This window comes from Erinaceus europaeus, chromosome 11 (assembly GCF_950295315.1).
Source record: "Erinaceus europaeus chromosome 11, mEriEur2.1, whole genome shotgun sequence".
NCBI classification, from domain to species: Eukaryota; Metazoa; Chordata; class Mammalia; order Eulipotyphla; family Erinaceidae; genus Erinaceus; species Erinaceus europaeus.
The window spans coordinates 76,555,252-76,627,340 of NC_080172.1; the positions used below are offsets into that span (position 1 = coordinate 76,555,252).

The 72,089-nt window shown below is 40.3% G+C and overlaps 1 long non-coding RNA gene across 1 annotated transcript; it reads right to left on the minus strand.

The window, feature by feature from the left end:
- Positions 1 to 18,550: 18,550 nt before the first annotated feature.
- Positions 18,551 to 38,687, minus strand: LOC132541241 (uncharacterized). Its single transcript, XR_009552409.1, has 3 exons — positions 38,540 to 38,687; positions 36,164 to 36,260; positions 18,551 to 18,634 (listed from the first exon to the last, which is right to left on the minus strand). It is a non-coding gene; the product is annotated as an uncharacterized LOC132541241 (long non-coding RNA).
- Between the last annotated feature and the right edge of the window lie 33,402 nt (positions 38,688 to 72,089).

The following is a 72,089-nucleotide window of genomic DNA, read 5'->3' on the forward strand; positions in this document are numbered from 1 at the left end:
GTCCTATCAAATAAAAGAAAGGGGGGAGCTGGTCCTCCAAGAGCAGTAAATTTATTGCGTAGGCACTGAGCCCTAGTAATAACACTAGTAGAAATAAAATTTTCTTAAAGTAATTAAGAGGGGAGTTGGGCAGTAGCGCAGCAGGCTAAGCGCACGTAGCACAAGGTGCAAGGACTGGCATAAAGATCCTGGTTCGAGCCCCTGGCTCCCCACCTGCAGGGCAGTTGCTTCATAAGCGGTAAAGCAGGTCTGCAGGTATCTTTCTCTCCCCCTCTGTCTTCCCCTCCTCTCTCCATTTCTCTCTGTCCTATCCAACAACAATGACATCAACAACAATAATAACTACAACAACAATAAAAACAAGGGCAACAAAAAGGAAATAAATAAATAAAAGGTAAGTAAGAAAAGAGGAAAGAAAGGGAAAAAAAAAGAAGAAAATAAAAGAAAAGGAGGGAAAAGGAAGTCAACCATTGAAGAACCTGTAGAGGAAGATTAGAATTTTGAGATTTCGGGAGTCGGGCTGTAGCGCAGCGGGTTAAGCGCAGGTGGCGCTAAGCTCAAGGACAGGCGTCAGGATCCTGGTTCGAGCCCACGGCTCCCCACCTGCAGGCAGGTCCCTTCACAGGCAGTGAAGCAGGTCTGCAGGTGTCTGTCTTTCTCTCCCCCTCTCTGTCTTCCCCTCCTCTCTCCATTTCTCTCTGTCCTATCCAACAACAACAACATCAATAATAACTACAACAATAAAACAATAAGGGCAACAAAAGGGAATAAATAAATAAAATAAAAATAAAAAGAATTTTGAGATTTCCAGAGTTATCATCTATGTTTTTGTAAATTTCAGCCATTTTTGCATATTGTTGGCCATAGTGAGCATAGTGAACTTATGGAATTTATTAATAAGTCCAGAAACCGAATGCCACTGAATTACAATCTTATAAATGGTTGACATGATAAGCACTAAGTATGATATTAAATTTTAAAATATTATATTCTCCAACAGTAAATGTTTATCTTAGAGTTGTTAAAATAAAGAATAAGACAAACAACGTAGAGACATTTATGGGAAGAAAATTAGTTTTGGGGGAGAGAGAAATGCCTAGATGTTATCCTGACTATTTTCTGGGGGAAAAAAAGATGCAGTCTGATTCTCTAACCCATTCTTCTGTAATCTGGAGGATGATATGACTCTATCAAATGATTTTGCAGACAGAATAATGACAGTATGAGCAGGTAGCATTGGTGTCCTCTCTTAGTTCTCTCATGCTACTTTCTTTATCAATCCTGAATTACTAGGAATCACTCTCCAACTCTGAACAATGATGTCTAGTGGCAGCACAAGGACAGGCATAAAGATCCTGGTTCGACCCCCCAGCTCCACACCTGCAGGGGAGTCGCTTCACAGGTGGTGAAGCAGGTCTGCAGGTGTCTGTCTTTCTCTCCTCCTCTCTGTCTTCCTCTCCTCTTCCCATTTATCTCTGCCCTATCCAACAACAATGACATCAATAATAATAATAACTACAATAATAAAACAGCAAGGGCAACAAAAGGGAATAAATAAATAAATATTTAAAAAAAAACATTTAAACCAATTTAAGGATTAACCACTCCACAGGTTATAACTGTGCTGCTAGGATTATTGGATATAGAAATGGCCATTCCACTGCTCTTTGAGATTCAAAAACACTGGAAAATTGGTGTTTTATGGTAAATTGGTATGTGCATGCATCTTATTATCACATAGATATACCCATGCATGTATTTATTTTTTAAATGCACATGGATATATGTGACACTCATTTAAATTCATTTTCTAAAACAAAAATATACAATTTTCTAAGAATATATAAAATCCTTAAATTTGCCAAACATAACTGATAGGGAAGGAATTGAGGCCACTTTGCTATCATATTTCATTAGGCAAACATAGGGAGGGATGTACTCAGGAGGCTGCTCTTTCTGGAAACAGTCCAGTACTTACAACTAACCCTGAGATCAACAGCACTAGGGAAAAGTGTTATAGGGCTTCATGGCAGTGCATCACAGAAATTCAGGCAGGCATCAAAGCCTTCATCACTCTGGTAGCAAGAAATAAAATAAGCTGAAAGAATTTAGAGAATTGCAATCACACATAAAAGTGTTATCATTAGGAACTGTAGAATTTCAATTATGTGCATACAGGCGTCTCCTTTTAAAATGAATTCTCTGACAGGTATGTTTACAAACACTCAAGGAAAGGAGGGTTCTGGATAAAATCAGCGAAAGTCCAGCTACCCATGGTTGGGTAAATGTTAACTGTTGTAAACAGTAAGATGAGGAATAGCTGAGGAGGGTAAGATTCAACCATAAGCAATAATTGAAGCTTTGGCAGCATTCCTGAGAGATTGTTTTTCCTCCTGAGGATGTGATGGCTGGGGACTGTCACATTGGTGAACATGTAATCACTAACGCCCCTGGTACAATAGTCTCCGGTCCATAAGTTTTTACTCCTCACCATCTGTGATACATGGTTTATGTGTGGGAAGGGGACAGTGCAGCAAGCTGGTGGGAAAGGCTTTTATTCTCACCAGGTTTCTCAAGTTCCCAGCTTGATCCAAATTCCAGGTAGTGCTTTTTTATAGAGACCCAGGTATCCCTCTGTCTAGCAATCCTCTTGAATTGTCCCCAAAGTTGACAGCTAGCAAGAATCACCAAGAGACTAGAGAAACATTCCTAGGTCCCCATCATCCAAAGAATCTGATTCAGTAGATCTGTGCTGGAGCCCAGAACCTTTTCTTTCTTTGCTTATGTGTACACTTAAGTTCTAATGGTGGTTTTGTAATACATTAGGTTTAGAAACTACTGGTTGAAGTGACAGGCCAACTTTACTAATGGTTGGTACAAATGAAAGAGGAGAAAGAGAAAGATAACAGATTGAGAACTGAGAACCCCTTACTGTCTCTTAAAACCTTTAGTGCTCCCCTCTGCTTTGTGGATACCCAAGACCCCAAATTGTTTTATCAGATGATAAGAGAGAACTATGAACCCCACCAATGTGTCCTGGCATTGTGTGGAGCTGTACCCCTCTTATCCTACGGTTTTGATAATGTCTCCTTTCTTAAATAAATAAAAAAAGAGAGAGAGAGAACTATGAACTGTTTGATGCTCAAGAACCCAGAAGAACTTGGGTGCAATCTTGTTAGGATGGTTTTCTCCTCTATGTGGTTTGTTTCCAGGAAATAATTAATAATGGAATGTCTGAGTGAAAATAAATTAGTCATGTCTAGTTTAAATTAGTATGTATCCTTCTCTGAGTCAAGAGAATTATATTTATTCCCATTTTGTGGACATAGCCATTCTCTAGGTGTTTTCTCCTTTGATGGGCTAGACTCTAGCACTTAAAACTTTATAAATACTAAATAAAAAAATTTGGCAAGGACATAGGGCAGCTGTTAGCAACCTTCACTTTTAAAAATACATAAAAGCATTATTCTGGGAGCTGGGCAGTAGCGCAGTGGGTTAAGTGCATGTGGTGCAAAGCACAAGGACCAGCTGTACTGTAATTTCCCAACAGAATAATAAAATTTTATAAATTTTTGTGAAATTGTTACTATTTCTTGACAGACTTCAATGTGTACAGCACTTGCATCTATTATTTTGTATCTTGACCTCAGTCTTTAATGGCAAAATGCAAGATGACTGCTATTTTACCAATGATAAACAGGGACTTGAACAAGTCTGGACACACAGTACGATAGATTGCACTACTGTTCACTTTTTTTTTTTTTTTTTTGGCCCTTTCTAAGCGAATCCAGCTATGGTGAGGTGATCCACTTTAGAAAATAAAATGTGAGGGAAAAAAAGTATTGTTTGTCCCTCCTGGCGGAAATTTTCAGAGCCTTTTCCTAGTTCACATGCTTTGCTTCTCTCCTATGAAACCAACAATGTTCCAGAGTCCATCTGGATCTGGGAGTAGAGACTACATAGAGCAGAACAACAGCCAGTTCGTGAGGGAAGTGGAGCATGAATGAGAAGCAAAAGTGAGATGTGGTACATCACTGTTACTTGGGAATTGTTTCTGCAGGAAAACTTAGCTAAGCCTGACCAACATATACAAAGTTATTGACAAAACTAGGATTTAAACCAATCTATTTAAATTCTAAACCCTGGGAATAGAAGAAAAGTGCTTGGAGCAAAGTGAACATTACATAATCATTTGTTGAAGGAAGGAATGCCGAGTTATTGCTCAGAAACGCACACAGTACTCACAATACTTCAGATGTGATCTGATCCATATAATAATCATTATGAGTACAAATATTCTTTTCGCATTGAGCATCTGTTAATGAGGCTTACCATGCGTAGCCTTAAAAAAAAAAGGCTAAGCATTTTTTTGGTCAACTATACCTACTTCCTTAACAAAGATATATTGTCGGCCTAACACAGTAAGAGGTTATGGATACTACAAACATGAGGTAAAAAATAATTATTTTCTAGTTATTCAAAATTTCATGAGTTAATCCTGTAACTCCTGTAGCTATGTCGTCACACAGTAGAGGGGTGGAGAAAATGTGTTGTTGAATGCAGATTTAGTGTGGTATTAAGCAACTGTGAATTTCTTTCAGTTTCCATGTATAAAGAGTTTAGCATTATGATTACCTCTGTAGGTACCAATTTAAAATAATACAGACCTTTGTCTTAAAGAGATCACAATGTAGACAGACAGATTAATAATAATAGATGTGGTGACCGTAAGCTTAGGAAATTATAAATATAAGAGCTGGGCAGTGGTACATCCAGTTGATGCACAAATCACCATGTGCAAGGATGCGAGTTCAAGTCCCTGGCCCTCACCAGCAGAAGGGGAAGTTCCATGACATATGAAGTATGACAGCAGTTGTCTCTCTTTCTTTCTCTTTCTATATCTTCTCTTTCCCCTTTCAATTTTTCTCTGTCTCTATACAAAATAAATTTTAAAAGGAAAACAACAATAGCCATGAGGAGTGGTGGATTCATAATGCAGGCACTGAGACGCAGAAACAATTCTGGTAACAATTAAGTATAAAATAAATCATAAATCATGAATATGTAGTGGAGGAATATGAAATCATCCTGGAAGAATCAAGGAAAACTTTCTGAAGGAAGTGATCTTTGAGCTGATTCCTCCCAGATAAGTATTTGTCAGAAGGGAAAGGATGCACTGGTAGAGAGGATGAAGTAAAACAAACAAACAAAAAAATTATTATTTCCAAGACTTCACTGCTCTGGGCAGACTTCTTCAGATAGAAAGAAAGAGACAGAGATACAGAGAGAGAGAGAGAGAGAGAGAGAGAGAACAGCACCAAAATTCTCCCTTGTTTAGTGGGGCCAGCCTCAAATCTGGCCCAGTGCATAGCAGATTAGGCACTAGGTGAAGTGTCTTGCTGACCTGAGGAGAAGTTAGCTTAGACCTCAGTGAGCTGTGGGTGAAAAATATACAGGCGATAAAGACATGAATAGTCTGAAAGAGCATGACTTGCTCCAGGGTATTGCTGGTAGAACACCATCTTTGTTATTATTCCAGGTAGCTATAACTAAACAACAGAAATTTACTTCCTTACAAGAACATTCAGGGTTAAATATAAGAATTTCAAAGGGACACAAATATTCACTCAGTATATAACATAACCATGGGTGAAGTAGTACAAGTTGAAGATCTGTAGAGAAAGTTAAATGAGAGCCTAGAAAAAAAAAAAGGGGGGGTGGTCCGGGAGGTGGCGCAAAGGATAGAGCACTGGATTCTCAAGCATGAGGTCCCCAGCAGCACGTGTACCAGAGTGATAGCTGGTTCTTTCTCTTTCTCCTCCTATCTTTCTCATTAATAAATAACATCTTTAAAAAAAAAAAAAAGAAGAAAAGAAAAAGAGAAAAAGGGTATGGGGGGCCCAGCAGTGGCGCAGTAGGTTAAGTGCACATGGCGTGAAGCGCAAGGACGGGCATAAGGATCTCCATTCGAGCCCCCGGCTCCCCATCACCAGGGGGTGGGGTCACCTCACAAGCGGTGAAGCAGGTCTGCAGGTGCCTCTCTCCCCCTCTCTGTCTTCCCCTCCTCTGTCGATTTCTTTCTGTCCTATCCAATAACAACAACAGTAATAATAGCAAAAACAATACCAACAAAGGCAACATAATGGAAAAAATGGCCTCCAAGAGCAGTGGATGCATAGTGTAGGCACCAAACCTCAGTGATAACTCTGGAAACAGAAAAGAAAAAAATAAAAAGAATAAAAGGGTATGATATATATCTATTATGTATTATCTCAACTCTCAGTAATTCCCTATGTCCTCTGAGAACATCAATGACCTTGACATTTGTACAGGTGCTCCTCCCATGATCCTAAAGATTAATTTATCTGAGCTAAGCCAATGGGAATTGTAAAATGAAGCAAGGGACACAGAGCCTGTGAAATCATTAATTGAATCGCATTAACGGCAACCTCATCAAGAAAATGACCACCATGAACAGTGCACAATGGTAGGGTTAACCCTGATTAAGGCCATCAAGCTTCTGCTCACACCTTAGTACTACCTTGGTTCACTTCTTAAAATTTGGTTGTTCTATACCTCCTTTAAGTCTATGAACTTCTCAAATATCCTTCCAACGAACTATACTGTTTTCCTTGCTACTGTATTAGATATTTTTTCCATGAGAGTTTTCTCTTGGGACTCAGTGCCTTCATGACAATTTCATTATGCTCATTCTTAATTACTTATATATTTGCATATTATTTTTTCTTTTGATAGAGGGTAAGACAGAGAGAGAGAAAGAGGGAGAGAGTGAGGGAAAGGGGGAGGAGCAAGACCTTCAGAATTGCTCCACTACTCATGAAATTGAGAAATAGAATTAACAAGCATCTGGTGATCAAATTAATGGGCAAAACTTTGTGCTTAGAGTCACAGATAACTTCAGAAAGTTGGGTCTCAGTGACTAGGAAGATAGATAATGGTGCCATTCAATAAAGGAGGAGGATTTGGGCAGAATGTAATTTGGAAATAATTATTAATCATTTAATTTGTAACATATTGAGTTTGGGGGGAGTGGTCTGACATCTAGTCAAAGTATCAGCATCTAGATACACTGATTTAGAACTTCAAAGTAAAATCTGACCTCCAGGTTTGGAAACCACTAGTATATAATCTGTTTATTCTAGTAACCATTGGCTAAGAATGGCTATGAATGCCTAGAGAGTTGAGGAAAGCATTAGATGAGAAGAGAGAAATGAGCGGAGGAAAAAAAAAAAAAAAAAAAAAAAGGAATGTGGAGGAAATTCCAGCATGGAAGAGATATGAGGAGGAGGGCACAAGATAATATTGTCCCAGATGGAAAGACTGGACAGTTTCAAGAAAGAAATCAAGAGCAAAATCAAGTGTCTTGAGAAACCAAATGGGGCAATGGTTTTGAAAAATTAGAAATTACTGCTAGCCTGGCAAAAGTAACTTCAGTGGCAAGTGTAAAACTCAAAAAGATGGAAGTGAATTCAGGTGAGAAAAGAGCCAACAAAGGTAAAATGATAAATGTAGATTATTTTTTAGTTAAAGAATACTTGAAATGATATTGTTGAGGAATAAGAGAGAAACTGTTGACTGGAAACACCTACCAGAATTGGAGCTGAGATTGGGAAACCTTGAAAATATGTTGGTATCAATATGTGCAAAAGCATGTTCCTTTTCATCAGGTATAGAATAGAGGTGAGTTGATCTGGGATTAGAATTTTTCCAGGTGGGGATATAGATGAAATTAAACAGATTTTTAAGCAAGTGAGAGACTGAGGTGGTATATCTATTTTAAGCTGCTTAGACAGGAAAATTAGGACAAGAAAATGTAGAGAACTGGGGGTGCAGTGGAGAAATCAAGGGGTTTAGTGCTTTTGATACAATTTGAAACTGTGCAGAGGACCAGGATTCAAGTCTGAAGCCCCCACCTGCAGGGGAAACGTGTCAAATGCTGTGAAGCCGTGCTTTTTTTTTTTTTTTTCTTTACTCTCTTTTTATTTATCTGTTTATTTTTTATCAGAGCACTGCTCAGCTCTGGCTTATGGTGGTACAGGTGGTTGAACCTGGGACTTTAGAGCCTCAGGCATGAGAATCTCTTTACATAACCATTATGCTATCTAGTCCCCTCCGTCCCCCTTATCTAGTCCCCCTTATCTTCCTCTTCCTTCTTGATTTCTCAGTTTCTATCCAATAAATAAATAAATAAAAATTTAAATTAAAAGATATATGTGCAGAGCCTGTGAAAGAAGTCACTTGGAAAGTGTATTGCTTTTCCATGGGCATAATCCAGGTTTAAGCATATTGAAGGAGCCTTTAGTTCTGTGGTCTCTGTAGTCTCTTTCTGCCTTTCTACCTCTATCTAAAAAAAAAATAAATAAAAATAAAAATACATTAGCTACTGGTACTTCTAGGCTCCTTTGTTGGTAGCTCACAGTTCTCTCAGAAGAAACACAGTGTCCATAAATCAGTTTCTATAATGACTGAAACTGGGTCTCAGGATGGTCAAGGTTATCACAAGTGACAGGGAGACCCTGGGCTGTCACAGATGTGCAGACCAGAGCAGGTCGAGGAATAGGACACCAGGGCTTGGGCTGGTCTGAAAGGAGCTGAGTCCTCAGACCGAGCTGGCTATGGAGTGGCCTCTCTGGTCTTGGCAGGGAGCAGTGTCAGGCAGGCCTAGGGACAGCAAACAGCACACAATGGGAACCCTTTGCTGGCTGGCTAGGATTTGGGAGGTCAGTGAGGTGCTTAGTGACTGTAGGGGTAAGGCCTTGGCCTGGTCTGCTAGAAACAAGCATTCTAGATAGTTATCTATCTCAAGCTGACATGTGGTCATTTCTATAAAGACTGAGAAATATTTGGCCAGCAGACAAATTCTACATTTATATTCCCATGAAAAAAGTACATTGAGTTTGGTAATTTTCAGCTTATATAATTCAACATAAGGGTACCAGTCATGATGACATAAGTACTACTTGAATTAAAGCAATTTTCCAATCTCTATTTCATTTTCTTTGCTTAGATTTGTTCTTATGGTAAAAAAAAAAAAAATGTATGATGCTATTTGCTGCAGATCAGGGAGAGGGAGAAGTGGAAGAATAAGTATAAAGTTCTTTTTATACAGTTTTACACACTTCAATTGCACTCAGCTTATGACAATGAGTTGATGAAAACAAAGTATCTAAAGATGTGAGAAATTAGTAATAAACTATAAAGACAGTGTTGCTGAAACTCAGTCACACACATCCTTGACTTTGGTTTGGATGTAATACAAGTGTTTTAAATTGCACTGGGTGGAGGCCCAGGCAGGAAGGAAGCATTGGATATTGCTAGAACATATCTTTGTTTGAGCAACAGCTAGTGAGAAAGGTCACCATTATGCTTTGCTTTCAAACACTGTGTCTGTTTTGAAATTAATACTGGACATTTCGTCACAAATGCTGCTTTACAATAATTGAGATGCACAATCCTATGGTAGTAGCCATTTTTCTTCTAGCTAGAAAGCAAAACTGATGTTTATTCGTACCACACTTTTTGATCAGAATACGTCAGAAAGAGATAAATTACTTCCTATTTATGTGATGAAACTTCCTGGTTATTTATAAAATTCCGATAGTAGATGCAATGTTAACTTCTATATTTTCCCTCTGCATTTTCAGTATTGTTTATAGTCTTATTAAACTCAGGGCTAGTCCAAGAGATGCAAAACTTTCCTAGACTTTGATTCCTAACATTTATTACAAGTATTTTGTGGGTCAAGTCAGTGGCACTGAGATCTTAAAAAAGAGTTTAGTTTTTAGCTGTGCAAAATGTTAGCTGATAGATAAAATAACCTTCCCTTCTCCCAGGAAGGGCTGATATATCAAGAGCAGTAATGGCAGTAGCAGAGCTGCAGTAGCAGACATTTTACCACAACTATAGCAGAGCCGGTAGGAGGGAGAAAGAGGAATCTATTAAATCCTCTGTTTATATTTTTGGTTTTCCCTATTGGCCAGGCTGTTGTATTCCCATGTCCGAAGAAGCACGTTCTTCTGTGAGAGCCTGGAGCTCTCAGAATAAACTTTGGGAAAGGCTGGGTCCACCCTGGGGGGTGGGGGAGGGGTAAGAGAGCCAGAGGGAGGAAGGGGAGGGGGTAAAGGGAAAGGGAAGGGGAGGGCTGTCTTCCTGTGTTTGGATGACCTTTCCTTATGTTTATCTGGAGGGACTGGACAGCCAGGCTATTTGATGTCAGTGTGCCATGTTACTACTCTCTGTAATCTCTCTCAGATTTTTGTGGGTAAATAAACTCTGCTTTTGCTGGATAGACTATATTTAAATCTAGGAGGAATTAAAAATGTACAGGTTTCGTAGTGACATGTATCTAGAAAAGGAAAGCTTAGGAAACACACATTACCATGTTGAGTGTTTCTTGGCATCACGCAAGGAAGAGGTCCCCTTTTCTGCTCCCTTGCTGATGACTATATTCCAAGCTGTCTTCTTCTAAATTCTCCTCATTGAGCTAAATGTCCTGCACCTGTAGGTATTCCCATAAATACTTCCTGAATGAGTAAATAGTGAGCAGGGCTGGTGAGGCACCTCCTCTGGAAGGTGTTTGCTTTTCCAGGTGTGCAGCCTTGGTCTGAGCCCCTAGCATCCCTCATGAGAGTACTATGTCACCAAGAGAAACTTTGATGTTGTGTTGTCTCTCCCTCTCTTCCTCTCTTTCTATCTGAAAAAGTGCCTGGAGAGATGACAACACAGGAGACAACAACAAAAAAGTGAATGAAGAATATGAGGGGAGTCACCTAGAGATACAAAGCAACAGGCAGTGGGAGTCCTGGGACACCTAATATATTTGCCAGCTCCCTGCTCTGAAGTCCCTATGTGCTGCACTTCAAAGAAACCGGTTTCTAGCCTCCGTGTCTCACATTCCTGGTGGCTGAATCACTGTTTCTTCTCAGTAGGTGAGACCAGCCCCTCTGGTTTCCATTGTTAATTTTCATTTCAGTGCTGACTTCACTGCCTGGCTTTCAATTTTAATGTTGTTTCCACAGAGAGGCATCCCCTCACCTCCCTCCATCTAAATTAGATCGCTGACATAGACCTCTTACGAAACTCCCTTTTCTTCATACTATTTAACACAATTTCTAATTATATTAATTTGTGTTATAATCCAGCCAGTCTGTCTTCTGCACTAAATTACTCACTGCTTAAAGAAAAGAGGGTTTATCTATTTTTCTCATCCTTTGCATGCAGCACAGTACCTCAGAGATAGTGAGCACTTAGCAAGTATACTGAGTCAATGAATGAATGAGCAGATTAATGAGTAGATTTTATTTAGAAGGAAAATTCCTGTTGGTTACTAAATAGGGGTGGAGGATAAAGGTCAGAATACCAAAAAAAAAAAAAAAAAGCCACTTAGACTTTGGACACTTGCTAAGTTTGAGATTCGGAAGTAGGACAAAGTGGTTAGTAATGACATAGGTACAAAGTGAAAAAGCAGACACAAATGTGAATTATTATTTTCATATTAATGATTAGAATAAGATATAATTTGCTTATAGCTGAGTAAGTGAAGGTTTTAAGGCTGAGTAATGATCCAAGTCCATTAGGTGAGAAAGAGGCAAAGGGGCTGGGAGACAGCATAATAGTTGACATTATCAAAGTAACATTTCAAATGACTAGTCAGGGAAGGCAGAACCTGGCCGACTCTCCCCGAAATGGCCGATTTGGACCTGAGGACTCTGGGTGAGAACAAAATTTACAGGCCAGTAGGAGTGAAACTGTGGAGAAGGGGACAGAGAGGAGCCACAGTGAAATATTGAAGCTCAACTCTAAATTGGCAAGGTGGTACTGAGAACGACAAGTGGAGCAGGTGCCACCAAGTTCCAGATGCTACCATGATGCCAGCCTGACTTCCCTGGGCAGATGACCCCACCAATGTGTCCTGAAACCTCACCTCCCCAGAGCCCTACACCACTGGTGAAATACAGAAACAGGCTGTAAGCACGGATCGACTTCCCTTGTCCAGCAGAGAAGCAATTACAGAAGTCAGACTTCCCACCTTTTACTTTCCATAAAGATCTTTGGTCCATACTACCGGAGGGATAAAGAATATGTTGGGAATCGGGCGGTAGCGCAGTGGGTTAAGCGCATGTGGCAGGAAGCGCAAGGACCCACATAAGGAACCCGGTTTGAACCCGGCTCCCCACTGCAAGGGGGTAGCTTCACAAGCGGTGAAGCAAGTCTACAGGTGTCTGTCTTTTTCTCCCCCTCTCTGTCTTCCCCTCCTCTATTTCTCTCTGTCCTATCTAACAATGACGATATCAATAACAATAATAACTACAACAACAATAAAAAAACAAGGGCAACAAAACGGAAAATAAATAAATTTAAAAATATATATATTTTAAAAAAGAAGAATATGTTAACTCTTCTTTCAGCCATCAGGTTCCATATGTTACCATGATGCCAACTGGGCATCCCTGGGCAGAAGACTTCACCAATGTGTCTTGGAGCTCTGCTTCCCCAGAGTCCTGTCCCCTAGGGAAAGAGAGAGAGAGAGACTGGGCGTATGGATAGACCTGTCAATGCCCATGTTCAGCAGGGAAGCAATTACAGAAGCCAGACCTCCCACTTTCCGCACCCCATAATGACCCTGGGTCCATGCTCCCAGAGAGATAAAGAACAGGGAAGCTATCAGGGGAGGGGATGGGATGTGGAGTTCTGGTGGTGGGAATTGTGTGGAGTTGTACTCCTCTTATCCTATGGTCTTGTCAGTGTTTCCATTTTATAAATAAAAATTAAAAAAGAGAGAGAGAGTAGGAAAACTTCCAATGGAGAGGATGGGATATGGAACTCTGGGAGTGGGAATTGTATGGAATTGTGGCCCTCTTATCCCACAATCTTGTCAATCATTATTAAATCACTAATAAAAAATTAAAAATAAAGAAGAAAGATACAATCATAAATAAAAGAATGAAATAACTAGTCAGGCAATAGTAGCTAACAAGCAGTATATTGCAATAACACATGTGATGTGTAATGGTAAAGAGCAAGGGCTCAGGGGTGAACTACTACTCCCCCCACCCCTTCATGCCTGAGGCTCCAAAGTCCCAAGTTCAATCCCCTATACCACTGTAAGGTCAGAGCTGAGCAGTGGTCTGGTCTTTATATATACCTTTCTTTAAAATTTTTTATTAACTTTATTTATTTATTGGCTAGAGACAGAAATTGATAGGGAAAGGGGTGACAGGGAGAGAGACAGAGAGACACCTTACAGCCCTGCTTCACCAGTCATAAAGATTTCCCCCTGCATGTGAGGATTAGGGACCTGAACCTGGGCACTGTAATATGTGCACCTAACCACTGCTTGGCCCCTCTCTCTCTTTCCATCTCTATCTCTCCCTTATTAAAACACATTTTTAAAAGAAAATGATTAATCCATGAGCACGAAAGGCAGAGAAAGAGAGTTCACCCCTGAGCCCTTGTTCTTTACCATTACACATGTTTTCTGGCAGCACATTGCTTGTTAGTTGCTATTGCCTAACTAGTCATTTTTAAATGTTGCTTAGATAATGTCAAGTTCATGCTTCACAGAACTACAAAGAATCACTTCCTCGTTTAAACTTTAATTGCTTCTTCCAATTTTCTTTGCAGTCTGACACCATTTCTTTTTTTTTTTTTTTTTTTTTTTTTTGCCTCCAGGATTATCACTGACTGGTGATACACTACGTGCCTACACTACGAATCCACTGCTCCTGGAGGCCATTTTTTTCCTTTTTGTTGTTGTTGTTGCCCTTGTTGTTGTCATTATTGTTATTGTTGCCATTGATGTCATCGTTGTTGGATAGGACACAGAGAAATCGAGAGAGGAGGGGAAACAGAGGAGGAGGGAAAGGCAGACACTTGCAGATCTGCTTCACCGCTTGTGAAGTGAACCCCTGCAGGTGGGAAGCCAGGGGCTCAAACCGGGATCCTTACACCAGTCCTAGCTTTGCGCTATGCTATGTGTGCTTAACCCGCTGCACTACTGCCTGATCCAGACACTGTTCCTTTTTTAGTTTCATCTCAAGCACAAGTCTCTGATTTAGCTTGCCCTTTGCTGCATGAGGTAGCATAGTGCTACTGTCCCACTCAGTCCTGTTGACAAACTACCCACTTTTAATTCTCAAGACCAACTCCTCCAGAAAATCTCACCCACCTAACAGAGAAACACAGTCATGTCTTCCCTTTAGCAGTGACAATGTTTTTATTTGATATCAACTCATAATGTACTGCTTTGCTAAAAATTATTACTTCAGTTATTTGTCTTATCTCCACAGCACACAAGTGACTCATGGAGAACAAAGATTCCCTCAGTTACTTCTTTAAATTCTCAGTAACACTTTAGTGTTTTGTGTTGAGTAGCTACTCAATAACATTTACTTAATGATACTGATATGGGAAATATGATTAATGATGAACAGTTCATATAACCATGATTTGAAATGAAGAGAAGCATACATTGTTATGAGTTATTGTTGTTGATAGAGAAGACACTGGAAATTTTCCTTGTACATGTTTTAACGTTAATTCAGGACATGTCTCCTAATCAGCATACAAATAAAAAGATTGAGTCTGGATTAAAAAAAAAAATCTGATGTGCTGGTGGGCCTTTGTTCGAGGTAGATGTCTCTTGTTGATTAAATCCCAAGAAACAGAAACAAAGCAACAATCGATGAGTTTTTTCTTTAGTACTTGTCAAAAAATATAAAAGGTCATTTCAGGCTCTACAAATAATGTCTACTGTGTAAAAAATCCAGTCTTCTAAAAATGGTGATCATGGTGTCTTCAAGTTCTTAAGTCTTTCTTACCTTTATTTCCCCCTTGGCTTTACTGGGAGCTTTACACATACGACTTTCATTTAACTGGGTAAATGTTTTCATTCACATAGAAAGAGAGGCAGTGTGAAAGAGAGATAGAGAGGGAGAGACACTACAACACCAGAGCTCCCCCCAGTGCCACCCGTGTAGTGTGCTGGGGCTTGAACCCAGGTGTGTGCTTGACAAGGCTGACCCAGTGAGCTGCTTCTTCAACCCCTACAAAACTTTCCTGGTGACACTGTCCCTTACTTTTAATCCTTGCCTAAAGGCATGTCTTTTATGGATTGTTTAAAGGATCTGCAGAAGTTGCCTAAGAAGAGAATCAAGGTCATGTTTGTGGCAACAGCAGTCAGAGTTGATATTTAGCAGAAAGTCTGAATGCAGCAATTCTGAGTGGCTGTAAGGTTTGCTTTAATCAGCCAGATCCTGAATTTTTTTTTTTTTAATTTTTTAAAATTTCACTGCTGGGAAAAGGAAACAGCATTCAAAGATCAGACAGTTCTATATGGTTAAGGTGTAGAGCATCACTAAGAGGATGATAGCAGGTGAGGCAGAAAATCAGAACCTGAAGAAATTCAGATCAAACATATGAAAATGTGAAGGGAGGTATTGTGAATAGATAGATGTACATTTTCAAAAGATGATGAAGACTATTTAACAGATTTTTTATAATGAACCAGGAGAGTGATGATGAAGATAACTCAAATTTTTGGCAATGATAATAGATATGAAGGGATGGATGTAAAAAGATATGTTTTAGGTGAAATTAACTGGATTTATGGTTGGATGGTGATAGTGGGGGTCAAAAGGAATCAGAGTCGAAAATGTGAGTTTTATACTTGATTGCAAGTGCCAAGGTACATTGTTGTTTCATGCTTATTTGTACTATGACCCCTCAACATTTGGAGAGTAAGCTATGGGGTGGTTATATAGAAGATACATGTGCAGAGCAGTTGAATGTAAGCATACTGGCAACTCTGGGAAAACGCAGTCATCCCATCCAACTACATTTTGATACAGTGAGAGTGTAGACTGGAATAACAACTCCTTTAAAAGTATGAGTCCAACTTGTCTTGCCTAAAGGAGATATGGAGAATCTTCTGAAGGCTGATGGGAACTGTGAAAAAAGCTGTTGGATGCTTAGACAAGGTCATTTCCTAACCATATACAAGTCATTATTTCTGTCTCTTTGCAGTTCTTGAGCCCTGGGTGTCACAGGACTGCTACACTTTCCTTGGGATTTTCCCCATCTATGAGGCAGTCAGGCTGAGAATGTTGTGAGGAGAATGAGGAGTGTCTCAAGTATCTGAGAAGCTCCAGAGGAGGGGGAGGGGTTTTTTAGATAGCATAATGGTTGTGGGGTGGGGGGAACCTCTCATGCCTGAGGCTACAAAGTCCCAGGTTCAATCCCTCACACCACCATAAGCCAGAGCAGAGCAGTGTTCTGGGGGGGATGCGGGGGGGGACACTCCAAGAAGAGAGTCTGAATTATTTCCCAGGGTGAACAGAATCACCCTACTAAGGACTGAGTGAACAGGAAAGGTAGATATTAAAAGACTGATTCTGACTTATGACACCCATACTCATATATTTTATGTTATAGACTCCTCTTTTAACAGCTTTTTCATTTGCTTGTCTAAGCTCTCTTAGACATATATTGAAAAATAATATAGCTATCTCCAATAAGCAAGTCAAAACATTAGTAGGCTATTATATTTCACCAGGAGGTTAGGTCTTCAATTTTCTAACTCAGGGCTTTACTTTGAATGATATTTTCTATAAAGATAGCAGTGATACCTTCTCTCAAAAGAGAACCAAGGACTACGGTATCTGCATAGTTTTGAAAATAAACTGTTCTTCGGACCTGAAAAGAAATATTCAGATGCTGTAACCTGAAAGTAACCTCAGATTTTTCCCACACTCTAACAAATCTCTAAACTGCCAAATGGATATGTACCAACATTTTCAGATTCCCTCTGGGAACATATTTGAGAATACTTAGTACCAAAGAAAATGGTAGGGAAAAATAAACACGTGAAAAACAAATACTAGGGTTTACATCAAAGTGCTCTCCAATCACAATAAAATAATAAAAGTTTCTCAAATGTAACATGATATACATTTTACACACATAAATTATTTATACAACAGAAGGTTCTGTTGTAATTTAGTTTTCTTACCCATGAATAAAGTTTTATGAAGTTGACTAAAACAACAACGAAACAAACGAAAAATGTTTTATACATATACTCATTTGGTGAATTAAAAATACGATTACATTTTATTTCATTTTCAAAAGAAAAATTGAAAGAACTAAAGATATATTCATTAATTTTGTCTTCTCCATTTTGCTAATGTTAAATGCACTTAATCTGAATGTGAGTCCAATAAAATAACTCTTGTACCTGCTTCTGAGTTTGTGAGCACCAGTGGATAAAGTCACAAAAGGGTCTAGGAGGTGGCCCAGTGATAGAGTTCCATGGATGAACCCCTGGGTTTGATTCCTGCCACCACTAGGAGCACTAGGTATACAACCAGGAAACTATGGATGGTAGAATGATGCCTTGTATCTCTCACCCTCTATCTCCATCTTTTTGACTCTAAATATATATATAGAATAAAAATATGCCCAGGGGCCCCCATAGGACCTTGCCCTCAACTTGGATCAACAACGGTAGAGAATGCTCCATCCACCAAAGGGAGGATGGACAACATACTCTATGCTACACGTGAGGAAGATGGGTCAATATTGGGCCAGCTTGGAATGTTCCTACTCATGACCACAGAATTTGAGCTCAGATCTACAGGGATACAGAGGTCACATAGGCTCCTAAGCTGAATATGGGCCCCAGACCAAATCAATTTGATGGGGTTTATAGTCAACAATATTTATACCCCTTTCCCTTATTAGGGAGCTACTCTCTTCCCTGATTCAGCTTTCTGTTTCTTTTCCAGCCATTACATCATCTCCCCAGACAATAACTTGGATCCACCTGCATATCAGATTTCAGACTCAGGGGAAAACAAAGAAAAAAGAAAAAAAAAACAACTAGTATAGTCATAGGCCCTTTGGAATATAACTAAAATAGGTGTACTAGCTATCTACAAAATGGAGACCCCCCCCCCCCCAACTCTTCATTCCAGCCTTTAGGTCCATGATTGTTCAACAATTTGTTTGACTTTCTATGTTAACTCTCTTTTCAGCCACCAGGTTCCAGATGCTAGCATGATGCCAACCAGACTTCCCTGGACAGATGACCCCACCAATGTGTCCTGGAGCTCTGCTTCCCCAGAACCCCACCCTACTAGGGAAAGAGAGAGGCAGGCTGGGACTATGCATTGACCAGTCAACGCCCATGTTCGGCCGGGATTTAGAGAAGCTACACCTTCCACCTTCTGCATCCCACAATGACCTTGACCCACTCCCAGAGGGATAAAGAATAGGAAAGCTATCAGGGGAGGGATGGGATATGGAGTTCTGGTGGTGGGAATTGTGTGGAGTTGTACCCCACTTAGCCTATGGTTTTGTCAAAGTATATATATATATGGTTTTGTCAAAGTATATATATATATATATATATATATATATATATATATATATATATATGCCCAGGGGAGTGGGTGGGTAGTGGTATATCCAGTTGAGTGCACACATTACCATGTGCAAGGACCAGGGGTCAAGTTCCTAGTCCCTACCTGCAAGGGGAAGCTTCACTACCAGTAAAGCAGTGTTGCAGGTGTCTCTCATTCTTATCTCCTCCTCCGTCTCTCAATTTATTTCTGTCCTGTCAAATAAAAGAAAGAAAAATCCAGGTGGTGCTGCACCTGGTTAAGCGCACACATTACAGTGCACAAGGACACAGGTTCAAGCCCCTGGTCCCCACCTGCAGGGGAAAGTTTCATAAATGGTGAAGCAGGGCTGCAGGTGGTTCTCTGTCACTTTCTCTATCTCCCCACCCCTTTCAATTTCCATATATATATATTAGGGCCAGACAGGTATCCTAGCTGCATCATATTTAAAAGATCCAGAGTTTGTTCTGCAGTACCTCATAAAAAAAAATAAAATCATTCAAACTCTAGATAGGTACTATTACAATTTTTTTGATGTCTCCTCATCTACAGGATAGCTGATAATTTACCTCTTGCACTATTCATTAAAGTCACTGATTACTTTCAATAATGACTGTTTTGTGCCTTTACTTTCCTCATCTATTCTCTTCTGTATCATATTCTAAATAGTTTACTAAATAATATTCCCACGCAGGAAAAGTAAGCAAATGGTGGCTAAAGCTCTAATTAGATTTTTTTTTTAACTAACACACCACTCAGTTGGCTGTTGGGTGGTGACAGGACATGAGGTAGGATTTCTGCCCTTTGCAGTACCAATGTGCTATCTCACCAGGCCTCTATAGTGAGATCTTATTCTGAAAAATAAAATGATCACAGGATTTTCAATAAAAGTGAATACATGGAAATAATCTTGAAAAGGAAACAAACAGGGATGTGTTATTTATTTTATTTTAATGAGAGATACTGAGAGAAAAATGCAGAGAGAAAGACCAGAGTGCTGCTCAACACTGGCTTATGGGGGTACTAGGGATTGAACATGGGACCTTGGATCCTCAGGCATGAAAGTCTTTTTGCACAACCATTTTGCAAAATAAATAAAAAGGAAACAAAAAGCATAAGGGCAATATTATCCTATCAGTAATCAAACACACTACAAAGCTCCCATCATTGAAAAATGTGGAATCATTGCTGGAATAGACATTGCATCAATATTACAGAATCAGGTAACCAGCGACTACATATAAGAATATGATTATGCAGCAAAAAGTAGACTTTAAAGACTCCATAAAGCTCATAATGAAATAGTGTTTACATAGACTTAGATACCCTCCTCACCTACTTCCTATTACACTTCCCTCACTCACTCCAAAGCTAACCTTATCAAAGCAAGGACTGCAAAAGCTGAATAAGGGCAAGAGACTGGCATACTTTAACAATGACTCTTTAGTCACTATCAGGCCACTCCATCAGCTGGGGCCCCATTCGGAGAGTCCTGAGATTCCCAAACAGACATGATGGGCCTAGACCTCAAATAAATCCCTCTCCCCAATGTTACCAGTCGTCTCTATTAGCAACAACACAATAGACCCCTTTGTGGGCCCCCATAGGACCTTGTCCTCAACATGAATCAACAATGGGAGAGAATGTTCCATCCTCCGAAAGGAGGCTGGACAACATACTCTATCTTTCACCTGAGGAAGATGGGTTCTGAAATTGGGACAGCTTGGAACATTCCTACTGATGACCACAGAATATGAGCTCAGATCTACAGGGATACAGAGGTCACATAGGCTCCTAAGCTGAATATGGGCCCCAGATCACATCTAATCAATGGGGTTTACAGTCAACAATATTTATATACCTTTCCCATATTTGGGAGCTACTCTCTTCCCTGATCCAGCTTTCTGGTCCTTTTTCCAGCCGTGACATCCTCTCCCCAGACAATAACTTGGATCCACCTGCATATCAGATTTCAGGCTCAGGGGAAAAAAAAAAAAAAAACTAGTATAGTCATGGGCCCTTTGGAATATAACTAAAATAGGCCTACTAACAATCTACAAAACAGAGACCCCCAACTCTTCATCTTCACTATTCCAGCCTTTAGGTTCATGATTAGTCAACAACTTGTTTGGCTTTATATGTTACCTCTTCTTTCAGTCACCAGTGATGCCATGATGCCAAACAACATGATTCCATGATACCATGATGCCAAACAAATTTTCCTGGACAGACAACCCCACCAATGTGTCTTGGAGCCCCACTTCCCTAGAGCCCTGTCCCACTAGGGAAAGAGATAGACAGGCTGGGAGTATGGATAGACCTGTCAACGCCCATGTTCAGCGGGGAAGCAATCATAGAAGCCAGACCTTCTACCTTTTTATGCATCCCATAATGTCCCTTGGTCCATGCTCCCAGAGGGATAAATAATAGGAAAGCTATCAAGGGAGGGAATGGGATATAGAGTTCTGGTGGTGGGAACTCTATGGAGTTTTACCCCTCCTACCCTCCTATCCTATGTTTTTTGTCAGCATTTCCTTTTTATAAATAAAAAGTATATATATAAGAATATAAGATGCCCCACCTGCATAGTGGAAGCTTCACAAGTGGTTAAGCAGTGTTGCAGGTATTTCTCTCTATCTCTTCCTTCTCTATCAATTTCTCTCTGTTCTGTTCAATAAATAAAAACAATTTCAAAAAGTGAAAAAGAAAAGAATATAAGATAACTGCAGCATTTCAAAGCGGTGGAATAGGATGGAATATTTAACAAACTACTTTCAATGACAAAGGTCCCCAGACTATTAAATGGGGAAAGGAGAGGTGAAAAAATCAGTTTGAATGATGTTGGAAAAATTGGGTTGAAATACACAGAAATGAAACTGAACCACAATATATTTCACCAAACACAAAAGTAGATTCCAAGTGGATCAGGAATGGATGTTAGGCCAGAAACTGTCAAATACTTAGAGGAAAATATTGGCAGCACTCTTTTCCATATAAATTTCAAAGGTATCTTCAATGATATGAATCCAATTGTGAAGAAGACTAAAACAAAAATAAACCAATAGGACTATAGCAAATTAAAGAACTTCTGCACAACAAAGGAAACCATCACCCAAACAGAGAACACCCACTGAGTGGGAGAAGATCTTTTCATGCCATATATTAGACAAGAGACTAATAACCAAAATATATAAAGAACTTACAAAGCTCAGCAATAAGAAAACAAATGACCCCATCCAAAAATGAGGAGAGGATATGAACAAAATACTCACCATAGAAAAGATCCAAAAGGCCAACAAACATGAAAAAAATGCTCCAAGTCATTGACTGTCAGAGGGATGCAAATAAAGACAATAATGAGATACCACTTCCCTCCTGTGAGAATGTCATTCATCAGAAACAGTAGCAGCAACAAATGATGGAGAGGTTGTGGGGACAAAGGAACCCTCCTGCACTGCTGGTAAGAATGTCAGTTGGTCCAACCCCCATGGAGAACAATCTGGAGAACTCTCAGAAGGCTAGAAGTGGATCTACTCTATGACCCTGCAATTCCTCTCCTGGGGATACATCCTAAGGAACCAAACACACCCATCCAAAAAGATTTGTGTATACCTACATTCATAGCAGCACAATTTGTAATAGCCAAAACCTGGAAACAACCCATGCATCCAACAACAGATGAGCGGCTGATTAAGTTGTGGTATATATACACAACAGAATACTACTTAGCTATTAAAAACGGTGATTTCACCATTTTCAGTCCATCTTGGATGGAGATTGAAGAAATAATGTTAAGTGAGATAAGTCAGAAACAGAAGGATGAATATGGAATGATCTCACTCATAGGCAGAAGTTGAAAAACAAGATCAGAAGAAAAAACACTAAGCATAACTTGGACTGGAGATGGTGTATTGTACCAAAGTAAAAGACTCTGGGGCAGATGGGTGGGAGGATTCAGGTACTGGAACATAAAGGCAGAGGACCTAGTGGGGGTTGTATTGTTATATGGAAAACTTGGAAATGTTACGTGTGTACAAACTATTATATTTACTGTTGACTGTAAAATATTAATCCCTAATAAAGAAATTTTAAAAAATGGTGATTTCACTTCTTCACCCTATCTTGGATGGAGCTTGAAGGAATCTTGTTAAGTGAGATAAATCAGAAAGAGAAGGATGAATATGGAATGATCTCACTCATAGACAGAAGTTGAAAAACAAGAACAGAAGGGAAAACATTAAGCAGAACTTGGACTAGAGTTGGTGTATTGCACCAAAGTAGAAAATTCTGGGTGGGGGTGGGGGGTGGGGTTCAGGTCCTGGAATATGAAGGCAGAGCAGGACCTAGTGGGGGTTGTATTGTTATGTGGAAAATTGGGAAATGTTATGTATGTACAAATTATTGCATTTTACTGTGGACTATAAACCATTAATCCCCCAATAAAGAAATTTTTAAAAAAGAATATATAACAAACCAAGTTGGAAAAGTTGGCTATCCATTTAGAAAAAATTAAAGTTATCCCCCCAGTTCTTGCCAATTCAAAAAATTGAACAGACTAGAAAAAGTGTACATCAAATACAAAAATAAGCATAAAGGGTTAAAATGGAATATTGTGGGAGTTGGGCAGTAGCACATTGGGCTAAGCACAGGTGGAGCAAAGCACAAGGACCAGCGTAAGGATTCCAGTTCGAGCCCCTGGCTCCCACCTACAGAGAAGTCACTCCACAAGCCATGAAGCAGGTCTGCAGGTGTCTATCTTTCTCTCCCCTTCTCTGTCTTTCCCTCCTCTCTCTGTTTCTCTGTCCTATCCAACAATGACGACATCAATAACAACAACAATAATAACTACAACAATAAAACAACCAGGACAACAAAAGGGAATAAATAAATATTTTACATGGTAGAGGAGAAGGTGAGAGACATAGAGCATTACTCTGGCACCTTTGATTGCTGGGACCAAGCTCAGGAATTTATGCTTATAAATCCAATGCTTTTTTTTAAAATCTTTTTTAATGCTTTTATTTATTACTGCATAAATATAGAGAGGAACTGAGATGGGAGGGGAAGACAAGGAGAGAGACAGAAAGACAACTGCAGCTCTGCTCCACTGCCTGCATGAAGCTTTCCCCTGCAGGTGGGGACCAGGGGCTTGAACCTGGGTCCTTGTGCACTGCAATGTGTGCGCTTAACCGGGTGTGCCACCAGCTAGCCCCATAAATCCAATGCTTTAATCACTGTACCACTTCTTAGAAGGTTCTTGATAAATATGTGTGACCACTGACTGAATAGTGGGATATAAGTAAAGTGTACACTCCCTTCCCTTCATATCCAAAAACTTAAGACTAATACTAAAAGATCAACAAATGGATGAAAATGTCATTAAGTAAAAGTTTCTGTAACAGTTGAAATTAGTCACAAACAACTCAGATTTTTGCTATTGAACATAATAAGTACATATACATGAGATCCAAAAAATAATCCAATTGCCCAGGTATGGGGTGTCAGTGTACTTGAAAAAAAAAAGATGCATTGGGGTGTGAAAGGAGTGAGGGTGCAGAGGACTTTTTGGGGGTGGGGGGTGGTTGAAGGGTTTCAGTAGCCAAAAGTTAACCTGCATTGGCAGAGCAAGATGTGTGACCAAGCAGAAGTTGCCTCATTCCACTAGATGCCTGATGGAGTCTTTTTTTTTTTTTTTCTGCCTCCAGAGATACCGCTGGGGCTCAATGTCTACAGTACGAATCCACTGCTCCTGGAGGCCATTTTTCCCATTTTGTTGCCTTTGTTGTAGGTGTTATTATTGTTATAGCAGTTGTTATTGTTAGATAAGACAGAGAGAAAACAACGGGAGACAAAGTGGGGTAGAGAAAAACAGACACCTGCAGACCTGCTTCACCACCTGTGAAGTGACCCCCCTGCAGGTGGGGAGCTGGAGGCTTGAACCGGCATTCTTACTCAGGTCCTTGAGCTCTGCACCATGTGCACTTCACCTTTGGTGATACAAACCCAATTGCAAGGAAGACTAAAACAAAAACAAATCAATGGGACTACATCAAATTGAAAAGCTTCCGCACTGCCAAAGAAACCATCATACAAAGAGACCCCTCACCGAATGAGAGAAGATCTTCACATGCCATACATCAGACAAGAGACTAATAACCAAAATATACAAAGAGCTCAGCAAACTTAGCAACAACAACAACAAAAATAAATAAATAAATGACCCCATCCAAAAATGGGCAGAGGATATGAACAGAACATTCACTACAGAGGAGATCCAAAAGGCTAATAAACACAGGCTAATAAATTGCTCCAGGTCATTGATTGTCAGAGAAATGCAAATAAAGACAACACTGAGATACCACCTCACCCCTGTGAGAATGGCATACATCAAAAAGGACAGCAGCAACAAATGCAGGTGAAGCTGTGGGGACAGAGGAATCCTGCACTGCTGGTGGGAATGTAAATTGGTCAAACCTCTGTGAAGAGCAGTCTGGAGAACTCTCACAAGGCTAGACATGGACCTTCCATATGACTCAATAATTCCTTTCCTAGGGATATAACCTAAGGTCTCCATAATGTCCAACCAAAAAGATATTTGTACACCTATGTTTATAGTGGCACAATTTGTAGTAGCTAAAACCTGGAAGCAACCCAGGTGCCCAACAACAGATGAGTGGCTGAGAAAGCTGTGGTCTATATACATAATGGACTACCACACAGCTATTAAGAACAATGAACCTACCTTCTCTGACTCATCTTGGATGGAGCTAGAAGGAATTATGTTAAGTGAGCTAAGTCAGAAAGACAAAGACGAGTATGGGATGATCCCACTCATAAACAGAAGTTGAGAAAGAAGAACAGAAAGGTAAATTAAAAGCAGGATTTGACTGAATTTGGAGTAGGGCACCAAAGTAAAAACCCTGGGTTGAGGGAAGTTCGGTTTCACGGGGGGGTGGGGGGGTGGGGGGGTGGCGTGGGGGGCCGGGGGTAGAGAATGGGATGGGACACAGTTTTTTGTGGTGGGAATGGTGTTTAGTACACTCCTATTAATATGTAGTCATATAAATCACTATTTAATTAACATGAGGGGGAAAAATTGATTGAATGTCTCGAACTTTTTAATGTACAGACCATAGGCTGAGTCTTTGATGCGTTGACTCTCTTAAAAGCTTAGACCAGGGAGAACAGAAGCAACCAGTGGCACATCTGTATACAAATAATGTCAAAGGGCATAAATTATGGTGATATTGTGTATGATACAGCAAATCCTAGCAAAGGGATTTTTTTCAAAGTTAACCCAATTGCTAAATAATGATTATAGCAATAACTAGCTATTGCCTTCTTAAGCCCTAGAACAGCAGGAACCTCCCACCTCCTCTATAGAGCCTATATTTTCCCCAGTCCTGGAACCTCTAGAGTAGGGCTCACTTTCCTGCATGCTTCTCTCAAGTCATACCAAGTTATATCACATCTGCTGATCCTAACCTAATCAACACAACAAGTACCACCTCAGCATGCTTCACTTCAGACTGTGTCCAGAGATGTCAGGTATGTAATGCCAACCCTTCAGCCTCATTACTCCAGTGAGACCTTGCCTTTTATAGGATTCTCTAATTCCACTCCAGGTGGTTCACTTCCTAATAAAGTCTCAAAACCTATAGACCAGGTCCCATGAGATAGAGCATATGCTCACATGTATCCATAAATTAGAGCAAAATATATACCTGAAAGCAAAAGTACACAATAGTCTGCAGTGATTCAGTATAAAGTTCATAATGAAATAGTGTCTACATAGACTTAGATACCCTCCTCACCTACTTCTATTACACTTCCCTCACTCACTCCAAAGCTAACCTTATCAAAGCAAGGACTGCAAAAGCTGAATAAGGGCAAGAGACTGGCATACTTTAATGATGACTCTTTAGTCACTATCAGGCCACCCCATCAGCTGGGGCCCTAGTCGGGGAGTCCTGAGATTCCCAGACAAACATGATGGGCCTAGACCTCGAATAAATCCCTCTATCCAATGTTACCAGTCATCTCTATCAGGAACAGTACAACAGACCCCTTTGTGGGCCCCCATAGGACCTTGCCCTCAACTTGGATCAACAATGGTAGAGAATGTTCCATCCTCCAAAGGGAGGATGAACAACATACTCTATCTTCCACCTGAGGAAGATGGGTTCTGAAATTGGGACAGCTTGAAACATTCCTACTGATGACCACAGGATGTGAGCTCAGATCTATAGGGATGCAGAGGTCACATAGGCTCCTAAGCTGAATATGGGCCCCAGATCACATCTAATCAATGGGATTTACAGTCAACAATATTTATATACCTTTCCCATATTTGGGAGCTACTCTCTTCCCTGATCCAGCTTTCTGGTCCTTTTTCCAGCCATGACATCATCTCCCCAGACAATAACTTGGATCCACCTTCATACCATATTTCAGGCTCAGGGAAAAAACAACAACAAACATACCTAGTATAGTCATGGGCCCTTTGGAATATAACTAAAATATGCCTACTAGCTATCTACAAAAAGGAGACACACCCCACCACCACTCTTCATCTGTACTATTCCAGCCTTTAGGTTCATGATTCGTCAACAACTTGTTTGGCTTTATATGTTAACTCTCTTTTCAGCCACCAGGTTCCAGATGCTACCATGATGCCAACCAAACTTCCCTGGACAGACAACCCCACCAATGTGTCCTGGAGCTCTGCTTCCCCAGAGCCCCGTCCCACTAGGGAAAGAGAGAGACAGGCTGGGAGTATGGATAGACATGTCAATGTTCAGTGGGGAAGCAATTACAGAAGCCAGACCTTCCACCTTCTGCACCCCATAATCACCCTGGGTCCATATTCCCAGAGGGATAAAGAACAGGAAAGCATGGGAGTCAGGCGGTAGCACAGAAGGTTAAGTGCAGGTGGCACAAAGTATAAGGACCAGCATAAGAATCCTGGTTCGGGCCCCCGGCTCCCCACTGGAGGAGAGTCTTTTCACAAGCAGTGAAGCTGGTCTGCAGGTGTCTTTCTCTCCCCCCTCTCTGTCTTCCCCTCCTCTCTTCATTTCTCTCTCTCCTATCCAACAACAACATCAATAATAACTACAACAATAAAACAACCCGGCAATAAATGGGAATAAATAAATATTTAAAAAAGAGATAGGAAGCTATCAGGGGAGGGGATGGGATACGGAGTTCTGATGGTGGGAACTGTGTGGAGCTGTACCCCTCTTAGCCTATGGTTTTGTCAATGTTTCCTTTTTATAAATAAAAAACAAACAACATTTTAAAAAAACCTCAAAGCCAACATTTTTTTTACCTCATGTGGGTTTCTAACCAATTGGTCCAACTGTCTTTTCACTATTACATTCTCCCTTCTTGGCTCTTTCAGATTTCATAAGCCTACATAATGATGAATTTCTTGTTTATGCACTTAAGACTTTCACTCCTTTTTGTCACAGCACATTTGACTACTTGTACAATAACTGCTTTTTACTTAAGTTTTATCTATACACTTGGAGGTAAATTTAGGAGGGTAAAAAGTTTGAAGTTTTGTTTGCTCCCGCCATTCCTAGTACTGAAAACAGTGTCGGCTATTCCTAACACTGAAAATAGTTTGAATTTTAACATTATAGGTCTTATTTGCTCATTAGACATTCAAGACAGTAAGTTGAGGAGGTAGTTGAGACTTCAGGGAATAGGCCTAGGATATTAATGTATAGGTGGTATTAAAGCCACAGACCAACACTGAAAACAGTGTTATTTTAAAGAGTGAATTCTTTGTGATCAGGGAAGTATATCAGCAGGTAAAATGCAGGACTTGCAGGCATGAGGTCCTGAGTTTGATTCCTAGCACCTCATGTGCCAGAGTGATGCTTTGGCTTCTCTTTCTGTCTCCCTTATATGAAACAAATCATATAAAAAGAAAAAAGAGAGGAGTAAGGTGATAACATTATGATTTTAGCAAAAAAAATTCCAAGCAGTGCTCTGGTAAAGAGAGGAGAGACGAGAAAGGAAAAAGAGACGAGAGAGAGAAAAAGAACTCCTATATAGTCAAACCTATTTAAAAGTACAGGGGAAGCTTCATGAATCAGTGTCATTGGAGCAGGAAGGCAGCAAATAACTGAGGAGTTTGTCAGTGGTGAGAGTGAACATTTTTTTTAAAGTTTGTTTATTTATTAGATAGAGACAGAGAGAAATAAAAAAGGAATGGGGAAGATATAGAAAGGAAGAGACAAAAAGAGACACCTGTGGCATTGCTTTACTGATCATGAAACTTCCCCCTGCAGGTAGGGGCTGCCTTGGGGTTTGAACCTGGGTCCTTGCACACTGTAACATGTGCACATTTTTGGTGCACCATGACCTAACCCTGAGAGTGAACTTTTAGGTTGACTGTACCCAAGACTGTGATTCTGTGAAATTATGGTCATCAGCAGCTCTCTGAATACCAAACACAGGGGTCATTGTCAACTATTTTAAGATAAAGTTTCCTCTCTACCCTAGCTAAGGAGGTAGCATTAAGCTGGCTGGGTCTTCTCTGACCACTGCACGACCCCTCTGCAGACTTCTCTTAATCTTGCTGGTCTTTTAACTATAGATGTTATTTAACACTGCTTTTTTTCTTTTTGTTAGTTTGTTTTTGTCTTCTCTTTTTTAAGTTTTTTTTAAAAATATTTATTTATTCCATTTTATTGCCCTTGTTGTTTTATTGTTGTAGTTATTATTGATGTTATTTATGTCGTCGTTGTTGGATAGGACAGAGAGAAATGGAGAGAGGAGGGGAAGACAGAGGGGGGAGAGAAAGATAGACACCTACAGACCTGCTTTACCTCCTGTGAAGCAACTCCCCTGCAGGTGGGGAGCCAGGACTCGAACCCGGATCCTTATGCGGTCCTTGCACTTGGCGCCACATGCGCTTAACCCACTGCGCTACTGCCCGACTCCCTTTTTAAATTTTTTAAATTTCTTGACTTCCTCTCTCTTAAAGACTCCCTCTGAACTCTTGTTAATCATTATCTTTAGATGATATCAACTGTATGAAAAACATTAGCAAAAATGCTAGAAGGAACTTTTGAAAAAAAAATTCTGTTCTATACTTTAAGAAGTTCTAATTTTGGTTCAGAAAATTTAGTGTGAGCCCAGCTCTGTCACTTACTAGTAATGTACCCATAGGCAAGACTTGTATTTTCTCTGGACTTGTTTCTGTATTTATTCAGGGAGGGTAATAACATCACACATACATTATCTTAATGTATAATATTTGGATGTCAATGTGGATAGAGAATTTTCAAAAATATTGCTTATTCTGTAAGCATAGATTCTATTATGACAGTCCATTGTCTACATGGCATAATAGTTGATATGGGAAATTGTGTTTTCTTTCAATTAATGTCCATTTCTTTTTTTTAATTAAATTTTTAAAAAATATTTATTTACGGGAGTCGGGCTGTAGCGCAGCGGGTTAAGCGCAGGTGTCGCAAAGCATAAGGACCGGCATAAGGATCCCGGTTCGAGCCCCGGCTCCCCACCTGCAGGGGAGTCGCTTCACAGGTGGTGAAGCAGGTCTGCAGGTGTCTATCTTTCTCTCCTCCTCTCTGTCTTCCCCTCCTCTCTCCATTTCTCTCTGTCCTATCCAACAACAACAACAATAATAACTACAACAATAAGACAACCAGGGCAACAAAAGGGAATAAATAAACAACAAATATTTTTTTAAAATTTTATTTACTCCCTTTTGTTGCCCTGGTTGTTTTATTGTTGTAGTTATTATTGTTGTCGTTGTTGGATAGGGCAGAGAGAAATGGAGAGGGGAGGGGAAGACAGAGAGGAGGAGAGAAAGACACCTGCAGATCTGCTTCACCGCTTGTGAAGTGACTCTCTTGCAGGTGGGGATCCGGGGGCTAGAGCTGGGATCCTTACACCAGTCCTTGCGCTTTCTGCCACCTGGGCTTAACCTGCTGCGCTACCGCATGACTCCCTAATGTCCATTTCTTTTTTCTTTTTTTTTAAAGCTTTTTTTTTTTTTTAAGGTTTTATTCATTTATTAATGAGAAAGATAGGAGGAGAGAGAGAAAGAACCAGACATCACTCTGGTACATGTGCACTGGGGATCAAACTCAGGACCTCATGCTTGAGAGTCCAATGCCTTATTCACTGCACCACCTCCCAGACCACTCTAATGTCCATTTCTAAGGAGAGGGCTGTGTGTGTAAGTCCAAGATTGCCTTTTCTGTCCAATGTCAAGACTGAGTCAAGTCAATACTACCCTGTAATTGCCAGTGGACCAAGAAGAAACTCTCAAGTAAACTAAAAAAATATGCAACCAGCAGAACTGCACTGAAGCTCCTTTGTTCATATCAATTAGGACTGTATTTTACTCCCAGAGGTTAACAATTCTCAGATTATCATTGATTTCATTCACATCAGCCCTGCCTGCTTGCTGACGATGGGATGATAGTTGGAATCTGGCTGCTGAATCATCTTCCTCATTAAAGGGACTCATGTGGGGCTTCAGGCAGACCCATCAGAACATTCCTATGAAAGAGAGGGGGAAGTTTCAACACACTCCAGGCTGAACTTTCCTTTTAGTTGAAGATCAGACAAGTAGATTTGAGTTTGTGTTTATTTGTTTGTTTATTATTACTGAATTTTGTTTGTCCCCTACTCCATGACAGAAAAGTGCATTTGGAAAGGGGGAAAAAAAACCTACTTGTTTTATAGTTGATTCCATGAGAAATCAAACTACTTATTTAAAAGTAGGAAATAGCTACATCACCTACTACTTCCTAAAAAAAAAAGTAGGAAACATTTTAAGCTGCTCAGCTGAAATTTTAATAGATCTTGTCTAATCATTAACATACAAACATCCCTAGCTAGAATATTTCAGAGCGATGACTTCTTAACAGGATCTAAAATCAACTATTTCCCAAAAGGCCTGTTAAAAATTACACATTTGGAATTTTGACTTACTTGGCTGCTGAATTAATTCCCTTTTGACATTTCCCTGGCGTCTTGGGGCGAGGTCAGCAGCCTTATGCCATTCACTCTACCATATTTAAATAAATGTGGCTCCAGATTTGATTACTTGTTGGAGGAAGGGTGACTAACTATGCCAGTTTTCCTGGAAATGAGGAATTTCCCAAGACACAGACTGAGTTTATCATCTTAGAAAGGAAATCCTCACAAGGCAGGTGAGGAAATTGAGACCCAGCAATATGAGTGGATTTGCCCTTTGTAGCTAACACCAGGACCTAGGTCTCTTCAGTCCTTGCTCAGGACTTCACTAACACACTGTTCTTATCTATGGCAAAGAGATATGGAAACTGTGAGGAAGGACTCGTGGGTATTTGTGGGCTTTATTTCACATGTAATCAAAACAAAGCAATAATCCAAGATTATTGTAATTAATGATAGTTTGACACAAATAGTTTGAAGTAACATACATATAATGACCATGATGGTCAGCAAAATAACTTACCTGAATAGTGTGCCTGCTGTCATGCATGCAGCTAACATTTGAGCCCAGCACCACTGTGTTGATGAAAGCTTTGGTGCTTTGGTATCTGTATCATTTGCCTGCGCACCACCACCCTGCCCCTCCCCCCGCACACTATCACATCTGTAAAAAGTCAGCCTAAAGTGGTGAAGCTCCCAAGCCAGAAAAAAACACACACACACACACACACAAAATTAACCCCAAAACAAACTGTATATGTATATGCATATGTATATGTATACATATACGTATATGTATATATCATACTGTTTTTGCAGCAGCACACTGTTTTATTTCATTGTTGCTTTTGGTTTTGTGTTTACAGTTTTGCACACTAGTCAAACATGGGAATCAACCCAGTGGCCATCAAAGGATGAATGGATAAGCCAAATGTGGTAGACATGCAATGTATTATTATTACACCTTTAAAAGGAAGGCAATTGGTAGTCGGGCAGTAGCGCAGCGGGTATAGCGCACGTGGTGCAAAGCGCAAGGACTGGAGGAAGAATCCCAGTTCACCCCGGCTCCCCACCTCCAGGGGAATCGCTTCACAGGCGGTGAAGCTGGTCTGCAAGTGTTTATCTTTTTCTTCCCCTCTCTGTCTTCCCTTCCTCTCTCCATTTTTCTCTGTTCTATCCAACAACGAATGACATCAACAACAACAGTAATAACTACAACAAGGCTGCAAAAACAAGGACAACAAAAGGGGAAAAAAATTGACCTCCAGGAGCAGTGGATTCATGGTGCAGGCACTGAGCCCCAGCAATAACCCTGGAGGCAAAAAAAAAAAAAAAAAAAAGGAAGGCAATTTTACCATATGCTACAAGGTGGATGAATCTTAATGACATTATACCATCATACTAAATGAAATAATCCAGTCATAAAAGGTAAACACTGTATGATTCCACTTATTGAGGTACTTAGTAGGTGGATATTTAGAGATCTAAGATGTGGGGCTGAGTGGTGGGGACCAGGGCTTGAACCTGGTTGAGTGCACCTGTTACAATCCACAAGGACCCAGGTTCAAGCGCCTGGTCCCCACCTGCAGGGGGAAAGCTTTGCAAGTGGTGAAGCAGGGCTGCAGGTGTGTGTCTCTCTCTCCAACTCTATCTCCCCCTTCCCTCTCATTTCTGGTAGTCTCTCTCTCTTTTAAATATTTTATTTACTTATTTTTTAATTTTACTTATTTATTATTGGATAGAGATAGAGAGAAATTGAGAGGGGAGGGGAAAATAGAGAGAGAGAGAGAGAGAGAGACAACTGCAGCCCTGCTTACAACTCATGAAGCTTTGCCCCTGAAGGTGGGTACCAAAGGTTTGAACCCAGGTCCTTGTGCACTATAATGTGTGCACTTAATCAGGTGCACCACTGCCTGGCTGTCTCTATCCAATAAACAAATAAAGACAATTAAAAAAATAAGTAAAAAGATCTAAGCTGCAAATACTATTAGAATCTGACTACTTGAGATAGTAAAAAATCATAGCAAACAGAATGGTGATTATCAGGAGCTCTGGGGAAAGGGAATCTGAGAGTTTCATGGGTACAGAGTTCTAGCTTTGTAAGATAAAAAAAAGTTTTGAAGATGAATGGTGGTCATGGTATTTATACAGTCATGTAGGTGGACTTTATCACTAAACTGCACATTTAAGATAGTAAACTTGTTATGCCTATTTTATCACAATTTTTAAGAATGAAAAAAATCTCAAAATAATAACCACAGTTCATCTATTCCACTGGTAGAGTTTCTGGTAAGGAGAGCTAGAAAGTACTTTACTACCATTTATTAGCTTAGGGATGGTCTGTCAAATCAAACCACATTCTTTAGATAAGGAGTTTGGTTTGCTTTGATATGTTATGACCTTCTCCTTAGTGAAAGTGTGGAATTTCCAGATGTGTAACACCCACAAAAACCAGTAGAAACTCATAATCTGGCACATAGAGAGTGCTCCACCACCACTTTTCAAATAAATAAACACTGGCAAAAGTTAACATCTAGCTTTAGCATTCTGCAGAGGTGAGTTTGCCTAGAAGGTGATGGAACTTAAGCTTCAGGACTTCAGACTTTAATAAAGCCCCTTCCAGAAACTGGGAGAGGCCTAAGCAGTGTGTTCACATAGTCATGTGTTCATATAAATCTTCCAAAAGTCAGACTTAGCTTTTAATTAAAGAGGGCCTCCAAGGTTGTATAGTTTCATATTCAAGAAAACCTGGATCTCCCACTCTACATACTGCCTTTCTAAGGACTCTGCTAATTACTATTCTATGGTGACCTTATATAATCCTCACAACAGCCCTATGAGGTAGTGCTGGTGTTATCTCTACTTCTCAGATGAAGAAACCAGATAACCTGACCACAGTCACCCCATTCAGGAGTGATAGGCAAGATTTGTACCCTAGCATTTGAAGCCAATTCTAAAACCCTGATGAAGTCTAGGGGAGGCCAAACCTGACTAGATCACATTAACATAGGTGGTACCTACAAAACACTATCATTTTACCTATCTTACTATAATAACAGTGATGGCTGGTGTTTTAAAATAGCCTACGATTTGGTGAAGACGTTTATTATACAGGGTTTTCCTTACCCACTTTCATTTAATATTCTAGTACAGTAGATGGAATCAATTTTAGGGCAGAAGGAAGAATGTAAAAGGAGAGGAAGAATGTAAAAGGAGAGGAAGAAAGGAAAACGGATAAGCCTATGGTCACTAGATTCTCTGTATATCTTCCACAGCCCCCCCCCCCCTTCCTTTTTGAATGATGTGCAAAACTACTTTGTCTCTTGGGAAGTTCCATTTTGGTTATCTTTTATTCGTATCTGCTCTGTCCCCTGAGGACTTCTACTCTGGAGGCCCTATTTCTAGTCTGAAAAGTCAAAGGGCAGAAAGGAATCTTTCCTGTAAACATCCTCGGGGCCACTCCCGGAAAAGGGAACTAGCAATGCTGCTTCCTGTCTTTATTCAGGTTCTTGGAGCAAATAATACAGTTTTCTATTCCACTTAGTAGTCACAGGGCCAATAGGAGAACAGAAATGAAAATGTCTCAGGCTTAAAAAATATCTTCCGATTGAGGACTGTTTTCTCTTTGGGTTCACATTCCTGGCTTAGAAAACTAATTCACACACCTGGCTGCCCTCCAGATGCTGGTCTAGCACTATGCTTGCCACTTCAGAAGTGCTACAGACTTGATTCCTACATCCTCCAAGAGGTGCTGCCAAGACCACACCCCACCAAGTTTGCCCCTTCTCCAGAGTTTTCTGGTCTGACTTCCCTGTTTCTGACCTCAGTGCAATTCTCACCCAGCTGGACAAACTTTAAGGCCACCTCTGATGATTTCTGCCCTCCCACAGTCCCCATAAATCACTGAGGGCCCTGGACTTTCCTTCCTGTGAATCCAGACTCATTCTCTAACACTTGGTTCCTAGCCCTTTTCTTCTTGGACTCGGGCTACTACAATTGCTTCCTGACTAGTTTTCTGCCTTTAGAGCTACTCCCTTGCAGACATGAATTTATTGTCCAGTAAATCCTAAACAAGATACCTCGCTTGTATGCACAGACCCCCTCTCAAATGCTTGTATCTAATTTCATATGTAGGGTATATTTCTTAAACTTCCCAGGGTGGAGGAGATAGCACAATGGTTATGCAAAAAGACTTTCAAGCCTGAGGCCTTCAAGTCCCAGGTTCAATCCCTAGCACCACCATAAACCAGAGTTGAGCAGTATTCTGGGTAAAAGCAAAACAAGACAAAAATAACCAACAACAAAACTCCCGGGCAGAGGGCAGATATCATAATGGTTGTGCAAACAGACTCTCATGCCTGCGGTTCCAAAGTCCCAGGTTCAATCCCCCGTACCACCATAAGCCAGAGCTGAACAGTGCTCTGGTAACAAAACAAAACAAAACAAAACAACTCCCCAAATTATATAAGTTTCAGAACTTTCAAAAGAGCATTTTCTCCACCTTTATCCACTTTGCATTCAGCTTCCATATTAGTCCTCTATTATTAATTCAATAGGTATATATTTTTCAGATTATTTTAGGTTCACAGAGAAATGGCAGAAAGCATAAGAAACCCCTCTAACTCCCCTGCCCTTACAAAGCTAGGACTCTGCCTACTGTAGCTCCTCCATAGAGGGTGCACTGTGACAATGGACCACACACCATTATCATCCCAAGTCCAGAGTTGACATTAAAAGTAAGCTTTCTAATTCTACTACTTTGCTCACCAGGAGATGCTTACCTGGTATAGCCAAGCGGGAGGCCCTTGGTTAGAGCCCCTGGTCTCCAGATAGGTCCACCTGCATGTGATCTCTCCATTTCTCTCCCTCACTCTCATCCTATATTTGGAGGTGGAAAAAAAGAGTCCACAAAAGTAGTCACACAGGTACAAGGTAAGTCCCAGCAAAACTTTAGAGGCAAATACAAAACTAGAACAAATAACAACTACAACAATAGCCTGCCAGCTCAGAAGCTTCCCTAAAGTTTATCTCCTTGATTATAAAAGGCTTTTCATAGACTCCCTGAATTTTACTATACAAGTTTATTTTCCATCTACATAAATTGCCACAAGCTACCATATCGATGAGAATTAGTGTTTAGAAAAGTGAAATGTTTTACACATTATGAAATTAAGTATGTTTTTTTTTATCTTATTTCCCAATAATACCTACACATATACTTCACAGAAGGACTCTCCAAGCTGGCCATTCCTCTGGTCACTTTGCAGCTTTCCTTTGTTGTTATTTTGTGTTTGTTTGTTTACTTATTTATTTTTACCAGAGCACTGCTCAGCTCTGGTTTATGGTAGTGTGGGGATTGAACTTGGGACTTTGGAATTTCAGGCATGAGGGTCTCTTTGCATGACCATTATGCTATTTAACCGCCCCCCAGCTTTGTTTATACCACCTTCACACAGACTGAGGTTAGACCTGACTCAACTAAGATGCACTAAGACTATTTTTTTTTTTTTTTTTTTTTGCTACAGGGTTATTGCTGGGGTGTGGTGCCTATAGGAGGAATTTTTTGCTTGTTTATTTTTATGTTTATTTTTTATGCTATCACTTTTTTTTTTTCACCAGAGCACTGCTCGGCTCTGGTTTATGGTGGTGCAGGGAACTGAACCTGTGACTTTGGAGCCTCAGGCATAAGAGTCTCTTTGCATAACCATTATGCTACCTACCCCTGCCCTATTTTTATGTTTATTTTTTTAGTTTTTATTTGATAGGACAGAAAAATTGAGAAGCAAGAGGAAGATAAAGCAGGAGAGAGACAGACCCTTGTAGCACAGTGTCATAGTTGGTGAAGCTTTCCCTGTGCAGGTGGAGACCACCCCTATCCCACTCCACCCCTAGTGCCAAGACTTCTTACAGGATGTCCAGCTGTCTCCAGCTGACCATCACAATCAATCCTGTTTGTCTCTTTTGGTCCTGACTCCCTCCTGGCATCCTGCTTTCTGTGTTCCTACCTGCACGAAGAGCAGCACATTCTCATTTGGTAAGTTAATGGACCAGGAGGTTCTTTTTTTTTTTTTCAAAATAATAACAAAGTCCAATATAGCTATCTCAGTTTTTTTTTAACTTTTTTATTATTTATTTATTTATTTATTCCCTTTTGTTGCCCTTGTTGTTTTATTGTTGTAGTTATTATTGTTGTTGTCATCGTTGTTGGATAGGACAGAGAGAAATGGAGAGAGGAGGGGAAGACAGAGAGGAGGAGAGAAAGATAGACACCTGCAGACCTGCTTCACCACCTGTGAAGCGACTCCCCTGCAGGTAGGGAGCCGGGGTTCGAACCGGGATCCTTATGCTGGTCCTTGTGCTTTGCTCCACCTGCGCTTAACCCGCTGCGCTACAGCCCGACTCCCGCTATCTCAGTTTTTTATCCAATCAAAATAAAGACTTCAGGAAACCTTACAAGCAGGATTATCTTATCATAGAAAAGACAGTTTACTACTCAAAACACACACACACACACACACACACACACACACACACACAAAGGACTTAATCTCTGGATATATTCCATTAGTTTCTGTGTAGTACTCTTGACTTCAGAGAAATTCACAGCATTTTTCTCCATTGTGGCACTGTCTGAGGTCATGGAAACCACTCTGCCTGGCATTTGTGAGGCTACAGCAAATCTGGGCTCCACCACCTGTGTAGCTCCTGTTCATCAGCTGCCTGGGGGCACATTTTACTTTGTTGACTCTTTTCTTTGTATAACTTCTTGTGCATATATGTCATTTTCTCAACTAGAATGTAAGATTTGTAGAGAACCTGTGTAAGAACCGTGTTTAAACTCTCTAGCAAGACCATGCCCATAGAAACTGTTCAATCAATATTTGTCCAATGAATGAATCAACTTAGAATAGACTCTCTAAGCCTTTGTAACCAATAGTTCTCTTATTGGAGTATGAGTGCCCCATCCTGAGGCAATTTCTTTCAACAGACTTTTTAAAAAAGTGTTCACTGGGACAAATTGCTTTGCATCTTAGTGAAACCTGAAAATGTAATACACACACACACATACATATATATATATATGATGTGAAAAATACACAGTATCCTCCTCAGGGAAGTAGCAAGCCTCAGCAAGGAAAATTAAAACACAAATACACCTTATAACTTGTTGCTTAATTGATCCCAGTAATCAGGCTTTGTTGGTGGGTACATAGACAGTATGTGTTTCTGGCTTGATCTGACTTGATGGCAGGGCAGCCTTTCACCCATGTGCTTATGCTTGCACAGCAACCATAGTGCTTCTTTCTCTACCTGGGTGATTTAAAAAGAAAAAGAAAGCAACTTAATATCTTCCTGGACAAGTCTTGATTTTATATTTAAAACTGACATAACAGCAATTAAAAAAAAATTATTTAACTCAAAATTATGGGTTACCTTTCAAAAATAGAAGTAAAACCAGGCTAAAGCCTTGTTTAGAATGTTCATTGTTCAGGGTTGGGTGGTGGTGGCACATCTGGTTTAGCACACATGTTATCATGTGCAAGAACTCAGGTTCAAGCCCCTGGCCCCTACCTATAAGGGGGAAACTTCATAAGTGGTGATGCAGTGTTGCAGTTGTCTATCTTTCTCTTTCCCTCTCTACTTTTCCCTTCCATCTCAGTTTCTTTCTGTCTATATTCAATTAAAAAAAAAATGTGGAGACTTCCAGAGGCAGAGTTCCAGAATAGCAGCAACTACATCTCTCTCCTCTCCCAGTCAACTAAGAATAACAAAGAAGATCACCTGAGAACACAACAAGACAAGACTTGGAATACTTTGGGAACCCACCAAGTAATGGGTTAGGAGTGAATAATTAAGCCAAAAAGTTTATTTATACATAAAAGCCCATAGTCTCCCATAGCCTACAGGGAAGATAAAGAAAAAAAAAAGTTTAAAAGCTACCTTGCTTAACCTCAAGGACTGAGAAAACATTTAAACAACTGTTAATTTCCACAACTGTGAACTCTTTAAGTACCTTACTTAGACACAGCTTAATCCAGGAAAGAGTGATCAGTGGATTGAAAAGTAGAGAGGAACCTCATAACACACCAAATACAATGCTTAAACCAAGAAGAAACATTGGAGAAATGAACAAGGACAAAAGCCCAGCTAAAAGCCCCCCTAAAAGGTAGAAGCACATAAGAATGAAGACAACAACCAAATACTAATTGAGGGATTAGTCACAGGAGTGAGAAAAGAGTTTTAAAGTACTATCAATGGAAATGGAAAAATAGCAATGAGACTCTGAAAGAAAATACTAATTATTTTGAGGTAATTAGAGATCTGAAAGCTGAAATAGCTGAGCTAAGAGCACAACTAGCTGAACAATCCAATACAATATCAGAACAAGTTAGCAAAATAGCTGAGCTACAGAAAACAGTAGTGGTTATCGCACCAAAGTAAAAGACTCTGGGGTGGGGGTGGATGGGTGGGGAGAATACAGGTCCAAGAAGGATGACAGAGGACCTAGAGGGGGTTGTATTGTTATATGGGAACCTGGGGAATGTTATGCATGTACAAACTATAGTATTTACTGTTGAATGTAAAACATTAATTCCCCAATAAAGAAATAAAAAATAAATTAATTAATTAATTAAAAAAAAAAAGAAAACAGTAGAGGGGAGAGAAAATAGAATAAGTGAGACAGAAAACAAAATTAAGATTAAGGATGAATTAGAGAAAACTAAGAAAGAAGTAAGAGATCTCAAAAAAGAGATTAAGAGATAATAAAAACAAAACAGCAACATATGGGACGTCTTCAAAAGAAGTAATATATGCATTATTTGCTTGCCAGAGGAAAGAGAGGGAGGGGAAGAAAGCATTCTACAGGACATAATAGCTGAGAACTTCCCTACCCTAGACAATATAAAAGACATAAAAGTTCAAGAAGCTCAGATGGTCCCAAATAGAACCAACCCAGACTTAAAGACACCAAGACACATCCTATTTAGAATGAAAAGGAATAAGGATAAAGAAAGGATCTTGAATGCTGCAAGAGAAAAAAACAAGTGTCACCTACAGAGGAAAACCCATTAGCAGATTAGCAGCAGATTTCTCCACACAAACACTAAAGGCCAGAAGAACATGGTAAGATATGTATTGAGCTCTCAAAAAGAAAAACTTTCAACAAAGACTACGGTGTCCTGCTAGGCTGTCATTCAAACTAGATGGAGGCATAAAAACCTTCTCAGATAAGCAACAGTTAAAGGAATCAATTATCACCAAGTCTGTCCTGAAAGAAGTTATGAAAGGTCTCTTAAAAAATAATAAAATCATCATAAACATGCCATATATCAAAACACAAAAATTTTAACATAATGGAATTAAAATATCTTCATTCTATAATACAATAAATTTCAATGGCCTGAATTCGCCTGTTAAAAAGCACAGAGTAGAAAGATGGATCAGAAAACACAACACAACTATATGTTCTCTGCAGGAATCCCACCTAACTCAGTAAGACAAACACAGACTCAAAATGAAAGGATGCAAAACCACCAGACAAGCCAATGGACCACAAAAAAAAAAAAAGAGCAAAAACAGCTATTCTCAATATTAAACAAACATTAAAATTAATAAAATAGAAAAAGATAGGGATGGACATTAATTAATGCTCAGAGGATCAGTCAATCAAGAGGACTTAACAATTATTAACATCTATGCACCCAATGAGAAGCCATCTAAATACATCAAACATCTACTGAAAGAGTTACAGCCATATATTAACAACACAGTAATAGGAGATTTCAATACCCTTGGATGTTAGACCAGAAACTACCAAATACTTAGAGGAAAATATTGGCAGAACTCTTTCCATCTAAATTTTAAAGGCATCTTCAATGAAACAAATCCAATTACAAAAAACTAAAAAGTTGAACAATAAACACAAAGCAGAACTTGGACTGGGTCTGGTGTATTTCACCAAAGTAATGGACTCTGGGATGGGGGGTAGGGTTCAGGTCCTGGAACACGATGGCAGAGGAGGACCTAGAGTGGGGTTGAATTGTTATGTGGAAAACTGAGAAATGTGAACATGAGTAGATAATGGTTATGAAAAGAGACTCTTATTCCTAAGGCTCCAAAGTCTCAGGTTCATGGTGAATTCACCTTCTTTACCCCATCTTAGATGGAGCTCGATGATACCAAGTTAAGTGAGATAAGTCAGAAACAAAAAGGATGAATATTGGATGATCTCACTCATAGGCAAAAGTTGAAAAACAAGATCAGAAGGGAAAAGTCTAAACAGAACTTGGACTGGAGTTGGTGTATTGCACCAAATTAAAAGACTCTGGAGTGGGGAGGAGGGATCAGGTTCTGAAACATGATGGCAAAGGAGGACCTAGTGGGGGTTGTATTGTTTTGTGGACATGTTATGCATGTACAAACTATTACATTTTACTGTTGACTATAAACAACCTCCCAATAAAGAAATTTATACATATATGTATATATGGTATTTCTATAGGAAAAAAATGTTCATTGTCTTTCAGTTTAGTTTCACTGAGCAGCTACTAATTATCTGCCAGAAATCTGGTCTTATTCCAGATATTAAGGCTATAGCAGTGAAAGAAAAGTTACAAATTCCTGCCCTCCTGAAATTTATGGGAGGGGGGTAAGAGAGCAAAAGAAACAAAGTAAGTAAGAAGTGCAGCATTGTATTAGAAGATAACAGGTGCAAAAAAAAAAAAAAAAAAAAACTAAATGGAACCAGAGAACTCTTTAGATTGGATGACCAGGGCAGGCCTAATTGACAAGGGAACTGAAGCAAAGACTTGGAGGAGGTGAACGGCATTGGTCACAAGGGTAGCTGAGGGAAGAGGAAATGCCTTTCTAGAGCATGACCTCATCCAGCACCTTGTCATCTCATTCATGCATGCTGACCTTCCTGAATGCTTTCCACCTATTCCAGCCAGCTCTTTCACGCCTCACGCTTTGCACATAGCAATTTGCTTCACACACATTCCATCAAGTCATCATTCTCCCCTCCCATCCCTGGACCCTAGACCAGTCTCCCAGTCTTCAGGTCCTAGCCTGTCACCACATAAGATGGGTTTTCTTTGTCTTCTGGCCCAAATAACTTAGGTGCTTTCTCACAATTAATGTGATAGTCCTCTGTTCAGATATTCAGTATAGATTGTTTGAATACATGACAAAAGAAAAAGGGGTTTTAAAAGGGGATGAGTTCATTGAAGACAGAGATTCAGACTAGTTCAATTATCCCTAATACCAGGACATTGTTGAACATATTGATAACTTTATCTTCACACAATAAGCTTCATTAATAAGGATGGATACACGAATCAAGATGTGATTTGTTTAAAATTAAGCTTCACAGTGGCAAAGCATCACTTTGTGTTATGAGAAATGAACTCATGGGGCACCTGGCTGAGGGCACATAGTTCTAAGTGCAAGGACCCATTCCACACCTGTAGCAGGGATGCTTCACAAACAGCCAAGCAGGTTTGCAGGTGTCTATCTTTCTCTCTCCTCTTCTCAGTTTCTCTTTGTCTTATGTAATAAAATGGGGGGGGGGGAGGCCACTAGGAGCAATAGATTCATAGTTCTGGCATTGAGTTCCATTAATAACCCTGGAGACAAAAAAAAGAATGAACTCACTCCCTGTGCCCCGCTTCTAGCAGGATACCATTCCCTCCGGATGATGTGGTCCTTGGTTTCAATCCTTGGCCTTGATGGGCTCTTTTCAGGACCTTTCCACCCAACCTGGACAGGGAGCTATTTATGTAGCCCAGAACATTTCTAATGCTAAGCAGTAATTTGTATTCATTAATTTATTAATGAATTCATTGATTTTTTTCCAACCTCCTTATTCTAGTTGAAGGTGACAGATGACTGGAATCTATCCTGGAAGCTCAGGATGTAAGGCAGGATCCAAACTTGGTACAGGGCACGCTTCCATTGCACCCACACTCACCCACTCTTACTCAGACAGGGACAACAGAAATTCCAATGAACCTAACACACACAGTTTTGGAATGTGGGAGGGAACTGAAGCACCCAGAGAAACTCCATACCAACAGGAAGAGAACATGCCATCTCCATGCTGATCATGGTCCCAGCCGAGAATCAATTCTTTCACCCTCATCAATGTTATAATAAAACAATTGTTGAAAATATTACATTATATGAGGACATGTTGTACTTCAAAGAAAGAGTTCTTGAATTATCTTTCTCAATCCAAGAATAAAATTTAAGACATTTCTTTCCTTTTATATATTTGCCATTTTTTTATTGCCACCAGGATTATCACTGGAGCTCCATATCTGTCCAATAAATCCACCACTCCCTGTGCCATGATATTCTTTTCTATATTTTAATAGGATAGAGAGATATTGAGAGGATAGGGGGAGGTAGAGAAGAAGAGAGAAAGAGAAATACAATTAGCACTGTTGTGCTGCTTGTGAAGCTTCCTGCTACAGGTGGTGCCAGTGGTTTAAACCTGGATCCTTGTGAATGGTAACGTGTGTGCTCAGCTGGGTACACTGATACTCAACCCTACATGCTATTTTCTACAATCATTCTTCAATAAGAACCAAGCAGCAGAAACATTGAGGATAACTTGTCCAATGTGGGAATCCTGTATTTCTGAGTAGATACAGGTCTATACCTAAGAGTTTGGTATCCTCTTGCAAAAGTTGGGGTTCCTAACTAGGCCGAGTGCTACAACAGACACACCTCTATATAAAAGCTGCTTAAAGGCAACTCCTGAGTAGGGGCAGACTCCATTCAGAAAGCAGGTCACATTTGCTTTAACAAAGTAACAAATGGACAGTCCCCATGAAGCATAGCCTCATGGGATATGAACAAGCAGCCTCTCATAAACACATTATATATTCTGCAATTAGATATAGATTTGATTTTCTATTATCCTGTTTTGGTTTACTCTTCCCATTCCTCCCCCACCAGTTGAGAATTAACTGTTAAAAACAAAATCAACCTGCAGAGAAAAAGTCATTTCAGATTAATGACTAAAGCCCTAGGCTGTTGGTTTAGTGTTTAATTTGGCTCCTTCCCAGCCCAGTGCTATGTAGGAGATAGGTCACCCCACATAAGTTTCTTCACTAACCAGATGATTTTGGTTTTTAGAAAATATGTACATTGGTAAACTGTCAAAGGGAGTTGTACTGAAGGTATGCATTATTCAGAGAGAGAAAATATTTCCAGCACTATTTAAAGTCTTCATTCCTGACAATGCATCAAGAATTCAACATAGTAATCTTATTGTTTTAGCTATTGCTTTTACCATTACCCATGCAACACAACTGGAAAAAAACAAAACAAAAAACTAATGATAATTCCCCCTCTTCCTTCCACCCCCACTGAGTTTTATGTGTGACTTTCTTTTTTTAACTTTCAGTTTGGGGTGAATGCACCTAACAATCCACCATCTGGTATCCAAATATTTTTACAGACATGAATCCAAATACCACAAGATCATTGTCATGGCTCAGGTTATGCGGGTCTTTTCTCAGGCAGTTTTGTATTAAATGTGATTATTCTTGAACTGTGAGAATCTCTGCCAGGATCATAAGATTTAGCCTTGAGAAGAAAATTCACTGTGTTGACCAATAAGGAAAATCAATCTGGAAGAGAGGACTCCCTCTGGAGCTAATGTCAAGAAAAAAAGGGGGGGGCTTTTATTTTTGTTATCATACTCAGCAGTGTAACAAACTGAATCAAAGTGACAACTTCTGCTGCATTCCTACTCTAATCATCACAGTGGAAGAAGATAAGATGAGAGTAAGCTTTGTGGGAATCAAGTTTCAGCACTGTCAGGTGTAATCAGAACCTGGGCTTTAAAACAAAGGCCTCCACTCCACCTCCTCAGCCAGAGGATAGTTCACTCTCCCATTCCTAGGCTCGAGGGGCAAAAAGAAGGATCAAGACTTCAAGACAGCAAAACAAAAGAAAGCTTAAAGGATAGGTAGCTCCTCCTCTTTACACACTGCCACCAACACATCTATATTTAATATCAGATTCTCTTCTGCTCCAACGTAATAATGCCATTAGGTTTTCCCCCAGAAAACATAGCTTGTAATTTTAAAAGCTTAAGAATCTCTTCTTAACTTATGTAAAGAAAGTTGATTAGTGAGTCCGTGTGTTTTAGAGTTCTTAGAGCAACACTACACTGTGAAATCAGAAAGGTAGAAAAGCACTTTTCTTCTGAAAGAAAAATGTCACCAAAAATGCTCAGAATGTCACCTAAATTTCTAGAGCACAGAGAAAATTGCTTTTGTTGATGACTATACTACACCACACCAATAAATTTTGTACATTTTGAAATTTGTATTGCTGGATTCCCTGGCAAAACTAAAGATAAGGTCAAAGGGGGACCAAGGATAGTTTGGGGGAGCAATAGATGGGGGGGGGTGACACACCCTCACTGTGCCAGTGAAACTAATGAGGAGATCCCTGGAAACACACATTGTTGAGAGATCTTTTTGGAAAGACTGTCCAAGAACTGGGTTTTGAAGCCTGGACTTGGGAGGAAAGGGAGAGATAACAGATCCATTCCAGTGATGGGCAAAATAAGGGGCAGTCGAAACGTGTTAGAGTGTCTGTGCGAGCTGGAGATGGTGAGGAGCTGAGGAAGTGAAGACATGGGTTACAAGGTGATAACTTGAGGAAATTAAAATGCTGTAGTGTGGGAAAAGAACAATTAGTCAAGGCAGAGGAGCAGGAAGAAATACAGAATGAGTTACAATCAGAGGAAGCCAGCCAGCAACAAAGAGGGATGGCAGGTGGGGGCCAAGAGGAGTCAGAGAAATGACTTGGGAATGCTGGCTCCCTTTAGATTCCTATTCCAGTCAGGACCTTACTGTGGGGTTGCTGTGCTTCATACTTTAACCCCTTGATGCCTTGGAGAGTCAGGGTCCAAGGCAGCTATCTTTATTCAGGCAGCTCTTTGAGGATGTTGCATGACTATTATCAACTGCAGATAGGAATGATTTCATAAATAGTTGAGAAAAACCTGCCCCCTCCACCTCCCCAAAAGGGCAAAAATTTAAACTTGGATCACACGAATGTCCATCAGGAACATAAGAAACATCTACAGCATAAGTATTCAAAAGTGTAGAAGGTTTAAGATCAAGAAGAAAGCATTCATGCAAGTGAAAAAAAAATTAAGAAGACATGCAAAAGTGTTTACAAATAGTTTCTATGACTACTGAAAGTACATAAAGGGGATAAAATGTTTTCCGTAAGTAGTAGGAAATGATAGAAAAATATATAGTCATGGTCCGGGTGGTGGTGCAGTGGATAAAGCATTGGACTCTCAAGCATGAGGTCCTGAGTTCAATCCCTGGCAGCACATGTACCAGAGTAAAATCTGATTCTTTCTCTCTCCTCCTATCTTTCTCATGCATAAATAAATAAAATATTTTTTTAAAAAGAAAAATATATAGTCATTAATGAACCGAGAATTTTTTTTTCTTTTAGAGTTGCCTATTTTTAACCCAATGTGTTTATTACACAAGATTATTGGCACAAGACAAAAAGAGTAATTGTAAGCTCAAAATAAAATTTTGCCTTTGACTCATTCCTAAAAATTAGCTGAGTGGCCTGGGAGGTGGCACAGAGGGCAGAGTGCATTCCTTGCCTGTGTGAGGTCCCTGAGTCCTATTGCTGGCACTACATATGTTTGAGCACTGCTCTGGTCTCTCTCACAAAAGCAAATCAATATGAAACAAACTAAAAAATAAAGAAGAAATGGTAGAAATCTAAGAGGAAGCTCAGTTTTACTATCCAGGTATTAAGATCATGGGAGAGGGAGTCGGGCGGTAGCGCAGCGGGTTAAGCGCAGGCGGCACAATGCGCAAGGATGGCGTAAGAATCCCCTGGAGCCCCTGGCTCTCCACCTGCAGGGGAGTCGCTTCATAGGAGGTGAAGCAGGTCTGCAGGTGTCTGTCTTTCTCTCTCCCTCTCTGTCTTCCCTTCTTCTCTCCATTTCTCTCTGTCCTATCCAACAGCGACATCAATAATAACTACAACAATAAAACAAAGGCAACAAAAGGGAATAAATAAATAAATATTAAAAAAAAAAGATCATGGGAGAATGAACTAGAGCAGCTAGAGCCCTTGAATAGCAAGGCTGAGTTGATGATAAAGCTGATGCTAGATAAGATTAGGAGAACCAGTGAGAATGTCAGACATCAGAAAAGGTAACAGCAGCAAATGCTGGAGAGGGTGTGGGGTCAAAGGAACCCTTCTACACTGCTGGTGGGAATTGTCAATTGGTCCAACCTCTGTGGAGAGCAGTCTGGAGAACTCTCAGAAGGCTAGAAATGGACCTACCCTATGGTCCTGCAATTCCTCTCCTGGGGATATATCCTAAGGAACCCAACACATCCATCCAAGAAGATCTGTGTACACATATGTTCTTGGCAGCACAATTTGTAATAGCCAAAACCTGGAAGCAACCCAGGTGTCCAACAACAGATGAGTGGCTGGGCAAGTTGTGGTACATATACACAATAGAATACTACTCAGCTGTAAAAAATGGTGATTCACCATTTTCAGCTGATCTTGGATGCACCTTGAAAAAATCATGTTGAGTGAAATAAGTCAGAAACAGAAGGATGAATATGGGATGATCTCACTCTCAGGCAGAAGTTGAAAAACAAGATCAGAAAAGAAACCACAAGTAGAACCTGAAATGGAATTGGCGTATTGCACCAAAGTAAAAGACTCTGGGGTGGATGGGTGGGTGGGGAGAATACAGGTCCAAGAAGGATTCAGAGGACCTAGTGGGGGTTGTATTGTTATATGGGAAACTAGGGAATGTTATGCATGTACAAACTATTATACTTACTGTTGAATGTAAAACATTAATTCCCCAATTAAAAAAAAAATCAGAAAAGAAAAAGAAAAAAAAAAGATTAGGAGAACTAGATACTAGGATTAGAAAGTGGCTAATAAGGCAAATTGAGGATTTTCAATATTCCTGTGTCTGCCTAGGAAATGAAATAAATGCTCAGACATAAATGAAGAAGAACTTATGAGAGAGAAGAAAAAACAAAAGACTATAAAACCAGCTTACTTGGAAAAAAGATTTTTTAAAAAATAGGGGGAGGGGTCTTTGAAACAACGCTAAGAGAGTGTAAAAGTGAACTGAGAAAATCTAAAGTAGCCAATGATGGAAGGATGGACAAAAATGACAATTAGGACAAAATGACAATAAAAGACTCCTAAAATATCTTAAGTAACTGAGTGAAGGGAGCATTCAGGAACACTTGAAATTAGTTTTATATTTATTTGTTTTAATTATTTTTTGGTCTAATATTCACAAGGGCAATAAAACACACCAACAATTAAAATGGTGTCAAAGCAGTGACAAGTTAAGGGCAAGTAGGACTTCTGCCTATAAATTAAGCTGCTTTAAAAGAGGCAATTGGGGTGCGGGGAGGGTAGATTGCATAATGGTTATGCAAAGAGACACTAATCCCTGAGGCTCCAAAGTCCCAGGTTCAGCCCCAGCAGCAGCATAAACCAGAGCTGATCAGTGCTCTGGTTAAAAAAAAAAAAAGGCAACTCTTACATGGGAAGGAAAAGTCAGAGATGAACATTACCTTGATGTAAAGTTTAGATGACTCCTTGGAAAGATGCTTGGGGAAATTTATGCCAAGTAAATCTAGCACTCAGTTACTAGGTAGTACCTACAGTTGGGAAATCTTCTATATAAATAGAAATTTTCTGCAACAGGATTAAGACACAACTTTAAAGATGGAAATGGAATTATACAGAGAGATGGCTGTGGAATCTGCTTGGTGAAAGTCCTTAGATATGAAAGATGAATTCTCCAAGGATAAATTGCCTTGTATAAGAAAAGCATCTGTGGGGGTAGATAGCATAATGGTTATGCAAAGAGACTCTTCATCTCTGAGGCTCCAAGTTTCAATCCCCACACCACCACAAGCCAGAGCTGAACAGTGCAGTGCTCTGGTTAAATAATAATGAAAAATTCAAGAAAGAAAGAAAAGTATCAGGAATTGAAGGCAGGCAGAAAGAAGGGAAGGAAAGAGAGGAAGTGAAAGAGGAGCTGAGGAAAGTGAGGTGATGTTAAGGACCCCATCAGAGAGCCAACATTGTCCAGAATGGGTGGGTGAATCTTAAGCTCCAGGGTATGTAATACTTGATTTTACCTTATGAGGTATACTGCACTGTGCTGTAATGTGATAGAATCCCAGTTCAGCAGGTGTGGCATCCATGGAGTGCAGCTCTCAGATCTCTGGAGAGCCTGCTGCATCCTCCAGCTGCCATGCACTTGGGACTAAAGGCAATGCTCACATCAAGACCACAGTCTCCCAGGCCATTGACTAAAAGCAGGTGGTAATTATAGCTACTCACGGCTCCTCCAGTGGGCTATCTTTGCTCCAGATCTCACCTAGCTCTCTGCTCAGGACTTTCTCAGCTGCCTGCAGCCTCAGGCTTCTCTATCAAATTTTTCCTTCTCGCCTTCTTCACAGGTGTCAGACCTTCATTCTGGTCTGAGGTGCTCCCTACCTCCTCCCTTTCCTCTCCTCCTCCTTTTCCTCCCCTTTTTCTTCCCTTCATCCTTCACAAACATGTTCCTCAATAAATCTTTTGCACTTTATTTATTGGAGAGAGAGAGAGAGAGAGAAATTGAGAGGCTAGGCGTTGGCACACCTGGCTAAGTACTCACCTACACAGCACAAGGACCTGGGTCCATGTCCTTGGTCCCCACCTGCAGGGGGAAAGCTTCATGAGGGGTGAAGCAGGGCTGCAGTTATCATTCTGTTCCTCTCCCTCTCTATCTTCTAAGGTCTTCTCAATTTCTGTCTCTATCCAATAATAAATAAAACATTTAAGAGAGAGAGAGAAACTGAAAGGGAGGGAGGAGATAGAGAGGGAAAGAGACACCTGTAGTATTGCTTCATTGCTTGTGAGGCTTCCTTTCTGCAAATGTGGACTGGGGGCTTGAACTGGGGTCTTTGCATATCTTAACATGTGAGCTCAACCAGGTGCACTGCCACCAGGCCCCTTCTTTTGCACTTGTAATCCAGACTTGGTGCCTGGATTTCAGAGGACCAGAACTAATACACTGGGATGATTTTCTTGGAATAAAGTATGGGCCTGCAAGAATTGGAGCAGTTTCCATGGTGGTGTGACATGGTGTGGAAAAGAGAAAACACAAGCAGGACATGAAGAGCTGAGTGGGACTTAAGACTGAAGCAGAAGCAGAATAGTAGAGCCCAGAAAAGACTAGGAGAACAGTGCTCCAGGAATATCTAGAGATTTGGATTGAGAAGCTGGGTTTTCCACTTCACTTTAATCTTGAAATTAAAAGCTAACTCCAGCAGCTGGAGAACTTTACAGGGCATGCAGATATTTGCTGTGACTAAGCAGGTACAAAACAAGAAGGAGGACTTACAGCCCCAGGGCGATGTGAAAGCCCATGGACATGTCATCTTATTTGTAGCTCCTATTTCAGGCCTGTGTATAAAGAAAGCTGGCAAGATTTGCTTAGTGAATGAGACCTGCAGCTCTAAGTGAGCACAAGTCTCTTGATCTAGATGAATTATGCTAGGATGCAATGAACCTGTGAGTGATGCCACCAAATCATAGTTAGTGGTCATTTAAAAATTTGGGAGAAAGCCTACAAGATAGCTCTCCTATATAAAGCCCCTGTTTTGCCATATACAACCCAGGTACCAATCTGACTCCCACTCCACTGGGGAAAGTTTCAGTGATGTGGTATCAGTGCCGATGGTATCTCCGTATGTCTCTACCTGAAAAATTCAACCTAGACTGATGAAACCCTGCAATGAACAAGGAAGGGGGTGGGGGGAAGAAAGAAAGAAAAAAAAAAGTTGGAAGAAAAAGGAGGATTATGACATTCAAGGAGGTAGCCCAGTGGACAGGGGTTAGGATTGGCATGCTTGAGGTTCCTACTTCTATCCATCCTGGCACTATGTATGCCAGAGAGGGTATTCTGGTTCTCTAAATAAATCACTCCTTTTTGAAAGGAATTATGTATTGGGGAACAGAATAATTATTATATTCCAAATTATATTCTAAATTAAATCAGGATAACTGGCTGACTTTGTTAATGCAGAGGATGCACACAATATGATCAATTTTATATTTTAACACAATTGCTTGACTCTGCAAGAAAATCTTTCTATTCCTTATAACCACCTCTGCTTTACTTGCTTCTAGTTATACATGAATTCTTGAGATTCACTTAATCTAAAGAGGGGTGGAGGTGATGACAGCTGGTATTATTGGCTATGTTAAGTACTTCCACTCACATTATCAACCTATGATTTTATAAAATGAAAAGGGTCCACTACAGTGAATTTTCTTGAGCAACAAAAACTGTCCTCTGACCTAGTGGGTGTTGTATTGGTATGTGGAAAACTGAGAAATGTTATGCATGTACAAATTATTGTATTTACTGTTGAATGTAAAACATTAATCCCCCAATAAAGAAATAATTTAAAAAAACCTATCCTCTGTCCTGGTGCACATTTTAAATACCTCTCATGCACTCTCTTCCCCCCCCTTTTAAAGTCATATTCTTGACTAGAATAATTCATAGTGAGAACCACTAGAGTGTCAGTCAGATATGGCTGCTGCCAAGAAGGAAATCAAACACTGAGATGAGAAGCAGGAGAGTTTGAATCCTGGTGGCAGGGAGAAACCACATCCTCAGAAGAGACCTAGTAAACTGCCATGCTTCTCTGTGCCAAATGGAGCAGGTTAGACCTAAAGAATGTCATTGGGTCCATACTCCCAGAGCGTTAAAGAATAGGAAAGCCATTGGGGGAGGGGATGGGATACAGAGTTCTGGTGGTGGGAACTGTGTGGAGTTGTACCCCTCTTATCCTATGGTTTTGTTAATGTCTCCTTTTTTAAATAAATAAATAAATGTCAGCAATTTCATCTTCCCACACAGCTACTCTATAATAATTAGCTTTACTATGTTTTTCACAAGCTGTTACCTTAATTATTTTTAATTAGATTGTTCATGCATTCAAGTTGTTTACAAGCACTTTTCTTTTTATAGCATATCAATAAACAGTAGAGGAAACTACCACCTTGGAGAAAGTGACAAGTTTTTACTAGGTGGGCCATGGCCCAGAGTATAGAGTGGCTTCCTCTGTTCCAACGTAGAGACTATCTCCCCTCCAGAGATGGTGGGACTCCCCCTCAATGAGCAGGGACTAAGTCCCATGTATGTCCTCTGTGGTCATTAATGTGCACTAAGCAAATAACTTAATACATTTTTTTGTAATTTCATTATTAGTAAGTTAAAAATGGTTTGCAAAATTACAAAGATTTCAGATGCAAAGTTTCATACCCATATATGTATAGGTGTGAAACTTAACACATCCACTATGAAAGTTCTATGTGCCTCTGCCCTGCCTTGCCCTGCCCCCCTTAACCCCTATAACTGCCATAGTTCTCACAAAGATAATAATCTGTTTCTGGTATGTTCCTCTGACAACAAATTCATGCCATAGTAAATACTGAAAGTTATGGATGGTTAGTGGTCAGTTTTTGTAAAAAAAAAAAAAAAATCACATATTTGGCATTTCTTAGCTATCCAGTTTGACTCCAGATTTTACCTTTTTTTTTTTTTTTTTTTTTTTGCTTCTAAGGTTATCACTGGGACTGGGAGCCTGCACTACGAATCCACTGCTCCTGGAGGCCATCTCTCTTTTCGGTTGTTGCTGCTGCTGCTGCTGTTGTTGTTGGATAGGACAGAGAGAAACTAAGAGTAGGGAGAGACAGAGAGGCGGACAGAAAGACTTTTGCAGCCCTGCTTCACCGCTTGTGAAGCGACCCGCCCCCCTGCAGGTGGGGGGGCTCCAAACCGGATCCTTGCGCAGGCCCTTGTGGTGCGCTATCGCCCGCCCGCCCCTCCCCCCAGATATTCCTTTTTTTAAAAAAATTATTTATAAAATGGAAACACTAACAAGACTATAAGATAAGAGAGGTACAAACCCACCAGATTTTACCTTTTATCAGTTGTTCAACATGAAAAAGTCACACAACTTCTCAAGTTTTAAAATTTGTTCATATGTTAAATGGAGTCAGAGGCTCCAAATCAATTGAACTCTTTTGAAGATTCAAGAAGTATTGGGGTGGAAGTTAAGCCGTGCCAGCTTAGAGTGGTCAATGGCTCTTTATTTCTTCCTCCTCCTTCCTACCTTCTTTTATTTTCTTTCTCCTTCTGCTTTCAGCAATTTTGACAGGACAAAATTGGAATTATTTAATTCTACACATCAGGATTTTTCTTTCAAGAATGGCAAATGTTTTATTTTAAACCATGAACAAAAATACATCACTTATACTTTATCCAAGTGAACAAAATCCAGTGGTGTATTAATTAAAGGAATTTTTTTATGCCACTGGCAGATATTTTTTGGAAGGAATGGGATGGGAGCTCAGTCAGGTGTTTTTTTAATTGGGAAAATTAATGGTTTACAGTAAATACAGTTGTTGATACATGTATAAAATTTCTCGGTATTCTGCAAAATACTCTCAACCCCAGCCTACACCTTCCTCCACCACCATGCAGTGTAAAATATTTATTTATTCCCTTTCGTTGCCTTTGTTGCATGCAGTGTTTTAAAGTAAACCCTTAGCATCAGTTCCCAGCTGACGGAAAGGCCATTGGAGTCTATATAATATTCTATATAATAGTCTATATAATAGTCTATATAATATTCCTTGACTACTCTTTTGATGATCTGAAATCCTGACATGTTTGTGGATTGCTTGCAACACATTTAATATATAGTGACTGAATGAGGAATACCCATTATGAACATTGTACAGGCTTTTTTCTTACTTCGTTGTTCCTAAGTCTAGTCTTTACATAAATGCAAAAGAAAGTGAAAACAAGTTGATTCTCGCAGGAATCCTAGTTCAAGCCCGGGGCTCCCCACCTGCTGGCGGGTTGCTTCACAAGTGGTGAAGTGTCTTTCTCTCTCCCTTTCTGTCTTCCCTTCCCCCTCTCAATTTCTCTCTGTCCTATCTAAAAAAATGGGAAAAAAATAGTCATCAGGAGCCGTGGTTTTGTAGAGCCCACGCCAGCCCCAGAGATAAAAGAGCCTAGTTCCTTGCTCAGTGACTTTACTTTCAATACTCAGAGGTTATGCTTATGTGCTATTTTGAATATATATATCCTTCAGCCTGGTTGTTGGTAATCTGGGGTGTGTGTGGGGGGAGGGGGGCTGCTGAGGGGGAGGGGTAGCCACTAGCTCACAGGAAAATGAACTGCAGATAAAGGGCCTATATTTTGCTAGTTTGAAGTTCTGCCTGTCGTGTTTATTGTCTAAAATCATTTTTTGACAATAGATGGAATTGTGTTGTGGTGTCTCTCTTCTTTATCTTGTTCAATAAAATAAAATAAAATAAAATAATTGCATTGGGAAGATTTCTTATAGTACCGTTCATGCAAGAGAACTTGGGTTTGTTCCCCAAGTGCACTATTTAATTACTTTAAAATCATTTTAAAAGTTAGGAAAAGAAAAAAAAAAACAGCAAAAACTCAGTAGTCATTATACAGCTCTCTTCACAGTAAACTATTTAAAGAGCACAATGAGACTATAGATCTTAAGAAATCCATCCTTCTTATTTGTAAGGCTGCTAGTCACCACCAGTATAGTGTGATCAAAATATTTTTTCATTAAAAATGCTATCAGGTAAGCAAAAGTACACAATAGTCTGCAGTGAGTATCCCCCTAACACTTCATCTGCACTATTCCAGCCTTTAGGTCCATGATTGGTCAACAATTTGTTTGACTTTCTATGTTAACTCTCTTTTCAGCCACCAGGTTCCAGACGCCAGCTTGATGCCAACCAGACTTCCCTGGGCAGAGGACCCCACCAATGTGTCCTGGAGCTCCGCTTCCCCAGAGACTCACCCTACTAGGGAAAGAGAGAGGCAGACTGGGAGTATGGATTGACCAGTCAATGCCCATGTTCGGCGGGGAAGCAATTACAGAAGCCAGACCTTCCACCTTCTGCATCCCACAATGACCTTGGGTCCATACTCCCAGAGGGATAAAGAATAGGAAAACTATCAGGGGATGGGATGGGATACAGAGATCTGGTGGTGGGAACTGTGTGGAGTTGTACCCCTCTTATCCTATGGTTTTGTCAGTGTCTCCTTTTTTAAATAAATTAATAAAAAAAATGCTACTAGGTGACTCAGCAGGTAGATTCAGGACTTGCTTGTGAGAGAGCTTGGGTTTGATCCTCAGAAACATATGCTGGAGCTGACCTGGATTTGGTCTCCTTCTTTCTCATAAAATAGACAGATAGCAAATAATTTTTAAATCCTCTTATAGGTTAATAAAACCAAAAACATTTCTCCATTTCTGTTTGATAAAAGCTAGAGAAAAATGTTTTGATTTATGCTGAATTGAAATATTTTTATTTGACTTTGTGTGTTTTGCATGGTTCCAATTAATTATTTTATATATAATCTATTTTAAGCAATCAAACAAAATGGTTTGGGCTTCTTCAAAAGGAATCTTTTGGCACCATCTTGTGACCAATTTTGGTACAACAAAAGATAGCAGCCCATAAGGTTTCAAAAATGAATCTACTGGCGCCGTCTTGTGGCATGTCATAGAACTGGGGGAAAACAATCAAAACACCGATGGGATCATACTTCTTGGGCCAGGAATTGTGCAGAAACTCCTAACATTACTGGAGTTGGTGTATTGCACCAAAGTAAAAGACTCTGGGTTTGGAGGGGGGGAGACTACAGGTCCTAAAAAAAAGGATGACAGAGGACCTAGTGGAGGTTGTAAAAAAAAAAAAAAAAAACTCCTGACATAATGGTTTATTCTCCCCAGGATCACAAGGTAGCCATAATTTTATTATTAAATTGCTTGTATAATTGTAAAATGTGATATAAGAAATACTGCTCTCACTTTAATTGGAAACTGAAAATAAAGGGAATTCTTCCCATTTAAAAGTGTTTCGTTTAAAAGAACCACAAAATTATAGGGCTGGCTAGATGAAGAAAATGGAAACTATCTTCATTCCCTTGTCATGAGGCTAGTAAACAAAAATGCTGACCATCCTAGTGAACTTTGTATGTGGTAATAGTTGATTTTCACAACCACCCTAGAAGTAGGACTCTCCTGTAACCTTTGTGTCCCCAGTAACTCTCTACAGTACAGAGGCAGCCACCCAAGGTCAGTGCCCACCTACTACATGGCAGAGTTGTGGCTGGAAGACAGGTCCAACTCTCAGAATCCATGCCCCCACCCCTTCTGACTTCTAACTCTACCATAACCCTGGGCAGGCTTTTATTCACTTTTTTTCCCTCTGTTTAAAACATTGCTGTTCCTTTCACAATGTCAGTGCTTGTTAAATGGTGGTATTAGTGTTCCAAAATAAGAAAATCCTGAAAACAAAAGCAAAAGTCCCCCTCTGAAAGGGATTGTAGATGTGATAAAATCTGAAGTACAGTTGTGGGATATAAAGAAACAAAGCAAAGCAACAAAGTCAAACAAAATTAGATGTTGGATTTTTGATACTAAACTGAGTCACAGGAGTTGGGGTGGGGGGAGCTGGGCAGAAAGTCAGTGGACAGTGGGAGGGGATATTAGCATCCTGGTGGGATGTGTGTAGTGTGGCAACAAACAGTCTCAGGAGAGGTGAAGTTGTGCCCATGAAGTATATGTAGTTTTGTAAACCAGCATTTCCTGAGTAAAAGGAAAGATATATCATAAAATATCATTCTAATTTCAGAAATGTTAATAAGTGAAATCCCTCCAAATGTTCTACATTTATTCAGAACCACAAATCGTAATGCTAGTCAATCAAGCAGGAGCCATAAATTAGCTGCTTTAATATCGGTGCTGTCAGGGCAGACTTTACAATTAGTTTTCTTGGCCTCAGAACTGTTGGCATGTGGGGCCTGATAATGCTCCTGTGTTATATAGGATGTTTAGCACCAGTCCTGGCTTCACCCCAGCAGATGTCAGTTGTGACAATCTAATGTCTTCATTTTGATGAGTGGAGAAGGAAAACAAGGAGCCTCAAAATCTCCTGTGGTTAAGAACCACTGAGATTAATTATACTCTGAAATAACTTTAATTTTCCCAAATTGTCTTGAAATAGTTAAAAGAGAACAGAAGCAATGAAAAAAAAATGCCATTGGTCTGGCTGCAGCATCAACCCCAGAAGAAAATGTTACAAAACTATCAGATTAGTACACCCTGCAGCCTGAGAAGACACCACCCCCTTACACTGAGAAAATGCACGATTACATATGAGAAAATGCACGATTTTCATAAAATATGATTGCTGCAGACCCGGTGGTAGTACAGAAAGTAGAGTATTGGACATAAAAAACATGAGGTACTGAGTTCAATTTCTAGTACTGCATGCACTCTAGTTCTCTCTCTCTCTCTCCTTCTCTCTTGTGTTAATAAATAAATATTTTTTAAAATGTGATAACCTGAGGGCCACATGGTGGTGAACTTGGTTGAGCATACACATTATCACTCACAAGGGCCTGGGTTCAAGCTACTGGTCTCCACCTGCAGGGGAAAGCTTCACAAGTGAAGCAGTGTTTCAGGTAGTATTCTCTCTCTCTCTCCCTCTCTCTCTCTTTCTCTCTCTCTCTTCCCCCTCTCTCCTTTCCTCTCCTTTCTCATTTTCTGTTTCCTCTTTCCCTCTCAATGTGTCTCTGTCTCTATTCAGTAAAATAAAAAGTACACATATTTTCAAAAATGTAATTACTTTCAATTTTATGTTTCAAAAAATCAGAAAAGGACTTACTCTTTTTTTTTTCCTTCTTCTTCTTTTTCCCAATGTTTTCACTGGGGCTGGAATATAAAATTATCTTAATTTTGTTTTAAGCTCTTCTCTTAAGGTACCAGATGGAAATATATTTAGAGAAAAATAAAGAAAGAGGAGACATTGCAATTAACTCAGACTATAGCTCCAGATCGTCATGTTTTCTCTGAGAAGTGAAGAGCTATTAACCTAAGAAGGAACTAGGATCAAGGAAGGAGAAAAGGTTTCCCCTGGTTTAAAACCCAAACGCTAGTCATGAGTATGACCACTCCCATGGAAATAGAGAACACGTAAACCAGTTCAAACTAAATGAAGAGCTCAATGCAGGCATAAGAGATACATATCTATCTTTGCCTTCTCCTCTCTTTTCTCCCTATCAAACTTTCAAATGAGATCTGAGGATTGAGCCACAGTTAAATTGCACCCTCATGAGATGCTTTGAGTCAGGAATATTTGTGCAAAGATTTGCTTAACTTAAAATGTTTTTGGTGTTATTAAGTTGCTGCATTTCTGAGCTTCCAGGGTGTATTTTGTTACACAGCAGTGTATGACCAGACAAATGGGTACATAGAATTTCTTCATGGAATTTTAGGCTCATTCCAACTTTTCTCAGTTGCAGTAGAGCATTGCACATCATTGTACAGGTATTATGTACTCAGTTTTTATCACTTTTATTAAATAAATTATTAGAAATGATATTAAGTTCTCCTAGCTTTCATTATAGAACTAACAAATTATGATCCCCGGGAGTTGGGCAGTAGTGCAGCGGCTTAAGTGCACTTGGCACAATGTGCAAGGACCAGCGGAAGGATCTCAGTTCGAGCCTCTGGCTCCCCACCTGCAGGGCAGTCGCTTCACAGATGGTGAAACAGTGCTGTCGGTGTCTCTCTGTCTTTTCCCCTATCACCCTTTTCTCTTGATTTCTGGCTGTTTCTATCCAATAAATAAAATAAATACAATTAAAAAATAACTGAGATTCAACGCAACGATTGCCACCTCAACATGCTTCAGCTCAGACTGTGTCCAGAGACTTCACATGTGGAATGACAACACTTCAGCTTCATTACTCGGGTGAGACCTTTCCTTTCATAGTATTCTCTAATTCCATCCCAGGTGGATCACTTTCTAACAAAGTCCCAAAACCTAGATATAGACCAGTTTCTGTGTGAGAGAGCATATGTCCACACGTATCCATAAACTAGTGCAAAATATATACCTGAAAGCAGAAGTACACTAGAGTTTGCAGTGAGTACCCCCCAACACTTTCTCTCCACTATTCCAACCTTTGGGTCCATGATTGCTCAACAATTTGTTTGACTTTCTACGTTAACTCTTTTCAGCCACCAGGTTCCAGATGCCATCAGGATGCCGGTCAGGCTTCCCTAGACTGAAGACCCCACCAATGTGTCCTGGAGCTCTGCTTCCCCAGAGACCCACCCTACTAGGGAAAGAGAGAGACAGGATGGAAGTATGGACCGACCAGTCAACGTCCATGTTCAGCGGGGAAGCAATTAGAGAAGCCAGACCTTCCACCTTCTGCAACCCACAACAACCCTGGGTCCATGCTCCCATAGGGATAGAGAATGGGAAAGCTATCAGGGGAGGGTATGGGATATGGAGATTGGGTGGTGGGAATTGTGTGGAGTTGTACCCCTCCTACCCTATGGTTTTGTTAATTTATCCTTTCTTAAATAAAAAATAAATTAAAAAAATAACTGAGATTATAATAGTATGATCTCAGGCTCTTTAAGATTCTTGATAGTTTTGATGACCAGGACAGCATGTAAACAGCAATGACAGAGTTTACATGAACATCTCACAGGTAAGTTAACAGATTTCTTGGGAAGTCCCTGGAAATTGAGAGAGAACACACCAAGCAGATTTTATGATTAGTGTGTGTGTGTCCCAACTGTAAGGGAAATATTAAGAATTAAAGGCTGGAAACCAGGACTTAGGTTCAAGGTTAATTGTGAAACAGCCCTGAGTGTCACCAGTACTCCTGCATGGAGAGGAAAGTCATTACTCATCTGGTGACCAGCCTGAAGCCTGCCTCTGTTATAGGAGTTGCTGGAAGCCAGTACTAATAATTATCCAGGATGGTTGGAATACTTTGCATCTCTTCAGAAGAAAAGCAACAGCTGGAACATTTTCTGGTTGGGTTACTTCTTAATACAACCTTATATACTTTCAGACCAACCTTAGATACATTCAGACAGAAACAAAATGTCTCAGATTTTTGTTTTTATTTGTTCTTGTTTTTTGTTTGTTTTACTTTGTTGAAGTGGCTCCCAGCTCCTCAAATCATCCTGTTCCTCCTCGGAAAAAAGTTTTCCAAGACAAACTCCTATGAGGAGCCATGAGTGAGGCATTAACTAATGTTTTAACTCTTCCTGCCTGGAACTGGGTTTAGATTGCTGACTGAGGCGACCCAATGAAGATTGAGAAACAATCAAACACAAACTTTTTAATTTTATTTTTTTGTTTTTTATTTATAAAAAGGAAATATTGACAAAACCGTAGGATAAGAGGGGTACAACTCTACACAATCCCCACCACCAGAACTCCATATCCTATCCTCTCTCCTGATAGCTTTCCTATTCTTTATCCCTCTAGGAATATGGACCCAGGGTCATTATGGGGTGCAGAAGGTGGAAGGTCTGGCTTTTGTAATTGCTTCCTTGCTGAACATGGGTATTAGGTCAACCTATACTCCCAGCCTGTCTCTCTCTTTTCCTAGTAGGGTGGGGTTCTGGAGAAGAGGGGCTCCAGGACAAACTGGAGGGGTTGTCTATCCATAGAAGTCTGACTGGCATCATGGTAGCATCTGGAACCTGGTGGCTGAAAAGAGAGTTAACATATAAAGCCAAATAAGTTGTTAACGCAACACAAATTGTTGTGGTAATTTCTCAGCCCTGGAAAGCTTACACTGAGACTAGATGAAGTTTTAAGAGAAGTTGTTTTGATAATGGGGGCAGTAGATTTTCCAGATTGAGGTGAACTTCTTTAAAAAAAAAAAAGTTTTACTGTGTAAGCCAAGACTAACTCAGCAAAAGGATAAAAACCCTAGTGACAGCTGTTAGATACTAACACGGCTGGAGGTGGTGTATTGAACCAAAGCAATGAACTCTGGGGAAGGAGGGATCTAAAGAAGTTGGGAGAGGGAGGATGTCAGGTCTTGTTACATGATGATAGACCTAACTGGGAGTGAGAATGTTTTTTCAACACCTATCTTGGTGAGATGAGTAATTGCACCCATATGCCAACAACTGTACTATAAAACATTAACTTCTCAATGAAAAAAAAATAATGTGGCTAGATGGTGGTAAATAAACTCAGACTAGAGCCCCAGTTTCCGAAGGGATCTCGGACTATCCTGCCCTGCCATTTAAGAAAGACTGGTCCTAAAGTGAGTGCAGCCTGCAGTGTTCCCAGCTGTGACCATGAGCTGTGAGCTTAGACCAATAGGGATTTAGAGGTTACACAGGCTCTGGTGTTAAATGTAAATGTAAATGTAAATATAAATATAGGCCCTGAGTCAGATGGATGCAGGTAAATAGTTAATCTTAGCCATAGATTTTTTTTTCTTCAAGAACGGGAGCTACTTTCTGCCCTAATCCAACTTTCTAGCCCTTTTCTCTACCCTGACACCATTCTCTCAAACAATATTCTTATCCAACTTCAGGCTAGCCATCAAGTTCAAACAAAACCACCATAGCTGTGTGCCCCCAGGAACATGCTTAGAACGGACTTCTAGCTTTCTTCTACCCTAAAATCCCTAATCTCATCTACTCTAATCCTACTTTTTGGTTCCTCTTCATTAGCCATTTTGTCTCAATTTAGGTCACCTTCCAAACACCAAGTTATAGATGCTACCATTACTTCATCCCAATTTCTCTGGGCAGATGACCTTACCAATGTGTCCTGGATCTTTGCACCTTGAGAGCTCTGGCCCACTAGGGAAAGATAGAAACAGGCTGGAGGTATGGATCGACCCTTTCAATGCCCATGTTCAGCAGAGAAGCAATTACAAAAACCAGAACTCCTACCTTCTGCTCCCCATATTCCCCATACTCCCACAGGAGAGAAGTGATAGGATGAAGATAAGAGGGCTCTGAACTCTAGATCCATCAGCTCCCAGAGAGAGAGAAGGAAAAGGAGAGGGACATATGGAGGTAGTTATGCTGTCATGAGTGGCTTGGAAGGGAAGAGAGAACTGGATCAGGAAAAAAAGGGGGAAATTATGTATAATTGTAGATAGATAGTTGTAGAGATGATGGTTGACCAATGTCTACAACCTTAGGGGAATTGTGGTGGATTGCAGTGGGGAGACTTAAGATTCAGAACTCTGGTGGTGGGAATGGTGTGGATTTAAACCCCTGTTGACGTGTAATTCTGTAAAATAAAAAATTAGTAAAAAATTAATTAATTAACTAATTAATTAATAAAAGAAACTCAGGAGTATTTTTATTTCCTAAGTATCAGCTATTTAACATACAATTAATCTCAAATGAGACACATCTGGGTGAGATGATGAATGAATTTTGCTAAATGCAAGTGTGAACAAAAGAACTTAAAAATTTTTAAAAATTTTTATTGGTGATTTAATAATGATTAACAAGATTATAAGATAACAGGGGCATAATTCCATACAGTTCCCACCCCCAGAGTTCCATGTCCCATCCCCTCCATTGGAAGCTTCCCTATTATTTATCCCTCTGGGAGTATGGACCAAAATTCTTTATGGGGTGCAGAAGGTGGAAGGTCTGGCTTCTGTAATTATTTTTCTCCACTGGACACAGACATTTGCAGATGGATCCATATCCCCCTCAGCCTATCTTTCCCTAGTGGGGAAATAACTCTGGGGAAGTGAAGTTCCAGGATACATTGGTGAGGCTAGGTTTGCCCAGGGAAGTCAGGATGATGTCATGGTAGCGCCTGCAATTTGGTGGCTTAAAGATGGTAAGATATAAAGCAGGACAAATTACTTAATATACAGGAACCCAAAGGTAAGAATAGAGTATATGAATATAGGGGTTTTCATATAGGAAGAAGCTAGGATGTCTATTTTTGGTATGTTCCAAGGGGCAGAAGAACATTTAAAAAATATATTTCTTTAAAAAAATAATAATAAATAAAATATTTCTTTTTATTTATTATTGGATAGAAACAGAGAGAAATTGAGAGGGGGAGATAGAAAAGGAAAGAGACAGAGAGACACCTGCAGCTCTACTTCACGACTCATAAAGCTTTCCCCTTGTAGGTGGGGACCAGGGGCTCTACACATTGTAATGTATGCACTTAACCAGGTGTGCCACCACCTGGCCCCCAGAAGAACATTTCTGAGATGTTACCCAATACATAGGCTTTTATTTGGATTTATTTATTTATTTATTTATTTAACAGAGGCAGACAGAAATTGAGAGGGGAGGGGAAGGCAGAGAGGAAGAGATAAAGAGATTTGCAGCAGCACTGCTTCACCATTTGCAAAGCTTTCTTTCTGCAAGTGGGAACTGGGGGCTTAAACCTGGCTCCTTGCACATAATAGGCTTTCTAATAATATAAAAAAGTAGCTGCTAAACTTAAATGTCACTTTTTCAGAGATGAATGAATGAACAGCATGGTCAAGATCAAAAACTTGTTGGTATATAAACTTTATAAAAGGGTGCTGAGGAGATAGTACAATGGTTTGCACTCTTGGGCACCACCATAAAACCAGAGCTGAATTGTGTTCTGGTGAAAATAAAGTAAAATAAAAAGTGGTCACGGGGTTGGGGGCAGATGGTGGCACACCTGGTTGAGTGCACATATTACAGTGCACAAGGACTCAGGTTCAAACCCCTGGCCCCCCACCTCATGCAAGGGGAAAGCTTTGCAAGTGATGAAGCAGTTTTGTAGGTGTCTCTCTGTCTCTCTCTCCCTATCTGTCATCCCCTCCTCTCTTGATTTCTGGCTGTCTCTATAAAATAAATAAAGATAATAAAAAAATTTTTTAAAAGTGGTCACTGAGTCAAGAGTGTCAGTCATGAAGATTTCCCATAATTTAAAGTGCTGAACCAACTGCAAGCACTGTAGTTTTCTCCAGTTGCTCCTGGAGAAGTCACTGTGCTGCTTGAAACTCTCATGGCACAGGGAAGAATTCTCCCTATAGACAGCATCAGACAGGTTTCCAGAAGAAAAATCACTTTAATAACATATGTGTGGAGAATTTACATGACTGTAAGTGCTAAAGAAAAATTTAGAGGACTTGGGGCATGTGTTGTATGAGAGACATCTGAGGCATCAAGGAGAGATACAGGGAAGAGCTCACGTGACAAGAAAGAGAGGATCCCATCTTCTCCTCTCAGGTAGAAAAGAAACCTATACTTGGATGAAACCCCTTTACCCCACCCCAAACTACATTCTTCAAGATCATAAAAATAGGGATCAGTAATTGATTCTTTGATTGGGAGAATGGCAAAGGACTGAAAGAAGAGCAAGAACTTTTCAGACTCCGGGGCCTTCACTGCACTTAAAATAATCTGCATTCCAACATTTCTCCCCCCAAGGCTTTGATAGATCTTTAGTGCCCCAGACCAAAGTAACATTGAGAAATGTTACTCTGAGATAAACTTATCTGACCTTTGGGGAAGTCAATACCACAAAATTTAAAGTACATTTGCTGACCTAGAGAGATTCTTTCCTTCTGTGTCTGCTCTCTCCTTCCTCCTCTCCGACTTGACCTTAGCTGCTCACAGTACAGATGTGATGAATCTTCCACGCTCCCAACCTTCCACAGACAACTGGCATTGAAACAAGCTCTTAAATATTGACTCCAGGGCTGGGTGGTAGCACACCTGGTAGAGAGCCCATGTCAACATGTGCAAGTTCCTGGGCTCAAGCCCCTTTCCCCCACCTGTAGAGGGAAAGCTTCATGAATGATGAAACAGTGTTTGGCTGCCTTCTGGGTTATAATTAGGAACGGGGAGGGGGGAGAGAAAGAGAGAGAGAGAGACAGAAAAAGAGAGAGAGACAGAGAGAAATTGGAGATAATATAGACTTATTGTGAAAGAATTTCTCCCCTACCATTCCTGGACATGATAAGTTTTCCTTTCCTCTAGAAACAATGAGAGGCCAGCCTGGCTAGTACACTCTCCAGATGGTAACTCACAGGGTAGGGAGGCCTTTGTTTTTCAGCATTATCCCTGGAAACTTTCTCACCATAGAACTTCCCTTTGGTAAGCCATTGCCAAGTGTCTTAGATTTAACTGATTGTGGGTCAGTCATCCCTTGCCGGGTGACTCTGACCTTGATTTGGCCTCCTTAGCCTTCTGAGAGATCATTCAGTAGATTTAGGAGTTGGTTCATTCTTTTTTTTTTTTAAATAAATAATTTTTTTAATTTAAGAAAGTATTAATTAACAAAACCATAGGGTAGGAGGGGTACAACTCCACACAATTCCCACCACCCAATCTCCATATCCCATACCCTCCCCTGATAGCTTTCCCATTCTCTATCCCTATGGGAGCATGGACCCAGGGTCATTGTGGGTTGCAGAAGGTAGAAGGTCTGGCTTCTGTAATTGCTTTCCCGCTGAACATGGACGTTGACTGGTCGGTCCATACTCCCAGTCTGCCTCTCTCTTTCCCTAGGTAGGGTGGGTCTCTGGGGAAGCAGAGCTCCAGGACACATTGGTGGGGTCTTCAGTCTAGGGAAGCCTGGCTGGCATCCTGATGACATCTGGAACCTGGTGACTGAAAAGAGAGTTAACATACAAAGCCAAACAAATTGTTGAGCAATCATGGACCCAAAGCTTGGAATAGTGGAGAGGAAGTGTTAGGGGGGTACTCACTGCAAACTCTAGTGTACTTCTGCTTTCAGGTATATATTTTGCAGTAGTTTACGGATACGTGTGAACATATGCTCTCTCTCACAGAAACTGGTGTATATCTAGGTTTTGGGATTTTGTTAGAAAGTGAACCACCTGAGATGGAATTAGAGTATACTATGAAAGGAAAGGTCTCACCCGAGTAATGAAGCTGAAGTGTTGTCATTCCACACGTGAAGTCTCTGGACACAGTCTGAAGTGAAGCATGTTGAGGTGGCAGTCGTTGTGTTGGTTAGGTTGTGATTGACAGATGCAATATTATTGGATATGGATTGGGAGAGGCATACGGGAAAGTGGGCCCTATCCAATGGTTCCAGGACTGGGGGAAGTAGAGGCTCTATAGTGGAGATGTGAGGTTCCTGCTGTCTTAGGGTTCAAAAAGACAATCTATAGTTAATGTTATCATCACATTATTTGGTAATTGGGTTAACTTTGAAAAGTCCTTTTGTTAGGGTTTGCTGTACAGTACCCGGTATCTTACATATAGCTGTGCTATTAGTGAGTTGGTTCATTCTTGCACCTTCCATAAAAGCAAAAACAAAAGCCTAACTTCTCTGTCTCTGGTTGTCTTCCCTACTTCATTTCTCATAAATGTCATTCAGGACAGGTTGAACTACCCACAGGCAACCTCTCTAAAGCAAAGGTTAAACTCAGTTAAACTGAAATGGGAATTTTAAGATTTATTTCCGGGGGGCTTCACACATATTCAAGACTGCTGTTTCTGGGGAAGACCTGCTTCACTGCATGTGAAGTGACTCCCTGAAGGAGGGGAGCCAGGGTCTCAAACCGGGATTCTTATACTCGTCCTTGCGCTTTGCTCCATGTGCCCTTAACCTGCTATGCTGCCGCCCAGCTCTCTTGGGTTAACATTTTTCCATCAGATGAATTTAGAATTACCCTAAGTTCTTCTCTACCTACAAAAAAGGAAATAGTGAGAAACTAGGGTGATCTTTGTATTCTTCACAGCTATTTTCTTATTTGTGGTTCTGTTCATGCTATTTAACCTCTCTCTCTCTCTCTCTCTCTCCTTCATTTGGAAGATAAGGAAACTCAGACACAGAGAACTGAAATATCTTGTCCACATTACACAACTAAATTAGGATCTGAACTCAGATCTGGCTCAGAATCTAAAGGCAGCCACTCTTCCATTATTTCTCATCATGATTTAACCTTTCTCCCAGAGGGCAAAATTACAGCAAAGGATCTCTTCAGATTATGACTCTCCCCCCTTTTTTTATTGTTGTAGTTATTATTGTTGTTGTTACTGATGTTGTTGTTAGATAGGACAGAGAGAAATAGAGAGAGAAGGGGAAGACAGAAAGGGGGAGAGAAAGACACCTGCAGACCTACTTCACCGCCTGTGAAGTGACACCCCTGCAAGTGGGGAGCTGGGGGCTCCAACAAGGATCCTTATGGTGGTCCTTGCACTTCGCCATGAGCTCTTAACCCACTGTGCTACCACCTGACTTCCCAGATTCTGAACTCATCACCCTGTCTCATTCCTGAAAATTATTTTATGTTTGTTTGCCTTATTGCCTGTTAGCTGATAAAACACAGACCAGAGGTGGTGTTTCTTTCTTTCTTTTTTTTTCACCTCAACATGCTTCACTTCAGACTGTGTCCAGAAACTTCACGTGTGGAATGACAACCCTTTAGCTTCATTACTCGGGTGAGACCTTTCCTTTCATAGTATACTCTAATTTCATCTCAGGTGGTTCACTTTCTAACAAAGTCCCAAAACCTAGATATTCACCAATTTCTGTGAGAGAGAGCTTATGTTCACACGTATCTATAAACTACTGCAAAATATATACCTGAAAGCAGAAGTACACTAGAGTTTGCAGTGGGTACCTCCCTAACACTTCCTCTTTTTTATTTATTTTTTTTTTATAGAGTACTGCTGAGCTCTGGCTTATGGGGTGCAGAGGATTAAACCTGGGACGTTGGAGCCTCAGGCATGAGAGTCTCTTTGCATAACCATTATGCTATCTACCCTGTCCCTGGAGGTGGTGTTTCAGTGGCAGACTGCTGGACTGGTACCAGCTGCTCCAGAGTAGGTACAGACTTTTAACCCCAGGAACCTCTCCTTAAGTCCCTCTGTTCATGAGTGTTTGTACTCACCTATGACTTGGTGGCTTCACGGAGTGATCCTATTCTTATCTTGTGTTCTCAGGTGATCCTCTTTGCTATTCCTTGTTGAGCAGGGAGAGCAAAATGCAGCTGCTGCTACTCTTTTTTTAAATTTCTTTATTGGGGAATTAATGTTTTACATTAAATACAGTAAATACAATAGTTTGTACATGCATAACATTTCCCAATTTTCCATATAACAATACAACCCCCACTAGGTCCTCTGTCACCCTTTTTTGGTCTGTATTCTCCCCCCCACCCACCCCAGAGTCTTTTACTTTGGTGCAATCGCCAACTCCAGTTCAGGTTCTACTTGTGTTTTCTTTTTTGTGTGTATTTATTTTTAGTTTTTTAATATTTATTTATTTATTCTTTTTTGTTGCCCTTGTTTTATTGTTGTAGTTATTATTGTTGTTATTGATGTCATTGTTGTTGGATAGGACAGAGAGAAATGGAGAGAGGAGAGGAAGACAGAGAGGGGAGAGAAAGACACCTGCAGACCTGCTTCACCACTTGTGAAGCTTCTTCCCTGCAGGTAGGGAGCAGGGGGCTCGAACCAGGATCCTTAGGCCAGTTCTTGTGCTTTGCACCACGTGCGCTTAACCCACTGCACTACCACCTGACTCCCTCTACTTGTGTTTTCTTTTCTGATCTTGTTTTTCAACTTCTGCCTGAGAGTGAGGTCATCCCATATTCATCCTTCTGTTTCTGATTTATTTCACTTAACATGAATTTTTCAAGGTCTGTCCAAGATTGGATGAAAACGGTGAAGTCACCATTTTTTTTTTTATAGCTGAGTAGTATTCCATTGTGTATATATATTACAACTTGCTCAGACACTAATCTGTTGTTGGACACCTGGGTTGCTTCCAGGTTTTGGCTATTACAAATTGTGCTGCCAAGAACATATGTGTACACAGATCTTTTTGGGTGGGTGTGTTGTGTTCCTTAGGATATATCCCCAGGAGAGGAATTGCAGAATCATAGGGTAGGTCCATTTCTAGCCTTCTGAGAGTTCTCCAGACTGCTCTCCACAGAAGCTGGACCAATTGACATTCCCACCAGCAGTGCAGGAGCGTTCCTTTGACCCCACACCCTCTCTAGCATTTGTTGCTGCTACCTTTTCTGATGCATGACATTCTCATGAATGAGAATGAAGTGGTGTCTCATTGTTGTTTTTATTTGCATTTCTCTGACAATCAAAGACTTGGAGCATTTTTTCATGTATTTCTCAACCTTTTGGATCTCTTCTGTGGTGCATATTCTGTCCATGACCTCTCCCCATTATTGGATGGGGTTATTTGTTTTCTTGTGGTTGTGTTTGGCAAGATCTTTATATATTTTGGTTATAAAACTCTTGTCTGATGTATGGCATGTAAAGATCATCTCCCATTCTGTGAGGGGTCTTTTGGTTTGAGTAGTGGTTTCCTTTGCTGTGCAGAAGCTTTTTAATTTGATGTAGTCCCATAGGTTTATACTTGCCTTAGTCCTCTTTGTAATTGGATTCGTTTCATTGAAAATGTCTTTAAAATTTATGCGGAAAAGAGTTCTGCCAAAATTTTCCTCTAAGTATCTGATAGTTTCTGGTCTAACATCCAAGTCCTTGATCCACTTGGAATTTACTTTTGTATTTGGTGAAATATAGTGGTTCAGTTTCATTCTCCTGCATGTTTCAACCCATTTTTCCAACACCATTTTTTCTGTAGGCTATGGGAGCCTGAAGGCTTTTAAACTATAAGTAGGCTTCTTAGCTTAACCCCTCATTCCTGATCAAGAGATAGAGCAGGGTGGGGGAGAGATAATACAGTGATTATACAAAGAGGCTCTCACACCTTCAGGATCCAAAACTTCAGGCTCAATTCAGCTTCTCTGCCAAGCCGGACAGCACTGATGGGCCCTGTGAGTTTCTAAACAAGTCCTGTTTATAGTCTGTAGGCTCTGAGGCAACTATTCACTATGTTCTTATCAGGAGAATAACATGGAAAGGCTCCCACTACAGAGCCCCACTGCTAGGTCATCAAGGTGTACATTTTCTCCTGAGTTTCCTGGTCAGTTCTCTGTTCCCCGGTGCCAACACAGGGCCTCCCCACTGCTTCTACAGCCTCTGAGGGCAGTAGCAATAGAGACTCACAGTTGTGTTTGTAGACTCTTAGGGGAGTCCTCTCCTCCTTTCAACAGTCTTTTTGTTGGTAAAACAGACTGGAGGTGGTGCCTTAACCAATAAACTGGCGGACTGTTACAAGCAACTTAATCTCTCACTAGGCTCCTCTCTGTCCAGGAGCTAGACGTCTTTGCACTCATGATCTCCTTTGGTATTCCTAGTTGACCCAGGAAAGGACTCTTTTTAAAAAAATATTTATTTATTTATTCCCTTTTGTTGTCCTTGTTGTTTTATTGTTGTTACTGATGTTGTCGTTGTTGGATAGGACAGAGAGAAATGGAGAGAAGAGGAGAGGAAGACAGAGACGGGGAGAGAAAGATAGATACTTGCAGACCTACTTCACCGCTTGTGAAGCGATGCCTCTGCAGGTAGGGAGCCTGGGGCTCGAACCTGGATCTTTATGCCAGTCCTTGTGCTTTGTGTTTAACCCTCTGTGATACCTCCTGACTCCCTGCTGCTACTCTTTAGCCATGCCTCTGGAAGTCCTGATTCTCCACACTTTGCTTCTCAACTATACCTCAAGTCACATACGTAGACTTTGGACCTTTTTAGTCCCAAATCCATGGCCCAGGTCAACTTCTGGGAGAGGAGATCGGACATTAACATTTAACTTTATTTCCTATTGGAACATCTAGGAAGGTATTAACATATGAGTTCATGTTTTGTTTCTTTTAGGCATCTTGATATAATTAACCTGTTCCAAGGCCTATTGAGTGGATTAGATATCATCTTATAGGAGAAATCCTTTGATCTTATGATCTGACTGACAACAGTTGAAAACTTTTATATTATTTTTGTATTATTTCTGTACCATTGAGCAGCAAACATGTGTGTGTGTGTGTTCTAAAAAACCCATACTTGTTTCAGGGCCTTTATTAAACAGAGATTTATTTTATATGAGCTAGAAATATTTACATGAGAGAATGAGGTAGAGAGAGAGAAGTCAAAGGACCACTTTAGTACATATAGCAGTAGGAATTGAACCTGGAAGTTCAGATATGCAAGTCCTACTCTCTAAGAGTTGAAGTTATTTCTTAATTCACAGGAATTTAAAATTTTAACTAAAGTTCACACAATCATAAGATATTGGAGGGGGGGGGTTGCACCCAGTAAAGTGTACACATTACCATGTTCAGTGTCCTGGATTCAAGACCCTAGTTCCCACCTGCAGGTGAGATGCTTCACAAATGATGAAGCAGTACTGCAGGTATCTCTCTTTCTCTCTCTCTATCTCCCCCTGCCCTCTCAATTTCTGTCTCTATATATATATAAAAAAAAAAAAAGCCAAAATAAAACACAGCAGCAACAACAACAAAAGTTCTGCTTCCAGCAAAGCTTTATACACTATTCTCTTTTTGTTGTTGCCAGGACTTCACTGCTCCAGTCTGACTTTTTCAGCTAGAGATAGAAGGAGAGAATGACAGTACAGCACCAAACTTTCCTCCACTCGGGTGGAAGTCAGACTCAAACATGAACAGTAGGCACCCTCCCAGGTGGCCTATCTTGCCAGCCCTAGTAACTGACTTTTAATATCCTGACAAACAGCAGTTAGCCTCACCTCCTGTACCATGGAAGTAGGAAGAGATATAATGAACAGACAGGATCTATTAGCTGCCCTTTGTCCTGGAATGATCCTTCTCTCTCCACTCACTGATCTTGGCAACACAGATTGCAAGGGGGGGGTAGCAATGAGGGTAAAGGA